This window comes from Echinococcus granulosus (genome assembly GCF_000524195.1).
Source record: "Echinococcus granulosus chromosome Unknown EG_S00002, whole genome shotgun sequence".
NCBI lineage: Eukaryota > Metazoa > Platyhelminthes > Cestoda > Cyclophyllidea > Taeniidae > Echinococcus > Echinococcus granulosus.
The window spans coordinates 504,471-565,098 of NW_020170382.1; the positions used below are offsets into that span (position 1 = coordinate 504,471).

Sequence of the window (60,628 nt, forward strand, 5' to 3'; positions counted from 1 at the left end):
TCAACATCTCTGCTGTTTTTTTGCAACCGAAACTGGTCCGTGCTTAATTATGTGCACGGCAGCTCCACGGCAGTCTCGGTTTGATGTACACTAGTCGAATGCTTTACATTTTACCACATAGGGATTTTAAAACGCCCCTCCGACACTCTAATTTGGCAATACTTATTATACGGAAACTAAAGTTTATTACTAGTGCCAAACTAGAATTCTTAAAATTCCTTGGTTGAGCAAGCGATGAAAAAGAAAGACATGAATTAAATTTCAGAGGAAAAGGGGGTGTATTTTATCGAAACAGCAAAATTTCCGACCCCTTCTGCGCCATCTGCAGTTTTGTCAGATCTTTTTTAATGCGTAGAGCACTTAGCCGCGTCTCGGGGTCGCGATTCCAGCATTCTGGCAGGAGGTTCCTGAAGAAGTCGGAAACACGCATCCATTCTGTTGCCTCGGTGAGCTGATGAGGATTCAGGGAATTGATTTCTTCTGTAGTATTAAAAACAATGAAGCAAATGATAAGGAGAATAAACAGATGAATGGGATATTTGAATGTCGATAAGTGAGAGAGCAAGTGACTACCAAGCTAACCTTTCTCCTGTTACCATCGTTACTAATGCTGTCCCTCTGCGGGCAATTAATGAAAAGATAAAGTAAAAAACACTTTTTCAAATAATGAAAACAAATCTCACTTCTGACACACAAATTACAGACGTCAAACAACTTTTTATCGCAATCCATTGAAGATGTATTATCCACGCCTTGGTTGTACACTATGCATTTGCATTTGAAACCGTCTGCTTCCCTGTCCGACATCACAGAGTCTTCAAAATGAGCCTTTTATATCCTTATGCAACTTATATTTAATTCAACTTGTGACTTTTACAGTTCTAGAAAGAGATGGTAGCATGGTGGCACTACACGAAGCAGTTAGTGGCCACTGGGCGCTGTTGCATTAGTCGACGCACATGTCGACATCGTGGGTCAGTCCAAACCATGCGCTGTTCATCGGGATGATCGGCATCAGTGGTAAAATCCGTGGATATCAACAGAAGACTCCAAGCACGAACTCCTACTGCTTACAGCTCTACATGGGTGTGATATTAGTTATGCCAAGGAATATGGCCTATCCTGACCCCAAGTGAATAAGAACTCTTTCGCTTCAGAGGTCCGGAATTCAGCGCCGATGTCGAAGTGTGAAGCAATCTGCTTCAGAGTGAATTTGGCCGTGCTGACAAGTCAAGTCGTGAGGGAACTTTCCGAGTATTTTGTAAATAATATAATAATTGTTGAATATGAGATGCAGCTTACACTTCTTCCGATTTTCACGTCTATCTCACAAACCACTTTCTGGGTTCGATTTGAATCCCTTCTGAAGTAGTAAAATAACTCGTTAATGGAGATGTTAGTAGAGTACTTCTTCTACATTCCAAATGGAACGGAATAGTGAATAGGGCACACGAAGACCGTGTCGTATGTCACCAAAGGAGTACGAAATCTTAAGGGATTTCTTGCCGTAGACTGAATTGGACTGGCATTCGGCCTGACAAAGGTAAGAAGAACTGGGAAGATTACGATAAAGAACAATACTAATACCTGATCCGATTACTCGAGCCTAAATGATCAGTAGGATTTGCATTGCTAGGGTCACACAACCCTTACCCCGGACGGCACACATATCTGGGGTATAATTAGGCGATGCTTTGGGCTGGATAGGAGAAAACAGAACAAAACATTTGAGGTCATATTGTGCTCAAACGGCAAACCATTTGGACCGTGGTAGTTGATTCCACCATGCCAATCACTTCGAGCCCAATTGCCTTCATGTGAGAACGGAGCAACGCTATACATCGCCTTTGTGTGGCAAGCATATCCACCGACCCTGGGCCATCTCCCACCTCTCTTCAGCCCCATCATCATCATTGTTGTCACCACTAGATTAGGCATATAAACCAATAAATGGAAAAGGGACATAGTTTTGACCCTCCCAGGGAGCTCGCGATTCAAGCAGCCAACTTGAGAACTCGAGCATTAGACGGCGGAAGTTCCAAATCTTGGCTACACGCTCTTTGCGCAGAGCCCAATGTTTGATTCGCAATAACATCAAACCCACTCTTGCAAAAGACCGCCTATAGCATACAAGCAAGCAAACACGTCCTCACTTTTGCCTTTCCGTCCATAAATGACAATCTTCTGTAGCAAAGCATATATTTTACAGTAGGTATGGGGCAAGGTTGCCGTGGTTTTGCCAGTGCCTTTGAGGGAGATAAAATTATCCGAGTCCCGATTTAAACCGTGTCCTCTGTGTTCTAGGGGATCGGTACGCGGTGCCTTTTTACTGATCAAAAGGCAAGGCACACAGCACACCGCCGCGGTCGAATGACATATCTGCGCACACGGGTGACGATAACGCCGATGCTGTTGGCGTGATGCCGTTGCATCGTTGGTCCCGTTTGCGGATAATGGCAAGGTGTGGTGGAGGGAGGGGGGGTGTGCAAGTCCGCACATACACACGACCAAAAACAGATGCGAGCGGAGACCGTCGCACCGCGTACACACGCATACGCGTAGTTCATTGGTTGGCTAGCCGATTGGCAGGGAGGGGGGGCGGAGCGCTGAAAAATTGCTTTGCTGTTTGCCTGTGTGTGTGTGCGTACAATTTCCTGCAAAACGGGCTTTGAAAATGAAGCGATGGACTTTCTGAACCTACTGGTTAACACTTTCAACAACAGCATCGCTTGCATTTAACCTTTAAAATGCCTGATCTGGGCCTTGACTCGACAGCAACTGGATGTGACGTGTTCTCCACCGGTTGCGTCAGGCTAGTATGGTATAATTACGGCTCCAACTTCCAATAATTAACATTATTTTCACGTCCAATTCAATCTGTTCAATACCACTTCAACTTACCTAACATCTGAGCCTAGCAAAGTCGGCCTTGAACGGTCTGATGCCCCTAAGTGTGCTCATTTTGCATCCTTAAGACGAATGGATTCCCTCTATCGTGAATGCACATTTCTCGATGCGTCATTATCGAGATAAATGGGCGTTGGATTGAGTAGTCGCCTTTGCACATTTTTTCGTGCTACATTATATTGCCTACTCTCGACAGGAGGAAAAAGAAAATTGGGACATCGTTTCTACGACTTGGAATCCGTTTTGTTCTTAAACGCTAGTCGCTTCTAATGTGAGGCTGATTATTCCGCTCAGAGAAACATGTAACATTCAAAGACGCTTCGGCCAGAATAGACGCGTACACTCTATAAGACATGCCTACTTTTAAACGACTGGAGAAAAAAGCTAGAACAATTGAGGGACAGGTAGGGACAGGTGTGTCTCTTCCGTCTTCCATCTAATCCCTAATCTAGACGCATTTTTTGATACTGTGTCAAACTATCATATGTAAACAACTTTTTTGCTGGAAGAAGTGTCCTATTTTTACAACCCCCACCGACGTGAACCACAGTTTCCCGCTTAATAATTAATCCGTGCAAATTTAAGGTGAGGGTTGAAACTGGAGCTTTTGTTGCAACAACGGAGAATGTAAGCCCCTTTTCATTATTCAGGAATCCGGCGTAGATAAGTGGAATAAGGGAATAATTAACTAAGAAATTATTCACCATATTTTAACCTACCTGATAAAATGGGCAGGCGAGGTCGCTGACCTTTGAGGCAAACCATCTCCCTCGCCGTGGGTATGTCAGCATCTCGGGGGACCTGGAAAGGGAAGCTGGGGATAGAATGCGAAGAAGTGAGATAGTTTGTTGGTCTGGCCACTTACCCAAAAATGGCCGACACTTTGCCCCAAAGCCCACGTAGCAATCTCCCAAATCATGATGCCGAGGGCATAGACATCTGCGCGCTTGTGCGACTCAAAGCAGAAGGGAAAAAGGGTCTCTTCCATAATCTAAAGAAAGCACACCGGAAAAGGCAGAAGTTAATGGATGGGTGAGTGCTGGATTTCCTAGATTAGCAAGTAGACATTTGGTAATTTCGTCGTCCAATTTCCTAATTCAATTATTGTTTTGGAATGTTATAATTGTTGAAAGGAATATAGTGAGGTGTTTTCCAAGTAGCAATGCAGTGATGCGTTCTCATTTTTTTGGTCGTGTCAGTAAGATGGCTTGTATTTTGTTATTTTCTTACCTAATTCCCACAAAAGAACTAGTTCAGTTGTCCAGTCTCTCCACTCAGGTGGTTTATCCCAAATGTTTTAAGTGTTGAGCCAAGGTAATTGGATATTATGAAGGCAAACACGGAGAGGGTACCATTATCTTTTTGTAATTTCCGGTGTTTTGACAATCCGTTTTTTTGTTCCAAAAGTTTATAAATAGTTGGCAAAATCCATTGCAATCTGGCCCAAGTAACAACATAACGATAAGTTCGCATTGCATTATAGCAATTGTAAAGACAATTGAGCCTGAAAAAATTATCCTTGTAGGTTGCAAATCATTTGCCTCACAATTGTATACTCTGGTCACGCTCCAGATCTCAAACATGGGGTACTTACTTTCAAGATAAAGTAGTCTGCTAGAACAGGAAGTCTCATGCCCTGGATAAAGCATGGCATAAATTCAATAAATGGTCAAATGTATTTTAAAAATTCCGTCCCGACTCTTCCGCTGTCTGCGTTCAGACCGAATTCACATTCAAACGAGAACGCAATTTCTTATTTATTACTGATTGTACAAGGGAGTCGCTGAAAAAAGAGCGCACTGGGGATAATTACAGCTCAAATCACTTCAATGGTATGAACAAGTGACAAAAAAATGAGGAAGTGGTAAATTGGACGTTTTATGCCCAAAGATTTGGTAAAAATAAAAGCGCTCATTGGCATATTATAAGGTTAATTACCAAAAAATACCAAGTAAAGCATGAAAATATCTTCACACCTAAAAATTTGCAGAAATTAGGCCCAATAGATGGTCTCAAGACGTGTGAATTTAAAAAGATCGACAATGTAGCAGAGTGCTACTTATGTCGATTTAAGCGTTCACTGCCAGCGTCAGATATAGGCAATACACCAATTCCCTCAGCTGAACCCAACATCACAAATGTGTCACATGCATTCTTTATACGCCCTCAAACAGATTAAGTTCTAAACAATAAAGCAGATATAGGAGACTCGAGGTCTGAGAATAAATAAACACTTTAGCAAAAAAATTTGAGCAGCATTTGGATAGGGAAAACAGCAATGGCAATATTGACGTTAGACTAGAACCAGTAAAACGTCTAAGCTGTGGTGGTCTACTCTCCTGTGGGATCTAGGCAGTGGACTATGAATGTATGCAAGTGGGCAGACCTGATAAGTCTCTCACAATTTGGGCTGCATGATGAAGGCATTGGGTCCTACGCATGCCACATAAGCTGGTATTCACCTGGATCTGATAGTGCAGCTACTTCCGGACCTACACTCTTTTGAGCTGCTGCCTAAGGGGCACAGTCAGTGAGAGGAAATCCTACCCAATTTCTTTAGCTTACTTTGCTACTCACCCGCACGTAGTTCATCATAGATGCACTCGCGTGAAGACAATTTTTTGGCTTATTGTGATAAAATTACCAAAAGATTTTCAGTGGAAATTACTTAAGATGATTTTCTGACCTGTTTTCACTTACTCGGGAGCCTAGGGCAACAAATCGGAGGAAAAAAATCACAAGTGAGCATGCACATAAGGTAGGGAAGATCCATCTTCAAAGTACTGGCAAAAACCAAGAATAACTAACACAATATCAGATTTCAACTTTGACATTTCACATCAAATAACTCAGGGCTACTCCATCTATCCAAAGGGGCAGCATATCTGTCTTGATCACATACTTCCGGTGCCATATAAGTCGGGAGACCAACTTGAAGTCCGCAGACAGGCCACCAATCAGGATAAAGTGGCACAGAAGCAATGGGGGCGCGATGATCACCATCAGAGAGGACATTCGAGCAATGAAAATCAGAGTAAATTGGGAGTTGAGCCGCCGACCAGTCGCGGAGGTGAGCATTAAAGATCTGCATCAGTTGTTCTGCGGGGAGGGGTAGGGGAGAGGGTGGAGCACAAATGGCGTATTCCAGACCACCTATGCAAATGCCCCCGTCGACCTTAAGGTGGAGGTTCTCCAGACAGATATTACGGTGAGCCAGGGCCGGTCGTCCCCTTGTACCTGCCATGTCTGTAAAGGCGTTAGGTTGCGTTAGCTCATTTTATTGAGGAATTTTGTATCTACTTGAGTTGCGTATTACATGTGTTGCTCAAGAAGCATTTAGATCAAATTGAAGCTCTCCATTTTAACGTGGCGGTTCTACACGGGGCAGTGGGCGGAAACTGCGACTCATTACATTGAGACAGAGCTCAAATGCTGCACCAGTCCATTCCATACATCAAAAATAAAGATGAGTAGCAAAAAACAGCGGCAGTGCGTGTTCGTATGGAACAACGCGTGGCGATGTTGAAGTTTCTTGTTGCTGTACACAAAAATGTGAAGACCGAGCCTGAGGATACCTGCTCATGCAAAAGACTCCCACCACAGTATGGAGCTGTAGTGCGACACAGCAGTGGCCATTGGAATGCTTCAAACGCGAATACTTTATGGGCAGATGCACGTCTGGACGCCAGCGACCATTCTGACCGTGGCGGTTTCAGTTGCAGTTCCCAATCTCGACACTCATTCAGTGTCGCGAACACTCAGGCAGTCCGTTGGTGTTGACTAACACACAGTTAACTTGTGCTGTGACAAAACGGTGCAAGATATGGATCTGCCTGTGGCAGCAGTGAACACAATCACTGAGGAATATGTGAAATTGAGGAAGTTGGCACACACCGGATGCCGAGATGGGTGAAGTGAAGTAGGGTGTCCTAGGATTGATCAGTCGTACTGGCAAATCAACTGAACGGTTTTGATGCCGAGGCATTGATTGAATAAGTGAAACGTTAGTATGAATGTAGACAGAAGAATTGGGCAGAAAAAGCGGTTCCGTTTATTTAAAGGTTTGATTTTAACACCTCGAGCAGCAGAACACTACTGGATTTTATATATAACCTCACGAAGACTCTCAGTCATTAGCGACTCGATCTTCATACCAATGACATTGAATCCCACCTATGTCGCATACATTAATGTTTCCTACTAACCCCTCTGCACCTTTATAATAAATCGTCCTTCAAACTAGTGTGCTCATAACGCCTTCAGTGGTAACTAGGTTGGTAAGATATGTAACTCTTCATATGTCGTGTGCTCTTAGTTTTCTACTAAAGAGTGACAAGACTCATGTCATCTTCTTAGGTTACCTGGATTACTAACGACAGCATAGCGCATGCAGAAAGTCCCGTTTATATAGAATAAAGGTGAGCTTGGTCTCTACTTGGAATACACATAATCTAGCTGAATGAAAATACCTTTAAGAAAAATTCATTGGAAATGAAGGAGGGACCGACAAAAAAAACAAGAAAGCAGGCTTACTCCATTGCAACCGTTTGAGAAAACTTAAGTCATTTAGCCGCCCATCCTAGATGGCCATTTGACTGAGAGAAGCTAGTATTAACGGCTATCCACCATTAAACATTCTCTCTTGTAGCCACTGGCTATTTTGGCATTAGACATAGGTGACCAGGCACAGGTTAGATAACGGGACGAGGTTGGAGAAAAATGCCGCAGATGCATCGCACTGCATGAGTCTGTACGTTTACACACACAAGCATTTGTTGTCTTCCGTCATGGCCATGAAATTTATCGCAAGCGTCTGCCTCGTCGTCATGACGACGGTGCATGCTAATTGATCACCACTAAATCATACATGCAAACATAAAGCACCCTAGAAACAGATAGGGGGCTGCTTTTATTTTCCATACAAGTGATCATCTTTTCTATCTACTCCCTGTCTATCTTTTATAACGGAGATGAAATCAAGACGCAAACCGCGGCGCGGCATCGTCCACCGCCTCCTCTCCAGCCTGTGAACAAATTGTTTTTGAAGTCGTGAGCGGACCGCAATCTGCCAGAGGCTGGGACTCCACCCAATTCCCTCCCTTCTCTTAGCCATGTCATCACCACTGCCACTACGAATGTGCCCCCATGGGGAGGCTCAGTATTTTGTCGAGATAACTCACTGTCAGTTGGATGGTGATAAATTATCACGACAAATGTGTGCTCGTAAGATTTTAGACGCATTCAAGGAATAGATAATTGTACACTCCAAATCGGGGAGCGGAAGCAACTCAAGAGAGAATAATGCTTAAAGTTATGACCGCAGTCCATTAATCATTCCCATGAAAGAAAATGTAAAGTTTACGAGAGTTCAACCTTTGGATATACCAATCAGGCCAATGAAGAAAACACCACAAAATTGTGAAAAATACATTACAAATAACCTAGAGTTGGAGGAACCACTTACCGCTGTGAAGAAAGGTTATTCCGTTTACGACATCGATGAGAGCGCATAGAGCGAAGGTGAGAGCTGAAGAGGTGTATTGGGAGTCTGTTGGCGAGTTCTGCTGCATAAAATTGAAGAGTGAGCCCCAAGGGTAAAATTCACTGATAGTGAAGGCGCAAAGGGCACTGGTAGCAGTGGGCTCAGACGTTGAATGCGGCATCGCACGGCATCGGAGGTCCGCTAGCAGACATACGTCAGCCGCATTAATGCCACTCAGAGAGGAGTGCCGAAGAACACACTTTTCGTGCAGGCAAGTAAGACGTTTCCACAACATCAGCGACCTCGATGGGCTAGCGGGATGCAGGAGGCGTACACTCACTACCTCATCCTCGTACTTGGCTGCGAGAGGAAGGCGTTCAAATATAATATTAACCACCAAACTAGTAAAAATAAAACGAGGGAATATATTTAGTGAGAAATCGGAGCAGAACGAAAATAGGCAGACGCTGTCAACAAAAACCAACGTACTTAATAATATACCAAAGTTAGCAAAGTCAAGGGTAATATTGAGACCCATGAATAAAAAAAAATGGAAAAAAAAAGAATTAATAAAGGTAGATATAATGCGTTAATTGCGTGTTTAATTCTCCGTTTTAGTAGCGAGTACTTGGGGCCTCCGTCGAGTGACCTGGCTTCCGGGCAATGGCAGTAGCCCCAAGTCCCACTGCACGTCGACAATGCATATTGTGCCCAAGTATTCAGTCTTTACTCTTCAAAGAAGCCTCAGGACGCTACAGTAATAGCTCATTCTTGGAATTGTCTTCAAATAATAAACTATTGATAACCGAACTATTCTTCACGCTCCATAAAGAAACAACAATCATGATGTTGAGATTGTGCATATTTAAGACAAAAAGAAAGCAGATGTCTTCGAGGTACTTCTCCGCCATTTGGCGGCCGATGAATAAAATGATCACAAATTTTACTTATAAATTTAAATTTTTAGAATGGACGATTAAAGAAGATAAAGCCATAAGTAGTGTGAGTATACTAACCTCTCCAGGAAAACGAGAAAAAAAATAAAATTATCCCCCATTTCATGAAATTTCTTTTGCACAAAAGCTTGTTTGACGTGGTAAATCGGGAAAAAATGTTCTTTCCAAATACATTCAGACTCTCCAATAGCTTACATCAAAAAGACTAATTCTTTAACAAGCTGCCAGAACATCAGAATGATATCAAGGGTAAAAGTCAAAATCGAAAATCGTAAGAAAATAACTGCCTCACTGACATTTACTTATGACAGAAAGCATTAACTGCCTACCCGATTCATTAAAACCCATGTCTTTTATGAGATTTGTAAACACAAAAAGGTCCGCAGTTGGAAAAAACATCTATTTTAGACGCATAATAGCTATATTAAAAGAGCAACTTAATTACGATGATCCTTTGCCTCCCCCCTCTCCAAAAAAATACCCATTTTGTCAGCTCTCTCGGCACAATGAATGGATCAACACGGGGTGGATAACAAAGCTACTACTATTCAGGTGCCATTACTACAAAAAATCCAGTTCAGCATTGAAGCTACGCATATTACTGACATGGAGTATTCGCAAAAATAGATGCCTTTCATAAAAAGCCTAGATAACTAGTAAACTGTCACTAAAATGGCCACAATTAACATGTTATTATGAAACTAATAATTGGAAGAGGTATTTATTGCGTGCAATAGTTTAGATTGATAAAAACACAAAGGGGAAGAGTTAGGCCATTTTTGACCTCTAATTCACTCACATATAACTACCAAAAGTACTTCTTAATTTGGCACTGAAGGAAATCATACTTATCACTAATGGAATACTTGCATGCTGAAATTCACATACAACAAATACCTAGATGAAGAGATGAAATCCAAGCAATGGAATTGTCTAATAACTACGATACCTTTATTAAAGTTGATCGTAATCAACTAAGCAGATACAAGAGGCAAAAAATGGAATAATTAACTCTACTGGTCTTATTTAAATACTAACTACTAAACCCCAACCAAATTTTTGCGTCTCTAGTACTTAAATAGAACCATTTCTATACAAACAGCAAACAAACCTGATAGGATTTCGGAATTCCGATCACGTGAGAACGAAGTCAAAAATTCTAACTTGTGAACCACCATTTTCCCATAAAAGGTTTTGTTTTGAATGAATTGAGAAGAGAACAACGACTGACTTTCTTGCAAATTTGTTGAATTTGTTGATGCGACGGAAGAGCTGTTTAAAACCAACTTTGGCTTGGGCGAGGTAATGCAGTACACCCAGGAGCATCGTTCACTTTCCTTTCGTTTTTGGTGGAAATAATTTGAAAACAGTAAAAAGGACACAAACCGGATAATTACCAACAGGAAAATCACTCCAGCCAAAATAATCATGGGGATATAAGGGGGCAGTCTTTTGACTGAAATCAGACCTGGTGAAGTAATGCCTTGTTCACGGGGCCCTGTAAGGTGTTTGTCTGATTCCAGTAACGAATGTGATTTCATTAAAAGTTCAGGTCCCAATGGAGTGTCAGACATGAAAGGCATTGCTTCTAAAGACATGTGCTCAAAACTGGATTTTCCCAAATCACGGTTTTGTTTATGCACCTTTTCATTACCAGTGATACTATCAAATGTCTTGGTGTACGGACTTCGGAATCTCAAATAATAATTGCAGGTGTCATTTTTATTGCAACATGAGAGCAAGGTATTTGTGCCACGATCAAGAGGGTGCCCACTGCACATAAAAAACAAAAATGGAGAAAAGTGTAGACAACCGTATTTAAAGGAAACATCTTGACTAAAACCCTCAAGACTTGCTGAATATGTATCCACTTTTGGAGCAGACCAGTAAGAATCCTGTAAATACAGCGGCAATTCATGCGTTTTATCGGGAGAGGCATAGCAAAATCCACGGAACGGCGCAATGCAAAATCTTATTTCCATTGGCAGATTGAACATAGAATTCAGGGTTTTGTTCTGAAAACAATGCGTATTATCGTTACATACGCACACTAAGCTTCCTCTCCAAGTCATTAGAAAAGAAGGTTTGCTTTTATAGATATGTCTGTTAGGGAGGAGTAAAAGGAGAGAAGCCCACCACTTCACTTCGCGTATACTATCGCGCAGGATAGCCTTGGGAAACAGCTGATTAGACTGAACAACAAATGCTAAAAAAGCATGCACTAATCCAACATTATATAATTAGCAGAAAAAACGTGCTAATGTTCTATAGTGCGAAAAATACGTAATATGCTGATAGATAAATCCAATTGTTCGGTGCAAAAGCAGGTGCAATAATTTAAGGTTAAAACGACTTCAACAATTTCGTTCCAAAAAATTACTAATTAAAAATAAAAAAATGGTCACATTACAGTTTATGCGAAAATCAACTAAACCAGGTGCTCATGAAAGCACTGAAAATGTGATTTAGCACTTCCAATAGCATATAGACAGTTTAGAGAAGCGTAAAATTTGATTTCTGTCACCAAAAGCAATGCGAAAAGCTTCGTCAAAAAATGTTTAAAGATTCATTATCAGTGGTCTGTTCATTTTCATTATCTAGGTTCCAGGCCCTTTTGGGACTTTAATTTGACTGGTGGCTGCAGTGTTAGGTTTTGATTGGTCGAAGTATGCTATAGTCGTTTGTATAGCGTTTTTGATGTGGTGGCTCGATGTTCTCCACACGGGCTCAAGTTGATAAATACGTTCATACTATCCTGTCTGACGTTTCAGTTGCACGAGAAGTAGTTATATAAGTTACCTTAACTCCGTCTAGGAAAAATCCTATGGATACCATTTCGCCAAGCTTTACCTTGGCGTTCGTGACTACAAAAGCGCTCGGAAGTAGGCTTACTCATCTTTTTTACTTTTAGGTATCTTGGTGACTTTCTTTCCATAAGAAGAGATTATTTGCCAGGATTCCTGCTCCTTGGTCAAATCCTAGAGGCCCAGTGTGATGCTCCTGGAGCCGTTGAAGCCTATCATAAGGCCTATGAGTTGGACCCCTCAAATACACAATTGAATTTAAAAAGTATTGCATGTTCCTAGTTTTCCATGATTTTTTTTAATAGTTCGTGATCTGGCTTCAAAATCCCATCTTCCAATGGAAAGATACAAAGTAAACTTATAACAACTATATTATTTCTTTAGAAATATCAAGATTTAAGAAAAATCTCACCCCCTTGCTTACCGTTTTTCCGAACTTTTTATAAAAGTGCTGAAAATATTGGAGATGTAGGTGTTCTAATGGTTATGATTCCTGTAGCCGTTGATATCTTTGGGACAACGTGTTTCACTTTTGAAAACCTTATTATCACGTGGGGAATATGATGAGGCTTTCGATTTATGTGTCAGAACTATTAATGATTTTGTGTGTATCGATAGAACTGCGTGGTATAATGCCGTGCTGGACTTCGTTTCGGTACTTTATCGTATTTGTTACCCAGCTCCCTTAAGCATGTGCCCGACTCATGTAATACGTACCCTTGGTGCAAGCATATTGATACGCTCCGGGGTTTCGCCCTGGTCGAAGTTCTTCGGCTTGCTGCACACACGGCTTGTTTATCCGACTTCCTATCCACTTTGGCCCGACTTGATGAATACATTGTGAAATTACTGCGTTCACCGCATTCCTGTGACAATGAATTTGCCACTGAAATTCAGTTGCGTCTCTTTTTCTATCTTTCTATATATTTTCAGAGGCTCGCTAAAAAGGTGGTTTTAATATACTTTGCAATGATTGTATGCTTCGATCGCATTTATAGAAAAAGGTCGATGCGAATATACACTTTCTCATTGAGTCATGTCTTCAACGCGCAGCTGCTCTCAAGACAAATGCTCCTTCTAGTGATTCAATCCTCTCAAAATCAGTATGGAAGCACTTATACGGTGACGGACTATCACTAAGGCTGCAGTCAGCACTGCTGGCTAAAAAGTCTAGCCACAGTCAGGCTCGTTGGAATGTGACCTTGCTTGAGGCCCTGAGCCAAGACAGCCTATCCAAGAACGAACAGCATAAATTTGAATTTCTTTTTGGGTTAGAGGAGCGTGTTAAGGGTGGAGCTGCTTGTTTATACAACGCAGAGGAGCTTTACTTAAAACTGCTGGAATACAGACCGGGTGATCTAAGTACTATTCTCTGGTACGTTCTGCGTCCGGTAAAGGCAGACACCACATCAGACACTGATTTGGCTCTTCCGGCAGCTCGTCTCAAAATTATCGTTGATTGTGAGTTTGTTCCAACTTCTATCAGCTTTGGTTATTTTCGTGTTCTGATAACTACTTTTTTCCGCTTTCAAGCGGTTAGGGAAGTTTTTTCAAGTACACCCCCGTCTGCAGAGAACTGTAAAGTCTGCCAGCTCGATGCAGTAGTGTTTTTAGTGGCTTTATCCATTTCTTATTTGATTCGACATACATCCTCGGAGACCTCAAGGGGTCATGCTCAAGCGACATCATTGTCTTGGCCACCCCAACCACTCTGCCTCTTAAACACTCGTTTGCTACCAAGTTCTATGCAGCGTCGATGTTGGAATGGCTTGTGTGCATGTGCGAAAAATAAGTCAGCGTAAGTCTTTGTCTCGTGAGTTGGGTTGGCGTTTCTTTATCATTTAGTGGTGTTTTCCCTTGCAGTGATGACGAATCCCCTCTGAAGCACTTTATTGATCAGCTACGTTTCGTAAGGCCAACACAGACTATGCCAGCTCGTTTAATTCTTCGTGTGGCTCAGGCCATCACCCGCTTACCTTTGGAGGCCTCTGCTACTGATTTTGCCTTGGCAAGAGCGGCTCGGGCATGGGAAGCTGGTCTCAGCGCCTTGATGCAGAATTCTGAATTCGCTCGGTTTGGTTCTCCTGCCCCAAGGTACTTTTTTCTTTGAGTCTTATAATTCGTCCTTTAAGTACGGTGTTTAAAATTTGACTCTCCATTTAAAGCGTACGAGAAAGGTACTCCGATGAGGGTATCCTTTTTCCAGCAGAACTAAACTGCGATTGGTGGCACGGCACTCATGTGGATAATCTCACTACTATGACTTCAAAGGATCAGGCGTGGTTCTTCCTCGGTTGGCGTTGGCTTGCCTCATACTGGCTGGAACACCCACCGCCCAAGTTGGAGACATTGATAAGCCATCTGCAATATCTGAGAGATCATGGTCTTCCTACTGACGTGGAGTGCATACTTCTGGCCGCGAAACTGGTCGAAAATGCGGTGAGATTGAGCAAAACCTCGCCTCTTATAAAACCTTTGGGGAATCTTGCACTGAGTCTTCTGAACACTACGCTTAGAGCCGTACAAAGAACCCCATTTACTGACGAATCCACGGTATGCGTGTGAAAGATTGAAGGGGAGGAAGTTTAAATTTAGCTTCTGCATCCTGTGCATATCTTTGTGTCCGTAGGCCAGGCCGACAAGGAATCTTTCTGATGCTATCACGTCATTACAGAAGGCTTTGGAATTGCCGAACGCTTCTGGTGAGCAGCTCTTCTCGTCCGCTCGCTGTGCTTCCGGCCTCGTTTCCCTTTTTTGTAGATTTTCTACTCGCGCTTTAATTTCGGTTGTGTTTCGGCTTTCTCTTGGGTAGATACTTTCTCCCTACGGATTAGGTTTTTGGGGCAGCTGTGTGATCAGTCTGAGGTGGTTTTAGTCTTTCTATTACGGATATGAATTCAAATGCGGGCTTGGTAGTATCACAGTTTGAATTGAGGCCTGCCGAATATCCGAGTTAAGTGGTATATAGAGCTATATTTTGCATAATTTTTTCATTCGCAGCGCTTTCCCTTTAAACACGCTGTCTCATCGTACGCGAATTCTGTCTTTCATTGAATAAACGGTTTTTTTCTGCCTTCGATCTTTTTCCTCGAGCTCCTGGACTGTTTTTACTCCCATTCTCATCTATCTTGTTCTTTACTCTCGTCCCCTGTGACGCTGCCCATTGCGCCACAACTAGCTCAATCGAGTGAAGTCCAGTCAACTGATCCAGCGCAAACGCAAATCATGTCATCTGGTTATGGAGCCTATGCTAATGGAGGTCGAACTTCGATATTCGGTCCTTATCGGTCGCCCGGGGTTACTAGTTCTCCTGCTGCCATGAGTGCTACTGCAGCTCCCAACTCTTTAGCTTCCGACTTGCAGGTAGGTTTGCATTCTGGGTTTGGTAGAAAGGGGTTTCACTTCAAAATTTTGACATTTGTATTTCTAGATGTTGTAAATTCCTCTTCGTCCTCGAATTTTCCCATGTCGGGAATTAGCGATTCACGCTTGCTTTCTGGTTGGTTGATGTTTCGTGAGGATGAATTTTGAGCCCTCGGGCTCCCTTTATCCTCGAGGTCGCTTGTAGAAACAAATACACGATTGTGAAAATAAGAGATTTTTACCGTCCCTTTTTTCGTAGACGAAATTAATGACGCAAGTGGTGGAACAGTGGATGCCCTCATTTATGGAGTTCTCACGCGTAATGTCGGAGACGTCCGCAGAGTTGGCGAAGAGTCGTTTGCAAAACAAGGAGTTGTCACGTTTGTTAAAGGAAACGCGGAATCAACTAGACACAGTTATCGCAGAACAGCAAAAGCAACAGCAGCGCAATTCAACTCCCGTCCGGCAGCCTTCTCCACCTGCTCAGCCCGTGCCCTCTTTGGAGGATTGGCGGGCGTTGCAGGAGTCTCTACGCGAGGTGGCCTCTGTCCTGCGCGACTTTTGCCATTGGCTGCCCCTTGCTATGCCTTCTTTTGCTCCGCCTCCTCCTCCCTTCCCTCATCCGGCGCATATACCACCACCACCACCACCAGCCCAACCATCCGCCATGCTTCGACCCGGTGACATTTTCACGTTGGAGAACCAACAGAAGGCCCAGTTAGCGCTTTCTCAACTTGCCGCCTTTCAGCAGCAGCAGCAACAACAGCAGATGCCACGAACAACGGGGGGATCGTGCTTTTTACTTCCACCTCCTTCTTATCCTCCGCCCACAGTGCCGCCTCCAGGTTGGTATTTCTTTTCCTGTAGTAAGCAGAGTTTTGAACATTAGTAGCTTGTATTAGTACGGGCTATTAACATGCAGAAAGGGGTGGTAGACCATACTGCGAAAATGGCATTAAAACCTATGAAAACTGAAGGCTTTGTGCATTCAAACGCTCCTTAAAAGTATTCCTTTGCTACATAACTTTTGTTTGTTCGTCATTCGCTCCCCGTGATCATTCGTCTGTTGAGGTTATCATAAGTCTTCATAAATTGTGACTATTTGTGGGACCGGAACGGTGATGGTAGGATAAATTCTCATTGTAGGGGTGATGCTGAAGGCCTGAGCGCGATTCTTTAAATCAGATCCTCCGAAAAGCTAACTATTGGGGATTTTATTTGAGCTTATGATAATTGGACAATGCTCTGTAGCGAGTATGTCCTATTCACCAATCACTTTTCAGTCATATTTGTCCAGAAGCAGACTGATGAGAAGGGTACCGCGTTTTTACGCCATGATTCAGAGATTTGCGTTCCTGGTAACATATTAGACATTCCTTTAAGGTGGATTTTGATTCATTGAAACGCGATTTCGCTTCGTTAGTGGTCATTGTGCAGAGCCCAAGTCTAGAGTTTACTGAAAGCTTGTGCCTACTCAACTCTTCACAATTTCACCGACCCACAACAAATACTTCCATCCAGCAAAGTCAGATTCACTTTCAGGGTACATGATTAATGATCAACTCAAGACGAATGGCAGTTTAGATTGTAATAAAACGCAGCTTTGCTCAATCTCCACTTTGTACATGTTACGTCATTTGTGAGTGGATTGTGAAAGGCAGAGCGCAGACGTTAAGCTCCGTTCGATTACGGTTGTGCCTCAATGGAAGCAGAGTTTACAGTCAGCTTTTTCAAAAGCCCCATTTTTAAAAAACCTAACGTCGTGACAACCATAGTAAATTTTTGGTGTAAAAACTATATTACAATCACTATTTAGTGGTAGTGGTGATGCTATATATATCACAAAGTGAGTTCAATTTTTCACCCCTTTGCCATTTCAGCGGTACCTGTGGACTTCCGCGTTCCGTCCGTAGCAACCTGTCTCTTCCCTGCTGGTATAAGCACGTCTGCTACCTTTACTTCAACGTCAGCCTCTTCTGTTGACTCACCAAAAGTAGATTCGTCAGCAACCATTACAACCGCACCGGTACAACCTGTGAAACCACCACCAACTTTGCCTGCCGCTTCTGCTGGTGCCACAGCTACGGGGCTACCGAAAATTACACCGTCCCCTGATTCAAAGCAGGTAAATACTGATCGCATTTCCTTCTTTGTCGAAATTTATCTGCTATTTTGTCAACATTTTGTCACATCATTTCAAGGACACTCCACCGGCGGAAGCCGCGTCATCACCTGCACCAAAACCGTTCCCATTTGCGTTTAAACCTGCCGCAACCACTGCCACTGATGGCTTCAAAACGGAGACTTCGTCACTGTTCAGTTTCAGCAAGTTTGGAAGTCCAGACACTGCTGGCACGTCGGCTCTCTTTGGCACTCTCCCCTTTGGTCACAAACCTTCTGTCACTTCGCCATCCCCCGGTAGTCCCGATGTCTCGAAGAAGGCAGAGGAGGCGGAGACAGAGGTAGAAGATGACGAGGATAAGCCGGAGGCATTTGAGCCCAAGGTGGAATTTACACCCTGTGTAGAGAGGTTACCGGAATTGGTGCAACCGATCACTGGAGAGGAGGGTGAGCGTGTGCTCTTTTGCCACCGTGCTCGTCTCTTCCGTTGGGATAAGTCGGATTCGTCCTCTAATGGGGAATGGAAAGCTCGGGGCATTGGTGAGCTCAAGGTTCTGGCTGATGATGCAGCCGTCAAGTTTCGCATTGTGATGCGACGGGAGCAGGTAAGATTTTCTCACGTTAGAGGATGAAGAACTCTACAACTTTTGCAAATTTCACTATCATCCATTTTTTCTTGTTTTGAATAGATAATGAAGTTATGCGCCAACCACTACATCCTTCCTGGAATCAACATAAAGCGTCATTCACAAAGAGCTGAGGCATGCATGTGGAAAGCGCGAGACTTTGCAGTCATGGATATTGACAAGCCCATCCCCAATGGTGCAGATGAGCTCTTCATGGCTCATTTCAAGACTGAGGAGATCACCGATGAATTTGAGAAGATTGTGAAATCCTGTCTCGAAAAGGCCTCTACAGTGGCACCTAAAAATGTAACTGAAAAGGATCCCAATGAGAAGGAGAAACCTAAGCCGGCCCTCATTACCAGCTGTTTGGAGAAACTCAGGCCAAAGGCGGGCTCTTGGGCTTGTGCCACGTGTGCTCTTAGTGTTGCTCAAGAGCCCGAAAAGTGTCCTGCCTGTCAGGCACCCAAACCCGGCGCAAAACCCACTCAACACACTTCTACATCGGCACTACCCACCTTCAAATTCTTTTCAACACCCGCTTCGACGTCGCCGCCAGCTGTATCGACGAGTTTCGTTTTCGGTGGTGGTGGCGGTGCTTCTAGCAATCAGCTTATTCCTACCCCTCTCCCAAAATTCATTTTCGGTAACGCGCCTGCTCCAACAGCCGAGACGGACAAGTTGTTCTCTTTTTCCACCCTCAACACCTCAGAGAACAAAACTGTGGGGTCCGCTAGCGGCGCGTTTGCAAATCTCGATTTGGCTAAGAATTTAGAAAAGCCTAGCACTGTTTTCACCTTCAAAATGAAGCCTCCAACACCGGTGAAGAGTAAGAATATTGATGAAGCCAAAAAGGCAGAAGAAGGGAAGGATATAACTACATATTTTGATAACAACGAAGAGGATGACGTCACTCCTAGTGACCTCTCCCAGATCAGCTTTAAACCTGTGGTGGAACATTTACCGGATAAGGTTGAGGTGCACACTGGGGAGGAGGACGAAGAGGTGATCTTCGAGGCCCGTGCAAAGCTTTTCCGTTTCGACACTACCGTCTGGAAGGAACGGGGTCTGGGACAACTTAAGTTGCTTCGGTCCCCAGCCTCCGGGCGAGTACGCATTGTGATGCGAAGGGATCAGGTACACAAGGTGTGCTGTAACCACTCCATTACCTCTGGCATGACCCTGAAACCAATGGAAGGCAGCAAGGCGCTCGTGGTCCCTTGGGTTTGGTGGGCTGTCGACTTCTCCGATGACGAGGTTGGGCCTGAGGGCAGGAAGGAGATGTTCTCGGTGCGATTTAAGACGTTAGAAGAATCACAGGCCTTTCATGATGCCTTTGTGAAAGCTGCTGCTGCAGCCTCGGGTGCTGAAGCTCCCGCCGATCTAGAGGTTGAAGGAGATGAATTAGTGATTGTGGAGAATCCGGTAAGACGCTGTCTCCATTTTCTTGTAAATTGTTGGCTCTTCGTACTTGACCAGATAATTTTTGTGTGAATATTTGCTTGGCTCACTTATACAACAATTTCTCTTGGACTTAAGTAGCTAAAGACATTTCACTATTGTAGCTTTTTAATGGTTCACGGAGGGGTCTCAGTGGTAATATCATTTTTTACATCACATTCCATGAAGACTTTTTCTAAGGGCGTTTTTTGATAACTTCAATTCGGATCGTTTCTCGTGAGTTGTTCGCGTAAATGATTGACTTACAACCATTTCCAGTCAAAGTTCCATCGTTCTCCCGTTTGGCTTTTTTGCCCTTTGCTCTAATACTATTGCGAGATGAGTTAGGCATGCTGGAACTTTGTGATCATGGAAGCAAAGATCACATTTTAAGGAGTGGAATGTACCTTTTTCGGCAGTTTTGTCAATGATATTTGAATATTCTTGAGCAGGCTACACCTTCATTGATGAGGAGCGCTTTTCTGATATGGAGCATAAGTTTTCCAGTTTGAGATATCTCTTTAAATAATTGCACTCGTCGTTCTCACAGAAGGGTTTGTCAAACAAAAGGTTAATTATGCTTTTATAAGAGGTTTCATACGCTTGCTCTATGTTAATGGGATTTACTACTGTGCTGCGGGGTGAAAACGACACCGCAACGGCCGAGATTGTCACCGTCTTTAAAGGGTTTGCACTATTCATCTTACCCTGTCATCCACATGCTATCACTGTTTACCATCCTGATGGTGTCCATAGTGAATAACGACATTAGCCTTTAACTTACTGTGCCGTGTAGTACCTGAAGCCTTGTGTAGAAACGATTGTGTTGTCTTTAAAGTAAGTACTCTTTACCTCCTTTTCTTCAAAAATAGCTATCAATTGAGCAAGTGGCGCGCGCGCGGGCCCTACAACTACCAGACGATTTCTACGCCTACGAGCTGAAGAAGCCGGGAAGCAGTAGCCGCCATTCGCAGCGGGAAGATTTGACACCTGCTGAGGAGGCTGAAGAGGATGCACTGTTGGAAGCCGCTATCAATCGGGGCACCTCATCCACCTCATCCTCCCTTGTGGTCGTCAAAAGTACCGAGTCACTCGTCATTACTACTCCGCCCACCTCTCCTCCTCCTACCTTCAGTGCTACTACCAGCGCTTTGCAGTCGCTTCGCGGGAAACCAGGCTCGTGGACGTGTGAATCTTGCTCCTTGTTGGTGGATCCCGAGAAGACTGTCTGTCCTGCCTGTCAAGCTGCCAAACCCGGAACTAGTGGGGTTTCTGAGAAGACTACGCCTGTTGCAACTGGTAAAGTTTCAGAGCGCCTGACGGCTATTATCGAAAAACCTCTACTTATTCCCTCCTATTCTCCGATTTTAGGCAAACCGTTTAAAAGTGATGGATTTAAGGGCTTTTCTGGTACCTTGTTCGGCAGCGGTGGTAGATGTGGAGGTTTTGAAGCTCTCAGCAAGGATGCCTCGGCGAAACCCTCGTGGTTGACTGCCCCTGGGTCTTCTTCATCACCTTCACCCTGGGCTGGTGCAGGATCCACTCTTTTCTCTGCAAAAGGCGATGACAAAGACGATAATGACGACGACAACGAAAGTGACCCCGATCCTCAATTCGAACCCATTATTCCCTTACCGAATCTTGTGGAGGTCTGTTACTCTACTCGTTTTTTAATATACCGCATTTAATCCCTTTTAAGAGATTGATTTTCGAATGAGTAGACAAAGACAGGCGAAGAGGAGGAGGTGTGCTTGTTTCTAAGGCGATGTAAGCTCTACCGACGCCTTGACAACCAGTGGAAAGAGCGTGGAATCGGGGATATGAAGGTTCTCGTCCATCCGAAAAACCTGCCTCCCGCCCATTTTCTCGATCCGCGTACCGAACTGCCCACTGACAAGGACCTCAAAGGTGGCATCAACCACGCCCGTCTTCTGATGCGTCGTGACCATGTTCTAAAGATCTGCACCAATCAGACCATTTCTCTGGACATGCCCCAGTTCAAACCGCTCATTGTTGCCAACTATGGCGTTTGTTGGGTGGCCAAGGACTACTCTGAGAATCCCGACGGCGAAGTCATGACTTTAGGACTGAGGTTCAAGGTAGGTGGCCCTTTGACCGCCCTCAGTTAAAATTGGGTGTTTTTTGGCCATTTTATTCATTTGGCCCACTGAATTGATGCGCCAACAGGTGTATAAGTTATGGTGCTGTTAATAATCCCATTAAAATTTTCGTAAGGATTCTTTCCCTTACTTATTGTCTTTAATCAACTCAAGATTACTGAAGTTCCTCGAGGAAATTCGGCCCTTACATAACTGGTGTTGTTCTGTAATGACAATAGTTTGGGTTATTCTTTGTAGAATGTTATTATAACCTTTTAAAACTGAATTCATGTATCCCCAGACGATAGGGTTTGGTGCAGCCCGTAGGAAAATCGGGGTGTCACATGTCCAACCTTTGATGATTGAAATCATTCCCCTTGTAGACTGAACAGGATCTTACCCATTTTCGCGCAAGTATCGAACGTGCTCGGGAAATGTTTAAGCGTGAGTTCTCAACAATTTTTTTTTCTGAGTCTGTAAATTCTCCTTGTCCAGTGAATAATCCCCCTTTTTCGCAGGAACCAATGCAACGTCGTAGATGACGTCTCAAATAGAGGCACCGTCTCCTCCTTTGCATGTTTTTGCATTGCTATACAAACGTATTGAAATAAAATATACAGACATTTTTACGCTCCCGTTTCTCTTTTTTCCATGCTCCATCATTGCAATTGAACGAGCCCTACTCCATATTTGACACGTTTTCATGGGTTATCGTCAGGACTTCCGCTATTGCCTAAAAGAAGGGTGGACTCGAATTGCAGTTTTTTTGCATAAAAATTTGTTTTCGTTTTTAATGGAAATGGACTACGCCGTTTGACCCAGCACTACCACAGTTTGGGTTTCTCTCCTTGCTCTAATGGGTCTTGTATTTCTCATAACGCGAACGTGGATAAAACCGTAAATAAATCCATCAGGTTGGCTTACCTCTCTCATTATCACCTTCGGGGAGTCCCACCTAGGCAGCAGTCTCCCACTGTTGCGGTGCTCGTTGCTGAAATCGAGGGCGGTCCAACAGTCTGATGCTGTTTGTGAAGTGGGTAAACTTATTTATGTCGTTACTAGTTAGTGAAGTTGTTAAATTGAGGTAAGCATGGGCACCACCTGGTTTGCTGAATGACACCCACAGAAACGGTACAAAGTTTGAGCCCCTGTCGTTTCTTTTTCTGACGGTTCCACTTATTTTTCCATTCAAAACTGCCGCGACTTCGTTTTGAAACCACCACCAAACATGCTAGTGTACAAATTATGGAAAAGGCTGAACAATACTCTACCGAGAAGTCCTAGAAACCTTGAGTAAAAATTTCCTATGATCACGTCCTTTATTTCCTGTTTTCACTTAGTTGACATCCGCACCTTTCCCAGCTTCTTGCAACACCAGAGGCATAGAGTCTTCTAATCGTGGTGACGGATAACTGTGGCCTTATTAGCGATTGTGATTCCTTTAGCCTTAGTCTCGCTTCATTGCTGCGCCTTGTCCAGTTGCCAAAGGCCGTCATGTTTTCAACAGCCCTTTTTTGTGGCTCTCTGCAAGTTTACCTAAATCCCTTCCTGCGGCAACATTTGAGTTCATTGTTACGCTTGTATTCCTAAATTTCAGATTCTGGAACATTACGAAAAGGGCCAATTTAGCATCCAGTCCCGCATAGTTGGCGCTTTAGCTCGATTTGACTTGACGCTCTTTATCTAAAACTACGCATCGCAATGCAATAGCCTCTCCTCCTGTAGCCTTTGCCCTTTCTGTATTGAAGATAGTTAGGTAAATCGGGTATACGAGTTGCTTACGATTTTAAATCCATATCTAGTACTCCCATGAAGTAAACGTCAGCAGACTTTGGAGCTACATCAAGGACTACTCCACTCTTCATTCGAGTTGCAGGAGGAACAAATCGAAAGAGGAATTAAAGGTAACAATTGATTGGTAAGCAAAGTAATCATAAATACACAGATGGAGCGCGAGCGCGTGCATGTATGTACCCAAAACGCAACTAACAAGTAGTTCCTTTTTGAAACGCCAGGAAAGTGGTATGGAGATGAGCGACGCGACGGGTGAGGACTTCTTCGAGCTCCTCAGAAGACGATGGTGTCACAGTAAGGTGCTCGGAGGATAAGTCCAGAACACCATCACCGCCACCTTCATCCAGCTTGTGAATGAGCCAGGCCTCTTGTTTGCGTGTCTGCAGGAGGTTCGCTATCACCGCGTGTGTTTGATATCGCTTTAGGGCTGCTTTAGCTCGGTCCAGAACAAGGGAGGCGTCCGTCTCCAGCTGGAGGGTTAAAAAAACAATTCGCCTAATCATACCACGTACATCAGTTTAATGTTGTCCATGACCTCGAACATTTGGGACTTATGAATCATAATCTTCCTATATTTACAGATTATCACTATCACTTTCGCCTACGCTATAAAAATGCGCCGAATCAGAAAACCTTAATCACCTCCGTTTCTATCCTCTACTTTTCGTCCAAATTTCCAATCAGTTTTGCATTCAATCATGGAATCGTCTAGTGCTGATGTCAGGGAAATATGAAGGATGAGGTAATATTTCACTTCCGTTTGAAAGCGGGGAATGGGGCAAGCCTTGTGATGATATGAATGTTGAGAATTGAGCTTTCATCGGACTGATTCAAGAGGCCTGACTATTTCCTCAAAATTTTTCATTCTACACCTTCCAGCTGTGTAGTGCATCGAGTAGGGAGCTGTCAGTCGTAACCGCTGTTTGATCTTCAGCAAGTAAAAATCTGCAGTCCACCGCAAACGCGGAAAAATATTGAGGGAATTAAGTGGTGTGTGCCTTAGAAGCGTGGGAAGGGTCATGAGTTGGCATGTTGGTCGGCTTAATGCTCTCACACAAAATCCACTTAGCATCACATATCTTTCAGTAAACCATCCTTTCCCAGCGGCACACTTTTATAATAGGTGAATGAAGTGAGGAAAGAAATGCAAATCTACGAACCCAATCGTCATCTGTGGAGGTGTGACGTATAGGACCCGTTTGCTCAGCTGTCACCACAACTTCCCCCCCCCCCGTTGATTTTGGTGTAAACCTATTGCTTCATCTCTCACTTTCAAAACGCATCTAACAGTAACATCTCTCGATGCCAAATGACTGGATAATAAGTCCAGCAATTCAGCAGATTTTAGTGGTCAACACACCTTGAAGGAGATCACCATCGTAGAAGTGGCCCACTTAGTTGAGATGAGACCAAGGACCTTAGGAACCGGTGAGAGATGTATTGTCAGAGAGCCATCAGCGTCGCATTGGATGTTGTCATTGTCACCCCCTTTGAGAGCTAGACTGGCGTGCAATTTGTGTCGCGGCAGATGATCGTGTGAAATGAAGAAGTCAGAGACGGCTGCAGCGAGGAAAAGCAGTGTACCCTGACGACACAAATCACTCCGATTGAGCAAACAACAAAGCCAACGAAGCTTTACGAGGTAATCTTCAACCGTTAGAAAGTCAAGGAGTAGTAGACGGTCCCCTAAAAGAATAATGTACAGGTTTAGGCAGCAAAACTGGTGCTAAAAACACTACTCATTAGCAGAACGAACTCACGGAATTTGTCGTAGCTTTGGATAACATCACAGATGCTCTGAGCGAATACGGGGTTAAGTTTAGGTGTGGAATGAGGAAGTGTGGAAGTGTTGTTAAAGTCAAACCAAGCATCAAGAGTTGAGGCCCAGCCCCCAGGAGGACAACAGCGATTTGTGAAGGGAGTCAGGGAGTAACGTCGATGTAGGAAGATGACCGCATAGCCCAACTTCAAGAAGTACTCTGCACTCACTGCACCTCGGGAGCCCGTACTACGGCAAGAAAAAACTGGAAACAGAAGCAATGAAACTGCCCCCAACAGCCATTAACGAGTTGGCTGCCGGCACCACACGTGGGTAATCCATTTGCTGATTTGGCTTGGGAGATCGACAGATAAAATAAAGGCAATTAGTTTGATACTAGAAGAATGAACCGCCCACACCGCGGTGGTCGAGTCTCCTCCGACATCTCGGTAATAAACGGGGTAAGTACCACGGGATCTGGAGGCACGAGATAGTTGCACTAATTCAACAGCCTCACTATATTATTATAGTATTTACGAGTGAAGCGACACTACAGAGATTTGCTTTACAATTTAAGCTGCTTATTTGGTCGCCTTTATGCATGGAGTTCTTTTTTAACAGAGATCCAAATAACCCAAAATTACTAGTAGATATCAACTTTTGTACAAGAGATTCCCATCATTAACAGGATTGACAAAAAGAAAACCCTAACAATGCTTAATTATGAACCACTCAAATCCAGGAAATGAGTATATCTGAACTACAATGATGCCTCAGTGCTATCATACACCAGATATAAATAGGATCTTATGCGTACCTCAAGCGTTTCCAATTCAGCAATATTTTGAGAATAGGATTCAAAGCAGAATCGCAAATCGTCTTCGTGGTAAGGCCACAAGAAGTGATATGGATTGCAAAACATAAGCTTACCCGAATCAAGGAGTTTTAAGCTGATACTTTGGAGATCTAAGAGCCGAATTTTGAGAGATTTAAAATGTCCCGAATATTTACACTACCGGAAGCTGAGAAGAAAATTGACCAGCACAAAGTAAATGTCTTATTGTTCTAATGTAACAAAACTTCACTTTTTTGCTTTTCCAATCCAATTTACTGCTTTTAAGTGTGTCACATATGTGTGAGGTGCGGGATTACTAAAAAACGGGGTGTCACACATTCGTGACGATGGTAGCTAACATGCTAATCAATTCAGGAAGTGGTTCATGCCGCAACAAGAGCACTCCACGCAAAAATTTCTTGTTTTAGGCTCAGCCAATCTCAGCTACGCGATTTGGTGCCAAGAATTATCGTGTACAGACAGAGAGTACACACCGCGCGCTTGTGACGGTGGTAATGAATGTGAAATGTTACCCCAAATTTTACTTCAAAGTCAACGTGATTCACCCCTTCCAAGATCTCATTCTACTTCGATGATGCCAGTTTTATTGTATTTTAAATAAGAGTTCCAAAAATCTGTTAAAAAATGTTTCCCTTAACGATCACATATTGTGCTCAATGCGGGGTTTTTCGAGAAAGCTCCTGCAACAAATCAACAAGCACCATCGGAAGTGTAATGATATGAGGGTATTACGCACAAATTTGCAGTTATAAAAAAAGCAAAATTTACATCAGATGCTAAAGTCACATGAGGACTTCCAATATGAAGGATTTAAAACGGGCTGCTACTGTAGTGGCGCATATTGTGGGCCAGTCCGTATACCACCAATTGGGATGATGGGTGACAACGGTAGGGATGTCTGGCAATGAATGAAAACGCAAAATCCTCCAGTAATCGTATCGATAGATGACTTCACGCACATCACGGGATGCCTACTCGAATAGTGTAAACGTTTTGGACCGAGCCCTACATTTGTAAGCGATGATTCCACCTTTGTTCCCCTTTCCCACACCCTTTCCCACAGGAAGATTCGTATTCTGTACAGTTTCGCTACAGCTTGCGTGTCGATCACCTACCTAGAAGTAGGGTTCCCATATGTGCTGTGCTTTACGGCACGGTACGGTACTGCAGGGGACGCTAAAGTCATTTCACAAACATTTACAATTTCAAAAAACTACTGCCCACTGAATGCCGAGATTGATGAAGTGAAGCACACCGCCATACTGACTCATCTTTCCATGCTAAAGCTGCTTTTCAGGTAGTAATCAACGCTGAAAAGAGTGCATAAAAGGAGTAGGAAACTGAGCCAGGACTCGTTGGACTTCCTTATTAAACTAAAAAGTCCCGGTTTGATCTGAATCAACCTTTTAAATTTGCTAAAATGCAAAATAATAGAAATAGAAAAATGAAATGTCCCATGTTATAACCCGCTATCAAGCATTCCTTGGTTACTCTTGATTCGAAAACCTTCGAGCAACATCAGAATGCAAACACAGGGAACGGCATGACTTCACTCCAGTCCTACTGAAGTCACCTTCCCAGGATTGCAGGTCGGTAATATTTGGCGATCATGCGACCCACGCTATTGTTTTGAGTGTGGTTGAAAGGGCTGCCAATATAGCTAATTAGTCTCCTATCCCTATTCAGAACGATGTGGCCAATATGGTTACAAATCCCACGAAAAGACTAAACGGTCTCTTTGGATTCCCTATCGAGGCAATACTTGGGGCCGAGAGCAGCATTTTTGGATGAGTTCCCGAAGTATTTACAGGAAGTTACGTTTGCCAAAGCCAATGACGGTGTCGCAATAGAATTGCATACTTTAGCACACAGGCCTTTTCAGGACCCAGCAATTCAGCAGCCACACTGGCATTGTGAAACCACTTATGCCATTAGTCTGTTGGACCTTCTACGGAGATAACTCGAAGTTAAATTGTTTATAGAGTTAGCAAACATCCCAAGGTAAGAGTAAGTACATTTTTCTCTGACTGGGTTCGAGCATAAGCCTTCGCAACTGCATTTGCCACGAGTGGCTGTGCCCAAACCGAAGCAAAGGAGGGCCAACTATTGGGAATCAACTCAATGTGGAAATCCGCACAATTATCAGTCGTAGATTAAGATCAGATCCGAATAAAAAAATACTCATAAGGAGACCGTTTCCAGGACTGATACAAGGCAATAATTTACGCTTAGGATTTAAAAAACTGAGGATTATCCAGTGGTGACGTCAACACTACACTGAATTGCATCTCAATACTTAATGTTATTTTGTTCTCATCATAAGGTTGATGGATATTTAATAAGTTACCTCAGGGTTTTTAAGAATTGGTTATTAAAGGATATGAATGAGAAAACGAACTGGGTCTAGAAATGCAAACTCAGCAAGACCTACCTAAAATTGTCAATAAAGCGGACGGTGTTCAGCTCCAGCGGAGCCGTCGTTCCACCCGACGTGACACAAGCAATGGGGGATTCGAGTCCAAGTTTTTCCACAAAGTCGTGAGCCCGTTTGGTGAAATCCTGCCAACCCTTTGTAGATTTGCGCGCTGTTGTTTCGGCTTCTAACCACCTCTCAGCCGAGTCCAGCGAATCCTCAGAAGAATAAGAAGCATATCACCTTATCCTATTTATTTGTGGTAGCCACCCTACGAACCATTTTAGGTTTGAACCTGGGGTAGAATCGTTTTTAAAAGGCACACAAAAACTAGCTCAACATACTTATTTTCCTGCAAAACTCATCACTCCACGATTATTTCGAGGAATTTTATTAAAACCTCCCGCCTAAGTTGCTTCAAGTTTATTAATCTGCGTTTGAGCGGCGGTCGAATATTGTTTAAAGCCTCCGCAAACTAAACCGTAGTTACAACGGTTCAGACCACATGAGGACGAATTCAGAACGCTGAAGCTTTGTTCAAGCGCTAGTGGTTGGTACAAAACTGTGACATGAACCCATAGGATTACCAATTTCCATGGTACTTAGAAGGGAAATCGGTGAAGCTCTCGAACCAAACAATTTGACACTGCTCTTTTATCGTGTGAAATCCCAAATGGAGCAGGCATATCAAAAAAATTACCAGAAATGGAAAACAATTCATCCACTTGATTCAATTCAATCTCACCATGAGCTATGTAATAATATAATAGTCAGCAGCAGATCATATTACAATGGTCTCAACATCATCGTCAATCTAAATGGATCAAAGACTATCGGCTACAACCACACCAATGAATGTCGACAGATCGCGTTTCAGAAGCCATAAAAAACAATATGGAATGAAAATGGATACAAAGGGTCTGCATCCGTACAGATGCCAGACGTTTACTTTGATAACACACACACAAATTCGGGGGAAGAACTCAAAGAACTGGGACTCACGCAGACTACCTCAGAAAGCATAAGACAGTGAGCCTTAACTGGTGCGGGGTAGCAGCAAGCACCCAAAACCTTTATTGCATTATTACGGCTATCGTACAAGAGAGATGGAGGAGGGTGGAAGGGAAGGCGAAAACCGCATAATACAAAAAATTACAAGTATGCACAGCATCTGAAGATACAGTGAGAAACAAAAGGAGTGAATATTGCATTGTGTAAGTGCATATCTATGTATGTATACCAGTCGTATTTACACGAACGAGAAATGAAATCTCTACAGATCGATTATGCTCCGAATTGCAGCATCAATTGTGGGATCTTCTGAGTGCTGCAACCGTTGGTAGGTCACCCCGTCGTCTGTTTCGACTCGAGATTTCGACATCTCCGGCACCGAGGCGGAGGGTGGAAACTGGCACTAAAGCATGATAGGTGGGACTTAAGGGTGAAAGCTTTTCAATCAGGAATGAAATTAGCAAAGAAGGCGCCTTACCACGGAAAGGCCGTTCAGAGGAGACCTCGGTTCATGGCCACCGTAACTGTTTACCACCACCTCATCCTCCTCCTCTACAACGACACTTGCAATGTCCATGCCGGGAGAATTGGGCGGTTGAAAATCCTCCGCCTCTTCTGCTATCACCACTTCTTCCTCCTCCTCTTCCCATTCGGGCCAAGCGCCCTCTTCCACAGAGGCAGTGCACTTCACCGAAGCCCTGGGAGACTGTTCAAATAAGGGCCCCACTTCCTCCACTTTCGGTTTCGACTGTTGCTCCTCCAGCTGAAGAATGGCTGGTCGGGAGTTGCCCTTTCCATCAAACTCTAAAGGGACAAAATCGGAAGCTGCCTCTTCGAGGAATTGACGTATCCGTTTGGACGGCAGCGGATGACATTCCTCGGCGTCCAAACGGGCCTTCAACTTCTCAAATGCGGTCCGTTCAGCCGCAAAACGCTCACGATCACTTTCTAACGCTAGTCGGAGGAGCGGTAAACGGTCAGCTTGAGGGCAGTCCATTAGTTGCTAAAAAGTTCGGACAGCCCAAGTCAAAACAAAACAAGTTCGGGATACGCTTAAATAAACGTAACTAAAAATTAAACTATCCTAGACCACGATTTTAACACCAAAAAACAAATTTAAAAGATTTATACAACCACAAATTCAATTCATGACAAATAGAAGTCGATAAGAAGTGAACATACCCATTTTTCTGCACACAGTATGGAATGGACAGCGTCTTCAGTTTGCCGCTTCCTCGTGAACAGTTGATGAAATGCCTTATCAAGTATATCATCCACTGAAACAGCCGAACAATGAAAAACATTTGCGCATTAAAAAGGAATTCGGAATTACCAAGACCAACTCTTCCCCAGCAAGGATGAAAAAGCAAACCTTTACTTATGGCCTCAGGAGTGTTATCCATATCTTGTTGGACATGATAGGGTGCTAAGAGATTTAGAAGTTCTTCCGGTGAGGGCAGTGGTCGCTCCTCATATGCCACCAGAACCGGTGGTCGAGATATTGCCGCGATCTGATCGGCGTGGAGAAGGGTTCGGACAGCATTGAGGCGACGCGACTGGAGCACGGACAGCTGGTTGACTGGCGGTACGTTGGCAGGGGCAGTGCTAGTGACAGCTGTGACAGAGGAAGTTGGGGCGGCAGAGACCATCCCAGGGGCTCGGGCGAGAGCTGATGACGCGCCAAATAGAGGCACCTTCAGGGGTAAACTCGATTTGGATGGATCTAAGAGAAGGAAAAAAGTACTGCAGTTAGCAGGCACTGCGTCCGGCAGAGTGGAGAACACGTGGATAACTTACCGGAAGGAGTGCTAGCAGCGCTAGCAGAGACGGGAGCGAGAACACACATTGTGCCAGTAGAAAGTGGTTGCCTGGGTGATTGAACCGTCTGCTGGGAGGCCGAGGGTTGTTGTGGTGTGGGTTGAGGTTGGGATGGTGGAGGCGGCGGACGGAGCAATCGGAGTTGTGTTGCCACAGGAGGCGCGGGTCGGGGATGGGCAGCGAAGAAGCGAGCCTGTTCCTGCTGGTACACTACGAGCACCTCCGCCTTGCGTTGATTGGTAGGGAGGGTGTAGAGTAGTTGTTCCAGATCCACTTTCTGCGCTCGTGTTAACCATAACTGGTAGCGTTGAGAGGTGAGACGGAATTCCACCAATACACTTTCCCCGGCAGCCATCGCAATGTTCACGGGAAGGAGACGATGCTTCACCAAAAGTCCAATCACTTCCGAACGCTAAAAGGGGAGAGTAATATACATTCACACAAATCGCTCTGATTATATGTTCAAATCTATGCAATATGGTGTTTGTGTGTTTGATGGCGTAAGGCAGCAACTGCAAGCCATCGGAGTAATGAGCTACTCAAACCGGATGAGTAGGGACGCTGCTAAATAAATCGTAAAGAAAAAGCGCCTCCCCGTTTTGATCCAGAGGGAACACGGACCAATCTGTGATGTCCATATGGGCATTCATATCAGCAGTCTCCGTAGAACTGCAATTTTTATTACTTACTCGCACGGTATATTAGCTAATTTCAACAAAGACAAAACAACACAACCATAAAACTCGAACGCAAAAAAAAAAACAACAAAAGCTACAGGCGCACCCACTAAAAGTTCAGGAAATAAAAAAAAAAGAAGTGGCGGCCAAAAGGCACAAACTGGACGTTAAAGCGGCCTTACCGAAGGGAGTCTTTGGCCATCGGGATTCACCTGTCTGGGCTGTACAATGGTCTAGGAGAAACGCGTGAACCAATCGGAGGGGGTGGGAGAGGTGTGAATTAAAAATGATCTCCGAGACACGTCTCAAAACTATCAAACTGGAATGGAGGAAGCAGGCTTACCATAGAACTGGTAGGACGCGAGGCAATCGGACCCAACAGTCTTGGCTGTATGGCAGAAGGTGAACTCAATGGGGCCTAGTTGGATGTATGGGAAAGGGAAGAGGGGAATTGCGTTGAAAAAACGCAAAAAAGGAAAGATACCACCGCCGGCCACAGCAAGCAAAGGCAATGTCAGAACAGGGGAGAAAAGAAACGCACGCTACACAGAGGCGAAAGAGCTAACACACGCACACGGGGGAACTTACCAAAGGTGATCGGGACGCATTGACGTATGCCCGAAGTGTGGCCAGACTATGTGACACACTCCGCCGTGCCTGCCTGGCTGGAGAGTACTGAGGCAGGGATACAGGTAAAGGGAGAGAGGAAAGTGTGGATCTTTAGCACGTATTTTACATGCACACACAAGCAGGGAAAGAGATTATGTCAGGGAAACACATAAATTGGGGGAAATGATAGAGAGAATGAAGAACTGGTAAATTTCAATCGAGGCCTCTCTCCCCCTTCCCAGTAGAGTGATTTTGACGTTTCCAAGCTTCGTCACCAACCCCTAGTTTTTCTGAGGAACGAATACAAAAGTCAACGCTCCCTTTGTCAAACGTTTAAGCACAGCAGCAGCCCATGAAGAGGGGAAAAGGGTAAAAAGTTGGCAAATGTGGCACACAAGCAGATATCGAGGAGAACAGCGACGCAGATAAGCGACAGATGGATAGACACTTACCGGAATCGGCCTTATGGGAACTTTTGAAGTTCCCACTGTTTGCGAGAGGGTAATGGGACTTTGATTCCTCTGTAGCATATAAAGAGTACTGGGAATTTACGACCCACCTACATTGCACATTAAGGTTTTGCACATACAGTTCCACCCCGCCAGCCTCAATCTCTTAGCTCATAGTAAAAAGAGAAATGAAGCATGATATATTACATCAATAAATCCACCAAATTTGATATCCGGGAGGGTTGTGGGAATTGACGGAACTCATAGATCGAAACCATAGTATCATTTCAATAACCCCAATCAAGCAAAATCGTGCCTCAGAGGCCAATTGTAGAATCTAAGCGACCGCAAAACTACAAAGCCTATTACTAAAGTTATAACCGTATACTTTTCGTAAAGGATGAAGCACCATAGCGAATTGCCTTAAACACACACACACAAACACTTCTTCATCGAGCCGTTCAATGGGAAAATGGCATAAACCCCGTTTAATAAGCTGTTATTCAATTTCACGAGTTAAATCACTCTTGAGCGCCACCATACAGCGATTAAGTAATGAAATTCCAGCATGCGCCACATCTAAAAAGTTTATCAAACTTACGAACAGCCATCAAAATCTAGTGAATCATTAAAATCAAAGCGGACAAACGGTAACCCTCGCAAAAAATGCAAGCTGATACGTGATAGAAAGACCCACCACAGCTGGGAGAATGGAGGCAGGCGTAGCACCAGGAGGGCGCGGTCTGAGAGTGACATTGGCAGCAGGGGAGGTGGAGGGTCTAATACTGCCTCCGGAAGAGCGAGATTTTGCATTCTCTATGGTCCTCAGAACCTGATCACGAGCTTGGAGAAGGCGTTGCAAGCGGTTCGATTGCTGTAGAGTCAATGGAGTGGTTGAAGTCGTAGCTAACTGCTCGAGGTTGCTTATTTCCTTGTTCAGCTCAAGCAGCACCGACTCGGGAGTTGCTATGACCGATCTCGTGGGCGCAGAACTGGTGACAGCAGTGGAAGCAGCAACGACCGGAACACTATTTATCGCAGGGGAGGTGATGCTAGCGGCAGTTGTCAGCGCCACCGTTGCTGTCGTCGGGACGCTGGCAGTGACGACAGAGGTAGGAGTGGTATTTGGCGCAATGGGACATCCATTGGGAAAACGGGTCACTGTAACTCCCGAATGAATCTGCAAGGATATTGACACCGCAGTTATCAACCACCTTCCATGGCCTTCTAATCAGGCTATGAAGGGATCCTATGTACTTTGGATTTGAAAAAGCTGTGCTACTTATCAAATCCCATTTAAAACAGGCAGGCCATCAAATTTGGCTAATCCAAACAAAAAATATGGGATTTTGGTTGGAAGAAAAGATACCGAGGTGTACACAGTGCTGTTTGACCAGAATCGAACCCACTAACAATTTGAAAAATTGGGGCAAGGGGGCAGGCCCTGACAAGAGCCAGACTCACATAAGAGAATTGAAAATCACACACACTCAAGGCAATGGATTTATGTTTGTGTGCTAACACACGAACACAAAGAACGCTAGTCACATATTTTACGCAAAAAAAAGTTACGCGACAAACCCGGAACACAGTGAGGTCACGCAGGGCAGCCAATGGATGATAACGATAGGGGTAAAGCTTAAACGCCTCTTTTAAAGGAATCCCAATGGACTGGTCTGTAATAAAACGATTGCGTACACATTTCTACTGATTCCGGGCCACAGGTCTCATACTTCAGTGCTGTCAAGAATTTACGTCTATCGTATTTTAAAAGCTTTAGAAATTGACAAAAGGTTGTGAAAGTAAACCAATGAAACTATTGGACTACTATATTCACAATAAAAGTGGCAGCAGTAAAAAAATTTGGTTTCTGACTCATCAATTTAGGATGCACAAAAACTTTCCATTAACACGGGCTCCAGGTTCAACATGAACCACAGTGAATACAAATACTTCAAAAAATGTTAAAAGTTAGAGTTCTAAACGAGAACTCGTGCCCAATCAAAAATTGAGACTTACCGTGAAAAATTGAGTCAATATGAAAAAAATAAACACTAGCCGAACGTAAACCGTGTCATGGCAGGCGAGTGATACCGAAACTGCGACGCAGACAAAGCCGATCGCAAGTTATGCATGTTTGCGAAAAAGTATTTGGTAAATGTCAAAGATAGCCTCGTTAGGCACAAGAAGATTGGCTGAAGCATTTGACGAATCAAGGAGGAATGAGCTTCGACAATATAGATGTAATATAGCGAGTGGTGGTTGGTTGCTGTTTATGAGGTTAGTGTTGATTGGTGGAAGCTCCAGAACACTTCAATTGGCAAAACTTACTAACACATCATTGGATGTTTCGCGAACGGATGGCTAACACATGGTTAGAAAATGATACGCATACATACAGCATAAAAATCATGCGAGAAGACCGTTCATACATACTTGAGGACAAGACTGTTGAAGGTTTGGCTGAACTGCTACAACAGGATTCGCACAAACAATGGGTGAATTAGCCGCAGAAATTACGTTAGCTGTTGTGGGATGATGGGGTAATTGAATCAGACCAGAGGCGGGTTGAGTGCCAAGGACAAGAGCCATTGGAATCGTCTGACCGCCTGCGGGAGCTCGAACTTGGAACTGGGGTTGGGGGTGAGCGATCATGTAGGAAGTTCCCGGAGGCTGGGCGATAACAAATCCGTTTTGGGGAGTGCTAAAAGCCGTAGCAAAAAAACCCGTGAACGAATGAAATCCGTGGACGGTGGTCTCGTAACAATGGTAAGACATGAGATTTTAACCGTATTAAATAAAAAATGAATATATTCGGAAAACAATATACTAAATAACCATACTTAGTAAATAAAACCTAAAAGCCAAACGGTCCGTGTAAAATAAAGCACCAAAATCGGAACTAATGTGATCAATTTCGCAACCTAGACCGCTAAATGGCGAATGAAAGCTGGACAAGTGGCCAACTTACTTGGCAAGGAAAATTTGCTGACCGAGAGGAATGCTCTGGTAGACGTAGGGGGATGAGGGTATGAGACCAGGAGGTTTGCCAGAAGATGTACTATTCACAAGGCTGTCGGAAGCCTGTGGAATGGAGATGGTGCTACTAGTAGCCAAGTAAGTTACCATTGGGGAAGATACGGGAGCAGTCATGATAAGCGGGTTAAGGCAGGCGGTTTGGTCGTGGATGGGTTGACCAGGAACGGGGGAGGGACAAGCCGCTGGAATGGGCTGAACGACTTGGATTGGTTTGGGAAGAGACCCTGGCGGGGTTTCGAGCGATACCAGAGGCTCAATAGAGGGACTGTGGAGTAAAATGTGAAAGTTAAAGCATCGTGGCACCCAATCAATCATAAAAGCAAGACTTATGTTGCCTGAAATCAAAAAATGAGGCGTGTGAAGGCCAGGAAACGCCAAAAATACAAATAAGTCCCAGGGTTATAAGGAATCCAATTTGTAAAATAAACGATGATTTGCTTATACGAAACAGTGTTTTTAAAAAGGGTCATAAGAGACTAGAAATGAAATAAGGAGAAAACACAAAAAGAAGTCGTGGAATATTGAAGTGGTGTTTTACATAAGGCAGTACAAGTGCAAGCACTTCTGCATGTTTGTGGGCACAAAAAGGAGTGTCATTCAACAAAAAACCAAAACGTAGGAGCAAAGCAATTTGGTAAAGACATTTTAAGTGTCAAATCGACTGGACCTTAAAGGGAAACGCCACATATCATCCAAAACTTACTAAGTAGGGTTCATAAGTCCAACTCCAGAAATGTTAGAGTACAGCCGCGTCTACGCTGTGTGACAGAACGGAAAAATGCGCACCTCTTTTTAAAGAATAAGGGGTAATGTAATTAGCCCTAAAAATTGCAAAACGAGCCTAGAAAATATCAGGTATAAGACCGCCAACACTTTTCGACAGTTGACCTCACTTCTGCTATAGATACAGACAAACAAACTGTGAACGAAAGAATACACGGAATACATTAAATTTGTAAAAGTATTAACTGCAACCCCTAAAAATTACTAAAAAAATTTAAAGATGTGTAAGCATCAAATACGGAAGAGTCTAGGCAAGCAAAAGTTGGAACAATTATATGTGGGGTATATAAAGAAGCTGGTTTTTACATATATTGCTAATAGGCATTTTGTTCTAATGCGTTTTGAAGTTACAGGTGTTTTTAGAGTCCATTACTGTAACGTAAAAATTGGTGAATTTCCCCAGGGCAGGCTAGAATTCAGAACTAAGGCTCACGTAAACCCTTACTCATCCTTGTTAACAATGACCAATAAAAAGCCAATATCGTATCTATCTGTTTATTCAAAGTGGTAGAAAACTAGCTAGGAAGAGACAAATGAGGAAATGCCCTACAGTTTGACTCATAAATACAAGTGTTATTTTCTCACCCCATTCCCACTGGTGGTTCATGAGTTATGCCTTCTAATTAAGTTTCATTAACAAGGAATGCTCCCTTCTTAAATCATAAGAGCTACACGCCAACACTACAAGGCTGTTGTACAACGATAATTACACGTGATTTTTACAGCTATTAATGCAGTACAGTTGTTTGTATAACGTCTAGTATTAGTCAAGGGCCACCTTGCTTGACCATAGTATCTGGCCGAGCGGGCTGCCCTTTGGGCCGTACCAGCAGCCCTAATACTTTGTGTAGGCTAAATATGTATATTCTCTCTGAGTATTATTGTAGCGTCCCGAGACTTCCCTGAAGACTAAAGAAGACAATGCTCGGGCAAAATATATATATGCAGCACAGAGAAGGTGTCTGGGCTACTGGCATGACTCGAAGGCCAGGTCACCCAGCGAGGTACAAGAAGGCTAATTCAAAAGTAAAAAAGTGGCGCTCACTAATACCGAGGGGTAAACCACCATCGTATTACTGTATGTCTTCTGTCGTCTTCTGGGAAGTCTCGGCGCGCTACACTTTTGCGGGATGCAAATCCGGTCTTAAAGAACATCTATCCTGATTTTCGCTGCTGATAGATGAACTAAGCGGGGCAGAAGTGCATATGCTATGAGTAGGGGAATCGATGATCACCTCAAAGGGAAGGGCTGAGATTTGTGTTCACCATCTGTATCCACCTCAGTCCAGTGTTATTAAGAAAGCTATTAGCAACTAAAATTGACACTAGCCATGAACCATCTAGGAGTTTCGTTACAGTTTCCCTACTATATCAGCATAAAGCTGTCAATAAGGTAAACCCGCGTTGCATCCTACATTGCCCTATTATCTGGGTAGAGCCCGGAGAGATACAGCTGGGTAGGTTTGAAGTGAGAACAAAGTGACGAGGATGAGTAGACGGGCAACTTTTCCCCCATGGACCTGTGCCAAATCCCGTTTTTTCTTACACAAATCTCTTTTCACTCCGGCATTTTTACATATGTCTATAGACACGCATAAGGGCCAGCACAATTACTTGTTCATGAACTTATTTCCCGTACCTGCAAAACCCCATATCTAGTTGATTTGAATAGAGAGATCAGTGGCGTTGTGGTTAAGTATTACCTTGTTTGCATAGAAATATGATAACTAACCCGGCTGGATCGTGGAAGCTTCCTTACAGCATCGAATACGTTGTGATGGCCGACGAGAGAGGTTGACCAAGGAGTGTTCTAAAGACAACCCTCAAAATGGAAAGGGAATACATACTACGGTTGTTTGTTTAACGATCAGTTTTGGTAAAGGGCCACTTTATCTGGCTATTGTACCTAGCCGGATGAGCTGACCTTCAGGCCATGCCAGAAGACCTGATGTCGAATATGTGTATTCTGTCCACGTATTATGTCTTCTTTAGTCTTCAAGGAAGTCCTGATGCGCTACATTTAGCTTACACAATTTTGTAATAGGTGTACTTCATGGATCTGTTGCTACAGTGCAGGACTACGCTCTGCCTATGCCATTCTTAGAAAATGCAGATTAACGCTGCTTTTGAAAGTATTGCGAGTCCCAAAACCCGTGTTGTAATGGTTGGAAATCTCCTGAAGCGCGTTTGAACTGGGATTATTGGCACAGCCCAGAGTTCGTGTGTCTTAGTGAAAGACAAATTTTTGGAGTCATAGGCGCTTGCGTAAGCAGTTATATTAGTAAGAAAAAGTGTGCAAGACTCTAGAATACTCTCCTACAATCTTCTTTCACATTATTTTCCTTGAGTGCGTTAGATCTCCGATTTTTTAAAAGAAAAATATTATTTTTCTGCCTTAGGTATAAAAACGCCTTTTGGATTTCATGCAAGACTTTTTGTGTTTAAATTTAAAAATAACTTTGTGTCTTTGTGATTTTGGAAACGTGTTGTTATAATTCCCCAATCCGTACACTTCACCGCCGTTTTTGGTGTGACCCAAATCACGTTGTTTGATTCCTGGTGATTTTGGATTGTGGAAATGGATCCTCGTCGTATAGTTCAAGCTTTACAAGCGTCTTTACAACCAGGACAAAGGGAAGACGCCGAGAAATTGCTGGTTGAGGTAGTTTCTGCATTACTAAACATAAGAACTAGATGCATAAAATTATTGGTTTTGCGCCTACGCTCCTTCAAATCGTGCTGGAGCAAACACTTGATCTATCCGTTCGCCAAGCTGGGGCTGTATTCTTAAAAAATATGATTTTAAAGTCTTGGAGGCAAAGGGGGCCGCTCAGTCCTGACGAACCTATTCCTTTTCAAATCCACGAGGACGATAAGGCTAATATTCGGAATGTTATTGTGCCTGCTGTAGCTTCCTCTACCATTCCTATACAGTATGTTGGACTCGAATGATGTTTAACTTGGTTAAGATCCATCCTTCAGGTTGCCGTAGCGAAGATTTTGAAATTCGACTTTCCGTCCCGCTTCCCCAATTTTGTTGATCAAATTATTGGCCACCTCAATTCCATAAATTTCCGTGAATTTCACGGAGCTCTCCTTTGTTTACACGGCTTAGTTCAGGCTTACGAACACAAAACCAATGATAAAGGTCCACTTCCCCAAGCTATGTGTACCCTCCTTCCTCTCCTTCACCATCGGATAAGTGTTTTACTCTCCGACACCTCTGATGAGTCTTTGACTCTCCAAAAGCTCATTCTCAAGATATTCTATCGTTATACTGACTATTATTTGCCAACATCTTCGATCAATGAGGAGGTAGGAGGGTTCTTAATGGCGATTAACATTTTCTAGTGGGTCACCCAGTGGCATCTCCTAATCTGTTCCCTTCTCGAAAGCTTCAACGAGGCTAACGAAGATCCGGGTAGCGTGTACTGGAAACGCCAAAAGTGGGCCGCTCGTATTCTCTACTGTTGGTTTACCTCTTATGGGAGTCCCGGTAATGTTCAAAAGAAATATGCCTCTTTTGCGGACTGGTATCTGAAGCGCTTTTCAAATCAGGTTCTCACCACCTTTCTCAAAATCTGTGATGCCTATCGACGGCAGACTTTTATTTCTCCAGTTGTCCTAGCCGAAACGCTCTCCTACTTGTCTGCTGCGTAAGTTTCTATTTTAACACCCCTTACAATTTGTTGCTAGGCTAACCCACGCATTCTGTTGGAAAATTCTTCGGCCGTACTTTGACACCCTTTTGCGAGATGTTATTGTCCCTCTCCTCTCTTTCACAAAGGAGCTTGCTGAAGTGTGGGAGGATGATCCCCTGGAGTACATCCGTTATAATACTTCTATGTACATGTCAGTAAATAGTCCTTCTGATGCAGCTGCCTCCTTTATCAAGGAGGCTTGTTTAAAACGCAAGGGCATTTTAGACAAGGCGATGCGATACTGTACTGAGGTGCTTAATAATGACGTTAAGCCCGAGATCAAGGACGGTGCGTTGCATCTAATCGGTACGGTTTGCAGCATCCTTCTCAAAGACAGAGTATACAAGGTATGCTCCCTTACGTTCTGGCTACTCATCTGTAGGAACAACTGGAAAACTTCCTGGCCGCCCACGTTCTTTCCCTGTTCGAAGCGCCGGAGGGCTATAGAAGAGCTAGAGCCTGTTGGTTGGTGGGAAAGTTGTCGCGCGTTCAGTTCAGTAATGTGGACATTTTATGCCAAATTGCCATGGTCTGTCGTCATCTCATGTGTTCGGACTCAAATCTACCCGTGAGGGTTGCCGCAGCTACCACCATCTTCTCTCTAATTAAGGATCAGAAAGAAGGTCGACCAAGTTTATTCTTAATTTAGTCTATTTTTGTTGGATGCGTTTCTCTAGGTTCTGTTTGCCTTTTAGTCGAGAAAGCAATGAATAGTTACCTTCCAGAACTCGTTATGCGTGAGTTGTAATGCATTCTATTAAAAGTTAAATGTGATTTTTGTCATCTCTTAACTGCGTTCAATTTCTCTTCATTAGTGTTGCTTAAGCTCCTTCGTGAGACAGAATTTGACGATTTAAATTCTGTTCTTCGTGAGGTATTAGTCTACTCTGATGAGCTCCAGCCTATTTCAGTTCAAATGCTGCAGCATTTGGTAAGTTTATGGGAAGAATGTCTTGCGTCTTAAGTTCATTGTGTTACGTCTCTGTACTTCTTTATCCCAATTTTTCAGTCGGGTACTTTTGTGAAACTAGTTGGAGTACAGGAGAATGGCGTGGGATTAGTATCCACCGGTGACAGTGAAAGGGACGGTGAATTCAAATTTGATGAGGCGAAGGAGTACCAATCTCTGGTCGCCACGGGTGTTATGGAAAATATTGAAACCTTGGTTTCGGTTATGGAGGACAACGCGGAGCTGGTGGCCAGTTCAGAGAGCGTGATAGTGCAGTTGGTACAAGTTATACTCAAAAATGAAATCTCCGATTTCTACGATGAGGCCTTCTCTTTGGTGTGTTCCATCACTTGCACACATGTCTCTCCGCTTCTCTGGACTGTGTACGATTGGCTCTACCAGGCTTTTTCGACCGATGCTAACGACTGCTTCGTGTCCATAGCACCTTCCCTACACAATTACATTACTGTTGATCCGAAGGGCTTTATTGCATCTCCTGATCGTGTGAAAATGTTCTTATCAATGTGCGCACAGGTCAGTATTCTCTAACTTTAATGCATGGACTTTAACATTTGTCGAGTTGTTTATTCGGGTTTGTCATTTTCAGGCACTTCAAAGTGAAGAAGAACAGGCCAATGAGGGTGTCCACGCCGCAAAGCTGTTAGAAGTTTTTGTTCTCAATTTTCGTGGCCAGTTGGATAGTTTCCTTCCCGAGGTCATTGAACTGGCAATTACTCGTCTTACACAAAAATCTACCATCCTCGAGCTCCGCATTAGGTGTCTTCTGGTAAGTTTAGAGCTAAATCATATTTTGAATCTTTATTATTCATGTGTGTCATTTCTTTTCCCCCTCGCTAGGTTGTCATAGCAACAATCATCACTTCATCCGCAACGGTACTGCCTATCCTCTGCGGTCACATGTGGCCGGAGACTCAAACTCGAATAATCGAGAACATTCTCAAAATGTGGATAGACAATATCCAGAAGTTCAATGGGTAAGCCAACGGTTTTTGTGTGCTTAAAGGAGCTGCTAAACAGCACATGCTTGCTTCAGGGGGTAGAGATTTTTATTGCAAAACAACGCTGAATTCGCGTGAATTTTTTTGGATGACGAAAAGCTCATGGACCTCTCCACAATAACGCCTGCAGCCCAAAATAAGGCTGATTTGCTAAGCCGGCGCGTGATTGCCTATCGTATGCAGACCAAAACTATCCCATAGAAAGAAAATTGTTCTATTTAACACGTGACTTGGCAAGGTCCTCTAGGAAAACTAACACCTCGATTTAGATTGTATATTGCTGAAATATGACATAAGCTCCCACTTTTATTCTTTTGTAATCTTATTTCCTTGTAAATAAGTGTGCCCCATGTGACGTTCGAATCCGGGTAAAAAACTCAGGGCGTCATATGTAATGATATTATTAAACTTCTTCCTGTAGTTTGCATGATCGGCGGGTATGCGTGTTTGGTATGTGTACCCTCCTCTCTTTGAGTGCTGACCAGCGACCTCCCTCTGTTGATGCTATTGCGGCGCAGTACCTTCCATCCCTCCTTCACGTCCTCACTAGTCTCAAGGATGCGTACGCCGCCAAAAGGGAAATGGAGAGTAGGTTTGCCCATTCCTTTCTCCATAAAATTGGGTCGCTTTCTGCATTTTCCTATTTACGCTGCTTCTCTCACAGAAGAGGAGGAAAGTGATTCCGATGCCGATGGTCTGGAGGTCGATGAAGATGCTGATGATGGCGTAGCGGTTGACAGCGATGCCGATGTGGTTGATGAGGAGGGGACTCGGTATCTTGAACTTCTTGAGGCGGTTGTAAGTCATTAGTTGCCCCTGAAAGCGTCAATTCAATCCCTTCCCACTCTATATAATCTGCTCACGTTTTTGAGGAGGCGGAAATGGGGGACTCGGACGAAGACGATGATGATGACGACGATGATGATGATTACTTCGAGGCAACTTCAGTAATTGAGTCATTTGAAACCGAACTTGACAAGGAGGAAAATGAAATGGATGAGTATGTGACCTTCTATCAGTTGATGACCCAAATGGAAACGGGTGATGCTGCCTGGTACCAGCGCCTTGTTAGCCCCCTCTCGGAGTCACAGAAAACCGAATTCAAGGAAATTGCCAAGACCGCTGTCAATTGCATGGCTCAGAAAGGTGTGTGGGTCAGTTGAAATCAAAACTGTACATTTTTCATTTGATAATTAGAAAGAGTCCCTTAGGAACCGAGAGGAGCGGATTCGTTTTCTTTCAGCATATTATATGTGCCACTGAGACTTTCTAAGGAGTGATTGTGACAATTGGTTATGTTTTGCTATTGTTCCGGACTAGGTTTTCCGTTTATACGCTTTATTTCGAATTTCTAACGGATTTTATAACTCTGTCATATTCTTCTGTAGAATCAAAGCGAATCGAGAAGGCCGGTGGTTACAATTTTCAGCAGACAGATGTTCCAAGCAGCTTTAACTTTTCAGGCGATCAACCACCTCATTAATACAAAACTTCTTCCTCACTTTTCTCGGTTTCCCATCCTTCTCTGTTCCGTCATGCATCTCCGCTCCAGTGATTGTTTATATGTAAAAAATTGTTTACACGCTGCTGACTTTTCTTGGCTTCATTGTTGACCTTTTTTCACCTTGCCTTTTTATTGCCCTCATCAAAACTCGCAACCTTACACCCTTTCTGCCACTTGCTATATTCTCTCTGCACCCATGGGATCCTCTTTCATGTCCCCAGATCCTTCTTACTCAATCATCCTATGCTCCCACTGTAGATTCCTGCAAAGATTTCTTGAAGTGGAATTTTGCCCTGACAAATTCAGCAATTCGGTTTCAGTGTTTGGGAAGTTAATTCTTCTCTCAGATCGGTGCTGCGTATTAGATGTTGCTATTCATCATTATTAAGCGGATTGATGAGGTGGCGGAGCGAGCGACGCTATTCTGCGCGTCCTATTTTAGTGTTGTACTTTGCGGTGTGAACTTTTTAACCTTACCGGTGGCTGGCCTTTGAGGTGCATCGAATTGTCCGCATACGTGGTATTGGCTGTAGCGGGTGACCTGCAACCAAGTTGTGGGGTTATGTGCTGGCAGTTCGTCACTGAGGCTGCTCTACTGACTCACTGAGGGTCTACCCAACCCGTCCGTTGGGCGGTGGCATGGTTCACGATCTCACCTGGCCAATTTTGCCCCATGAAGAATTGGATTGTTCCTGTCTACAGGTTGATGATTCGATGCAAAGTAGTGGCCACCTTAAACCGTGGGTTGCTCTTCGGCCGGGGCCGGGGCGGGGACGGTTTAGGTGGACGTTAAGCCTACTCTTGTAGCAGCGTTTGCGTGGCTGTAGTGCTGTCAAACCTTTTAGAAACGAAGGAGATTGGTGTCAAATCAGGCGCTACAGTGCGGGTGTCCTCCGCCATGATGGTGGCATGGCTTGTGTGCTCGCGTCCACATGTGGGTGTTTTCAGACTTCCACTTTCTCGACTGAAATAGTGCTTTGTGAACATCTTTTATTCATCGAACATAAGATTGGCCACAGTGTTTGACTGCTCCTTCCCTATGAGCCATCAACATGGTGTTCCCCTACCCATCTAAACCGCACGCTTTAACTCGTAGCTTCCATCTGAGGCGTCCCTTACAGATCAATTGCAGTGAAAATAAAATCCCTCTCACGTATTTTGTCTGACATGAAAGAGCCATCTTTCCGATCAGGAAAGTTATCTTTTTGCAATTTAGAGGGTGGTTTGAGAAATTACATCCCAGTGGACGGCATTAGTTGAGAGCGATTTGCACTGAGATTAGGGCAAATGGCTGTGAACTGAGGGTAGCTTTAGTAGAAGTTGATGAATCGCATATCACTCAGCGACAGGAACTGGTGTTATGCTTTGAACAGTGTGGCACTCTTAGGATGGATTTTGGATTAATGAAGCGACCTCGAGAAGTGAAGCAGTGTCTTCAAAAGTCGTACTGCATTGTTAATGAATCGCAATAGCTTAAAGTCGAAACTCGCTTGCATGCAAATATTAACCGAAAAACCACCAAGGAATCTAAAGTCGAAGAATGAGCGACTACGGCAATGTGGTACTAGAGTGCTAGCTCCTTTAGCAGGGCGTTCTATTTGTTTGCGTATTAGCAGAGAGCCACAGTTTCGGGACATATAAATCGGCTCCTTTAGAGGGAAAAATACTTGTTTCTGCTCTACTTGCTTATTCCTGTCCCTTTCAGATGGTAAATGGCATTGCCTCTACATAAAAAATGCCAGAATTTCTTAATCTCAGAGCTGATTTAATCATTCGTCAACAATACTTATCATTATCTCGTATTCTAAGAACGAGACCTCTTCTTCAAGGTTAGTCTTAGATACATCTGAGATATTCTCTAACGGGAGTCATGGACAAGAGGACCTCAAAGTATTATGTTCCATAGCTGTCATTTCCATTTGCATTTCCAAATCACTCCCTTGAAAGCCTGGAAATACATTTGGTCTTCTACCCGTTCGAGGTGGAAGCCCAGCGGCTCGTGCGACTTTTACGCATCCAATTGTTACAGCAAACCATAATGATAGTGAGAACTTAAACAGAGACACCGGAAATCGACTACCTCGACGTTACTACTTCGCACCTAGCAGGCAGAGACCCAAGTCACAGTTTCAATTTCACACACGAAGAATTAGTAAAATGGTAAAATTTACTAAAACCATTTGCACATTTTGCAAGGGGAAGCCCAGAAACGTTGTTAACACCAAAAACCGACTTTTACATCATCGTGGAACCTAAGTTCCACACGAACTTTATGATTTATGTATGTTCCCCTCAAAAAAATTTCACATTAAAAACGCACACAGTCGATTTGTATAGCAACATTCTTACTCACGCACCTAAATTGTGACACAGCGATGATATTGGGTCACAATATTTAGTTGCCAGCGTGCGGTTCACGCAAGGCGCAACGAACCCACTACTAAATGCTGGTGCAGTTGCCTGGCCTACGGGCGCACGGTGATGGAACACTGTGCTGACTGCACCAACACACTACTTGACTGTTGTTAAGTCATTCGTCAGGTTGGCTGGCTGGCCTTAAAATTGGGTTCAGATGCACCCAAATGACCCACTTTTTCGTCATTTTGCCGATGCAGGGAGGTCACTGGTCTGCGCCACGGCCTTGAACCGACGAAAAAACACTTGAAGAGGTTTAGCGAAACAGGCGCTATCGTGCAGGTGTGCAAATCTGCTTAAGCACGGAACTCGAGTATGGGTTTGCCTCACCGCTTATACAATGAGCGAAGCAATCAGGTTAATTAATTTGTAGATAATAAAAGTGCGCAGGTACAACATGACACACAAGTTCGTAAAAAAACAATAAGTGTTCATAAACTGAATCAAACTTAGGTGACTGAACAGCCGAAGTTGTGTCAAAATCGAAATCCCCATTGGTAGCACACGAAAAGTGATGTGTAAGCCAATGTTTTTACCACTTCCTGTCATGTTTAGAATATGCCTCTGTTTCCTCATAATTTACGAAATCCACACATCTTGAATTCAAACAGTGCACTCGACGGGCTTAACTACACCACAACCCACCCGACCATATCATATGATTGTAGATGGAATTTATGGATGAGGGTTCCGTCTTTTAGTGTTGCTACAGCCCCGTCACTTCTGCATTCGTGCATAATGGTTTGGGGATGAAGTAGCCTAAAAATTTGCTAGCTGTTGGTAATTATAGTCTAAATGTAATCAACATTTTCACAACCACAGAACCCATAGTGCAGCTGGCTGCAGTAGTAGTTGGAAAGCTTTCACTCTTATGTTATGATGGTTATGCGTAAAGTGGCGCTACGGTCTCGCTTGATTAAAATAGCAATAAAAGTTGAAATATCACATTAAAGCACTCGGGTTGTTATGTTGATGTTATTCACATGCTATTTTTCAGTCTTTTTGAGCCACTCCATCAGTGAGTGATTCGAGAATTAAGTTTCGAGGTAAAGTACCTTGCGCACACTGCCAAAATTAATCGTAGAGATTCATGAAGTTTACCTTTGCGCCAATAAAAGTATGCAAAAAGTCGACGCTCTCAGCTAGTTGGTGTAATCGGCCAAATAAAACTGCGGATTCGTCCCGTTTTTACAAGGGGAAGATATATATTTAAAATAAAGATTCGACGAAATTGACATAAATTATGCCAACAGCCTCCTATTTCTAACCCAAACTTTGCGGGTGATTCATCTCATAGGCATTACTTACGAGACAAAACCAGAGGTTATGCGGTAATTGCTAAGCATCGGTGGTACAAAATAATTTATATTTAATGTAACAAAACCATAAAGTACCTGTATTAGTTCTTGGTATCGTCCATAGACAATTGACAGTACTCCATAATACGATGGCTGTTTAAGTTTCGGCTTTAATGAAGAGCCACTTTTGACTTGGCCACCATGCCAGGCCGGGTGGGCTGGCCTTCGGGCGATGCCGGTGGCCCGCAAGTACCCTCTGTACGTCGAATATATGTATTCTGTCCGAGTGCTATGTCTTCCTTCGTCTTTAGGGAAGCCTCGACACGCCACAATTGAACCAATTCCTTCGACTTAGAAGAGTTGCTTTTTAAAGCAAAAGTGGCCAGTAGAAATCTGGCAAGGGGAAAAGTCTTCCTTCACGTTATGCCAAATAAGTGTTGAATCTGTTCCTAATTGGAGGTACTTTCTGTAAAATTTTGCGACAACAATAGCTACAATATTTTAGCTTTTTCTAAAGTTTGGTGGGTAAGGTAGTTGATACTCAACCTCCAATAAAGTTTTGGCCTCTAATACTACTGCTTTGCAAATAATCGGTTTTATAATCTAACCGTACTTTAGTGAATAGTAGTGAAATTAATGTGATTTAAATATTTTGATAAAATTGGTTGCATTTTACTAAGTCATTTAATAGTCACTAGTGGTTACCCGGAAATTCAGTTGAGTTTACCAGATATGGTCAATGCATCCCTTCGATGTACGAAAGGCGAAAAATATTTTTAGTGATTTTAAGAGAGTTTTTATGGTAATTTTCAAGAGCTTTAAAAGCCTGTCCTTTGTGTGTATCTCTTACAGTATAAAGTTTTTACAGGCAATTTCGCAGTTTACAGTATTTTGTTTGCTGCTACACAGCAAACTTTTTTGTAAACCCATTGGCGGAAATCTACCTTTGTAAACATGTAATGAGTTTAGGCACAGCCCACTTTTGGATAAAGTTTTATGCTTTGCATCGTAATATGCATCTTGCGCTAGCAAAAATCTTCATGTGTAGTGCCAGAATGCTTCTCATATGTGTTCGTGCACTTGAGTGTGACTGGCAGTGTTTGAGTACTATTCCACCGACTATTACAGCAAGCCTGTGTTTGCATTTTAGACTCAATAAAAATGCGTTTCAGTGACAGACACCTGTGAACTGTACATAGCACCGTACCCGTGATAATCACCATTTTTGGAATGTTGCTGGTGTTCAAAATGCTTTAATATATATTGGACTTACTAGCTATTTATTAGATAACCTACTACTTGTTTTTCCTTCAAAATTTTCTCTTCACTACGCTTCTAGGAGTATAACGTTTTCAAAAAAGAACTGGATCTTCTTTTCTCTTAGTAGTAAATCCTTGAATTTGTGTATCGGCATTCTCAATGCTATTAAATTCCCGTACAAATGTCCCAATTGCTAAAATTCTTAAAGAGTGAAAATGACAAAACTGGATATGCCACATTTCTGAAATCCTTGCCTCCTGGTCAACCAAAAATTAGGAAAAATTAACTGTGGCATCATTAAGCTACGAGTTAGACATTTAGACCCTTATCTTTTGCACATGAATGAACTCGATTTCAGGTGGAAGTGCCATCCATGTGACAGAAGGCAGTAAATTAATCGACCGCTTTAGAGCGCCGGTACGTAACTACAAATTGATACACTGCACTAACAACAATGGCCACGAAGTAGCTCCTCAACCCGCAAAACTGATACATCTTACTTCAGGTCCAATTCAAGAGAAACCCGCGATATCTTCCCGCCGAGGCCCAAAACCATCCCATACCCGAAGCCAGACCCAAGGAGATACACCCAGAACCTGGGGAAAGAATGAAGGTAGCAACACAACCAACCCGCCCGGAGGCCAGTGGTTTTACATTTCGTACTTAGGAAAGATTGAACCTGACAAACACCTCTCCAGCGACGTGTTCCCTGCAATTAGACACCTCGCAAATGAAGTACTTCAGGATTGGGAACGGTAAGGAACCACCCTCACTCGCCAAACCGACTCGCACCAGCCCACCTGAGCCATTCATGAGAATGCACCCTGTAGAATAAAGCGTATATACAAAAGTAGGTAAACACATATATACATCGACAAAGAAAGAAATGACTATTTCTTGGCGCCAATGGCAGACTTCTTGGGCATCTTTTTAGCAGCAGGCTTCTTCGTCTTGACCACTCTCCCCTTCTTGGTCGCGGCTGCAGCCCTTTTCGTCACCTTTTTGACTTGCGCCTTTTTGAGATTCGCGGCTGTAACCTTCTTCGGCTTGGGATTCGCTTTAGGGGCTTGTGCCGAAATTACAGCGACAGGCTTCTTTACCGCAGCACTCACGTTTTTGGGCTTCGCAGGAACAGCCCTCTTGGACTTCTCGACCGATGATACAGCAGGCGCTTTTTCAGCTTTATAGGCAACCTTGAAGGAGCCACTGGCCCCGGCTCCTTTCACCCGAATCAGCTTGCCAGAAGCAGTAGCTGAGACGAGGACCCTCCGAACGTTAACCTCAGCGATCCGCTCATCCACCTTGTAGTGCGACTTGATATACTTTAGGATGGCCTGACGGCTAGAGCCCCCTTTCTCCTTCAACGCGGCTATAGCTTCAACTATCATCTTAGCGAAAGGTGGGTGAGAAGCCGGAGCCTTTGCAGCTTTGGAGGCTTTCGAGACAGATGCAGCAGTCGCAGCAACCATGGGGATGGGCAACTATCGCACTGGTCACAAGGTTTCTTACTGCCGCACCACCCTTCACCTGTTTATATAATGCACTTACTAGCTCGCATCCAAGCACACTACGCGCGCGTGCGGTAAAATTCGTTGCACGGGGGTTTGCATCGTGGAATACCATGATAGTCCTCATTTAACTCAATTTACTGAGGTTACTTAAGAGTATCGCAGCAAATTACCCAAATCCTCCGATAAATAACAAATTTTGTTTTCGCACAAACCTATAATTGGTGAATTTTGTACTATTGCAAGCAAGTTACAGCGCCTTGAATCTGCAAATCGTTGAGAAAAAAATTTGTTCATCTTTGGAAAACTTGTTGATACACAGAACTGGATGAAAGAAAATCTAAAACAATTACATTACCGGTATTTACAGAATGTCTTCTTATGGAGAATGTGGTTTTCTATGTTGTACATCATTTTAATTGAGCGTCAATTGCTTTTGAAAATGGACTACTCGGCTATGTCGGTTACCATTGTCGGAGACCTATCAATATTTGAACTGGTATTTCTCCCTTATTTTAGGTCAGATGTAAGTAAAAATGCATATTTCAGTGGAGCACAATGTATATTTTGTTAATTTATCAGAGATTTTGCAACAACTCCCCAATTATTAAAAATATTTCATCGATTCCAAAACTCTCAGAAGTGTCGTGCGATTGGCTGGTTGGGTGAATTTCTACTTCTTTAAATTTTGATTTGATTTTCAGGGCTGATTTAACTTCTTAATGCTAGTTTTTAATGGATCTATGTTTTATGAACGTTTTTTAATACTTATCGTTTGGTACGGTTGATTTTAGAGTTTATTCATCGCAATTTTCAAGTTTTTATTGTCTTTGTAATTAACTACTTCATCTCTCCTTGAGTTCCTCGAATTTTTTGCGTATGAGCACTAAAATTTATTACTTTCATCCCCTTTCCATCAATTTATGTGGAACTAGGGCATATTTTTCATTATTAAACTCGTTTCTTTAAATATTTACCCCAATCCTAGCCAGTGCGTACTGAATTTCACCTTCAGTAGACCTATTTTTGCCTTAATGATTCGTTGTTGGTAATCAGGAAATGCGAATACCGACTGGATTCTTGCGAAAGAAACTAAAACATTCATCGTTTATGTTTATTGAAAGTTAAGGGTCTCTTTTCGCTCACAGAAATACATCGAGTTCTCTCACTAGCTAGATGGTTGCCCCTGTCATAAACCCAGTTATCATTACAGTGCGCCAAATATGGGTCTGAAAAGCACTATAAGGAGATTGTAATCCACTTTTGAGTACTTATACTGAAACACAGGAACTGCAGTATGGAGTGATGTAATTTCCGGAGTGGAAAACATACGGTATGGTATGTTGATGCCCCGCAGAAGTTCACCCAATTCCGATGACATTCCAAGGACTTGGTCATTTTGGATGAGGCAAACGGGCGTTAAATTGTTCAGAAGCCGAGTTTTTTCTCATCTATGGTTTGCTGATGGAGAAGCTTGAGCGTTAGAATGATAAGGTGCAGCCTGACCTGAATCGGTGTGCCATTAAACTGCGGCATTCACAGCAGTCCTGGGTTACGTCTGTGAGAGGACTTGCTTAGGTGCCTCATTTCTCCTTCCTGTATTACAAAATGTATTCCATGGCCTTACATGTTTGCAGTACATGTAAGTCAGTTTGGAATTTCAAATGCCTTCAGCTGCATTGGAAACGTGGGAAGCCGCACATCTCTCCCTCTTCATATGAAAATACCACTTAATGGGACTTTTAATCAGTGGAAAGCTAATGTATCAATCAACCCTACGCCATAATTCTGCATGATAAATTTATGCTATCAAAATCACTTACTAAAAATGACGTAGAAGTGAGAACTTTCGAAAGCGATGAGTCTTAAATGGCAGCGTAGATTCAGTAGAATTGATTGGTGTTGGAGAGTTGTGATGGGAAATTTGACATTGTGAGTTTTTAACAACTCTAAAAGCAAGAAATCTAACATTGTTTGTTTAACTCTTCGTTTTGGTTTTGCGGGTACTAAGGTTCTGCCATCGCACTTCCGCCGGCCGGCTTGGCCTTTGGGCTGTACTGGTAGCCCTTCGAGCCCTTCTGTACATCGATAATACATATTTGGCCGCAGTATAATACCTTCATTCGCAAGTCCTAGGAGGACTACAATAGGTTTTTGCTTCCTGGTACACCTAATTTCACGTTAGCAAATATCTGAATAACTCGAAAAACTCTACGTTAACTCCATACCTCTTTTTACTAATTACAACAAAAACCGCGATGAGTTCTAAATTTCAGAGCCTAATCTACTTCTTTTGGTGAAATGGACAAATAAGTGTTGTCTACTTTTATTAAACAAGTAGTTCTTCTTTGTGGCAATATAGAATTGGAATTTAAATAATCCGCTATTCTTTTTCAAAAAAACCATTAAGGACGATGTCCTGTGACCTCCCTGAAGGCAAAAGAAAGCATAATGCTTAGGCACAGTGTGCACTGCCAAGGAATAGAGGGGCTGAGGACTACCGGTACGGCCCAAAGGCCAGGTTACTTGGCGGAATCTTGAATGCCTGCATAACCAAAGCGAAGAGTTGAGCAAACGACTAAAGAGTTGCAAAAATCCTAGTTCACTTTGAGTCGTTCACCTGTAAATGCATATTTAAAAATGAGGTGTTTCAAACCAAAAAAAACCAAGCTACATCTTAAGTAGATAATCTTTTCATTATCTTTTAGGGCGCTATCCACAAAAGAGCAGCAATTTGATCGCACCGGGTCTCTCCTGTTCCTTTTTGGTAAAACTAATCGCGTCTAATCTCCAAGACGAAGTGTGCGAGACCCTTCAAATTTTTTACCGTCCAGGAATAGAACCACTGAGAGTACGGCTTTTTGCCAAGAGGAAAGAAGCGCATATTACCTGTGAGCCGTTAAAACTGCCTTAATACATCAAAAAATATAGTTCCTCGAGTAGTCGACATGGGTCCTTGTCTTGTGAACTCAACAATAAGCAAGCTGTTTCCTTTGAATCTTTCCTCAAAAAAGAGTACTCATATTAGTCTCCGTTCCGTGAGTTGCGTTTCCTACTTTTAACAAACAAGTAGCATCCGGCGCCAGGGATAATTCTTTATGCCTAGGATTTGAATGGTGTATTCAATATTTTGCCGAAGGAATTCGAAATCCTCCAGGAAATGCCCACAGAAATGCAGGTCAAATTTAGACCTCCAGTTAGTGGAGAGTTCAAGACAATATTTCAAGTTGAGTCGAGCAATCAATGTGTTGGCGAGATTGTGTGTTACGGTAAGGTCTACTGGCGGTAGTTTCGTATTCAAGCAGAATTTAATTTACATTTCTAAATTTTTGGGTATTTTAGGTTACGGGGAAGACCTTCAAGTGGATTTAGTGGAAGAAACGAATGACGAAAATGCATGGCTTCTTGGGAAAGAGTTACATAATGATGGCTACATAACTGGTTATTGCCAGTTACCAGATGTGTATCCAGGCTTTCAACTTGAACGTCAACTTAAGTTGAGAAATGAAGGGTAAGAGAGCGCATTCTAATGGCTGCTTTTAAGAAATGTGACGCTTTGCATGCATCTCGATAAAGAAGACGGTGCCCCGGAGGACTTGCCATCAGATTTCAGCACATCTTTCGAGGAATTAATACTTTTGCCAAAGTCTTTTATCCGCCTAAACGTAACGTTCTGCTCTGAGAAGGTAGGAATTTAGGACTCTTTATTTTATGTGTCAAAGTGTAAATATAGTTTCTAAGTCGAAGTAATGTCTTCACACATAAGGAGGTGAAAAATTTTCTGCCCACATTTTTTAGCTTTAGTTCAGATCTCAAGCCTTTTACCATAATGAGCAAAAGATGAACAAATTTTTTACTGCATTGCTTATCTAAGGTACGAGGCAATAAATATAAACTGAAACATCTGTTAAGGACTGGCAATACTTGCTACTAATTAGGTAATTAGTAAAAATACTGAACACTGCTCTAAGGGTAATTAAAACCACAAATGAGGTTCTGGAGTTGTTTTAGTGTAATCGTGATTGCTTCTAAAGTTTGAGATAGGGCTCACTACTAAAGCCCTTTAGTGAACACTTAAAGTCATCGATACTACTCCTTTGTCGAGAAAGTTCATTCCCTAATCCAATTGGCAGTTCTAACTGGATGACTGAGCCTAATGTGGCCTGAACTCCACGTCAAAACAATGGCAAATTCTTGAACATTGTATTTTTTATCACTGGAGCTCCTGAGATGCCCGTGACGTACAGGGGTGCGTTTGTAGCTGCGCTCCTACCACCCCCATAACTGGCCCCTGCCAGCCCTGCATAGAGTATCTGCCTACTACTTATCCATCTTGTACACTTTTTTTAGCTCGGAAAACATGACACGACTCTAACCATCCGCGCAGCACAAATCCAATGTGAAGAGATATTTGAGGTGTTAAAGCTTTGCGCTTCCACGACTGTTACCTCATCGGTAATCACTTTATCACCGGAGGCTATTACTCTGCCAGATCCTGTCATTTTGACGGAAACAGCAAGGATTGAAGTTAAGGTACTTCCTGACATTGGCTGTAAGCACATATTGACGCATTCAATGACAATGCCACGTCACTAACACAAGTGTAGATACGTGGGGTGAGCGCATGAAGAATGTACGTGGCATAGCGACGGAGAAACGAGGTCAAGTGTGCCTGACACATTGATTCACTAAATTTTGCGGTTTTATTTTTAAGGGTATTATCACATATTCCAGTAGTTCTATACCTAAAGCCTTTCTACAGTCTTACAAATCACAGTCAATAATGTGTTAAATTGAATGTGGACAAGTTAGTAACCTAGACGCTTCCCGGTACAATTTAATAATTTTGTAATTAAATGATTTGTTGTTATTGTTGGAAAGGTTTTCAGAACAAAAACGTGGCATTAAAGACCACTTAGTAGGTGGGCAATCCCTGAAGTGTCTAGGGCGGTAAATGTCACGCTAACACATTTTTACATTGAGGACAATATTCATGTAAAATTATTCAAATATTTTATCTATCAATGCACGAATACAATCTAGCAGTATGATGTTGAACTGCAGAAAATTGTTGGGATCATGCCAGTTAAATATTTGTTGACTGCTTTTGTGCTGCTGAAATTAACCGGCGCTATCAACAGATCATTGAACGCATTAAAATGATTTACCTTTAAAACCTCGTTCACAGTTCCATCAGCAAGTAACTAACAAACAAAGCTTTCATTAATGATTGCACAGATAAAGTGCTTTTCGTCTGCTACCAAATCGCGTAAGGACATACAATTCCTACAGTGAAATAATTGAACTTCACAAGGGGAAGGAGACGCCGTATAAGTTTACCTTTCTCGTTTTCCAATGGTAGATGTCGAATCCCTCTGCCACCTGTCCAGTAGGCTTCTGTTGGACGTTACCACGATCCGATGAGGAGGATTCTAGCATTTCATTCTGTCCAGAAAGTGGGCTACTCCTGGCGCTAGAGACAAGGACAGTCAACATTTCAATAACACCCAAGGGACTGGGTCAAATGCAGTACTTGCTGCCCTGTAAACTAAGTGAGAGTGCAGAGACCACAGTCCTCTTGCGAATTTCATGTGAAGTTATTGTAAGTTTGAAAATACTTATTAGCCAGTAGCATAGATGTCATATTTGTACTCACAAAACTGCAAACATCCAAAATGTGGCCTTCGCGAGAAGGCGTTTCAGTGAGCGGTAGATCGAGACGACCCGCAAAAATAGGAACATTAGCTAGTGGCTCAAGTTAATGCACAAATTCAGAAACTAGGCGTTCTCAACCTCCTTACAAATCTATTTTGATACCTTGGTGAGTAAACTCAAGTACGTGATTTTGTTCAAAGGAATTCTACTTATTTAGTCGCCATCAGTTGAGCTTAAAACGGATCTTCTTGACTTTGGAGTGGTGTGTCCGGACCAAAGCCTTACAAAGGAGACGTGCCTGCGTAATTCCTCCTCCACTTCGCTAACGTGGTCTACTAACTGCCCACAAGAGGTCTGCTAAGGTCCCCCAGTTTTATAATTAGGCTAAAACCTTTGTAAGTAGTTAATTTTATTTTGAAAAACTGCAGAGAGATTCACCATTTTCCATCAGACCTTCAAGGGGCACTATTAAACCAAAACAAGAACAGCCGATCTGGGTAAAATTCCATCCACAAAGTGTTGATTACTTCCAGGAGGAAGTCGAATTCAGGGTGGAAGGAGCCCCGCTACCTCCAAGGTAAGCCAGAATACTAAAAAGAAATTTATTTTAAGAGCTACAATTGCAATCTTAACTTACCATTTTCTTTTACATACGAAGAACTCTCAGCTTGATGGGAGATGCCCAAATTGCGAATGTCACAATGGAACCCCAAGAAATTCAAATTGACAAACTCTATGTAACTATTCCTCGGAGTTTTGACATAAAATTGAAGAATCCTAGTCCGGTGCCAGCCAAATTTTGCTGGCTAACAGTAAGTTCACCAACTCTAAATTGCTTAAAGGCAAAATATGAGACTGATGAATTTCAAAAGGCGAAGTTTGAAATATAAATCATCTGGTTAGCAAGTTCATAAACAAAGAGAATGTTTTTATTCTAGATGAGATTAAGTGGATTAAGTGTTCATTTTCATTACGAGTTTCATTTCCACCCTACCGTGAAATATTATTTTTTAACAAGCCAACAAATTAATTCGTGCAGTTATAAAATAAAAATCAACTAACTACAGAGAACTTCTTATAATATTTTATTCATTGGAATAATCACCATTAAAATCTTTCCCCTTAACTAAAAACACCCCTATCACGTCCAAATTTATGTGGTCGTGTGGTTGTCTAGTGGTGGTCCCGAAAAAGCCTATTAATCACAATTTGAAGAAATGCTATGAGAGTAATACGGAGGATGAAGATAAAAAAGATGAGACAATATTACCCGATCAACTCAATCAAAGGTAAAATCTTCTCACAGTTATGTTCTTTGGGTTTATGACGTTTGGGATTTTGAATGACTTGTAAGAATCGGGCTTTATTCCCAGTAGTAGATTAGTTTTGGCTACCCTGACTTTTTTAGAGGTGAGGCTCTTTATTGTACATCTTTCGACCGCGTCGTTTTGCAGACAGTGGGGGATGTATCATCCATAATGGCTTGATTTTCAGTAAGCCACAAGATGGGATATCTGGCATAATCCTGTAAGGATGAGATAATGCGTGCCTCAGAAGTATGGGATAGTTAGAGTGGGTGCATTGTTTGCGAATGATCTATGATGAGATGTTTCGGGTCATCTAGCATTGAATTATTTACACTGCTTCTCATCAGTCTGTCAGTGGGTCAACGACCAACTAGGCCACAGCAATGGCGCCACTTCACTGCGTGACGCAGGTGAAGGAAATATGCAACAGATTGATTCGGCACAAAGGCATTTTTCACTTGTCATTTGTTATCTGGCATGCGAGAACTGTTTGACGAGCTGTCACCACAACCTCGCCATCCCGTTTGGTGTCCACGTTAACCAAGTATTCTATCACTCGGGTGAAGCTTTACTAAAAGTTTGACTTGACACCCCCTTCGACCATTATTTGACTGTACAGTAACACTGCAAAGAGCGGACTTTCCTGCCAATATTGATGCAACAGTCTCACTCTTGAGTATTCTATCACCACCTTTCAAATAAACACTTGGATCACTCGGTTTCGAATGCTACGATTTGCCACCTCATCTGTCACCACCTTCTCTTCGAATGGTCTTCAGCAAAGGTGGCTATGCTGAGAAGCTGGTTTCTGCAACTTTGCAGGCAAATTCAACTTGACTAGTGAAGTAGACAAAGCGGAAGATCTCGCGGCTCATTCAACCCACATTATATAAAATGACATTTGGTAATAGGAGGAAAGTGGTTGAATTCACAGTAGCAAGTACTGTCTATGCTACACTAACCCATTTCCTTGCATCTATATACCTCTCTCGCTATTTATCTATATCCTTATCTATCTCTCTGTCTCTGCACTTTTTCGTCAATCCGTCTATCCATCATTTATCTACTCGAGAGTGTTTCAAACAACTTGAAGATATGCAAGAAAACTTCCTCCGTTTTCCTCCCACCCCCTCTCCTCTTTCTCCCTCTTTTTCCCTTCCTTCTTCTTCCTGGTCTTGGAATTCTTAGCGCTTTTCCTGTTTTTTTGTGCCAAATAGACATGACTATTCAATCAGTCAATGGTGGAGGAGATGGCCCTACTCTGATTTGCACATGACAAAGCGACACCTCGTAATGATGGCGTGCTTTCTCATGAGATGTGGTACCCTTTAAAGTAACCTTAGGGTATAAGAGAGGGAGAAGGGGGTTAAGGCGCTGTTTTGCCTCATCTTTCGTAGTCGTCAGATGTTTCTTCAGGTGACAATTATCGCTATTTACGTAAATAATATAGATAAGTAAATGTCGAGGTGGATGTGCAAATGCGCCCACTTCACAATTTCCCTATTGAAGTGTCTGCTACTCCTGATTAACACCTTTTTTGACATCAGCTCTCGATCATTAAATAATTACTTGCGAAATAGAGCAGAAAGCTTGAAAATAAAAATAAGACAGAAGAGAGGGTGGTTATGACTGGGTTTTGTTTCTTAGGGCAAATCTTTTTAAGAAAGTACGATTGGTGGAAATGCGTTTTGTTGGAAGAGAACTGGTAAATTGCAATGGCAGTTATTGTACCAAACAGACTACCGTACGAATCTTTCTGCAATCATTTGGTTTTTCTAAAATATCCCAGTCTTGTTCTTATCCATTAATTGATGCATTACAGACCTAAATTCCCTTTTACTGCCTAGACTATCAAATGCCCATCCTCCTAATGCATACTGGTAGTTCCTATTGACATCAAAACCAAACCTCGAAATCTAAAATCAGCAAAACGAAATGCGTCTCTTATTTACTCGAAAAAAAACCTCTAAAACCATCATCGCATTTAGGCTGAATGCACAGAACTGAGGTCGGTCTGTGTAAGTTTATTCCCAACGCAAGGTTGCATTCGGCCAAGCCAATGCGTAAACGTTGTGGTCACCCTTACGGCCATTGCACTGGTAAGTGAAAACAGGGTTATGCCACAAATGTCATGTAGTAAATGCAAAAGCATGTCAAATGTTGTATTTACCAGTGTACAACATCACATTGCTCTGACGTCTTGTTAAAAATGCTGTTGCTAGTAAAACTGACCGCAAAATTTTTATGCTGATATGCCAGCATTTGTTAAGCCGATGCCTATGCGGAAACAGCGTAATTGATGGGCAAAATGCTATAGTGAGGAAGATACTTTAGGAAGCAGAAATTTCGGCAGTCAACAGCATTGAAAGTAGTTTTAGCAGGTACCGGTCTAACTTGTTTCTGTCATCGGATACATCACCATTCCAGGCTACTTGAGTAGATTAGTTTTAGGATTTATGTTGATAATACTAGAGACAAATTCCTTAGCATAATCTGCGTAGCACATCGAGACTTTTCTGAAGCCAAAAGAAAACATAGTAATCGGGCGGATTATATATTGCAGATGGAGAGAAGGGCTGGGGGAGGCTACTGGCAAGGCCCGGAGGCCACGCCGCTTAGCGAAAGTACAAAGGTGGAGGCTTGAGTTTCCACGTACAAAAAACCTGTTTTGATAATTAACAAAAAATTGCCTCACAGACCATTTGAGTAGGAGCATGTGTTTTATGGAATAAAACGTATCCGCATTGACTACATGATGTACATGCCGAAATCGGTGATCCAGGCACAATTAAAACGCTACTAACGTATTTAACTTATTTTAGGAGAATATCAGGGACTACGTATTACCATGCACCATAGATGGGATGTCTGACCCGCTTGAATTTAAAATATCTGCGGCTGTTTTGGGACTCTCTTGCAGGATATCCATGCCGCCAAACGGTACTACAATGAAGTGAGTTGGCTTGAATGCCTGATGTTGATAAGAGTTTTTGAGTTTCAAACCTTTTC

The 60,628-nt window shown here is 43.0% G+C and overlaps 6 protein-coding genes across 6 annotated transcripts in view; 3 read left to right on the plus strand and 3 right to left on the minus strand. All coding sequences in view use genetic code 11, as the record gives it.

The window, feature by feature from the left end:
• Window positions 1-283: 283 nt before the first annotated feature.
• On the minus strand, window positions 284-10,523 carry EGR_00451 (Activin receptor type-1; the record flags this gene model as incomplete). The annotated part of the gene is made up of 6 exons (XM_024489700.1): window positions 284-480; window positions 3,627-3,708; window positions 3,773-3,898; window positions 5,810-6,153; window positions 8,372-8,749; window positions 10,457-10,523. 6 exons carry the CDS (start codon window positions 10,521-10,523, stop codon window positions 284-286), a joined length of 1,194 nt encoding a protein of 397 aa, XP_024355697.1.
• A 2,106-nt stretch (window positions 10,524-12,629) lies between these two features.
• EGR_00452 (E3 SUMO-protein ligase RanBP2) lies at window positions 12,630-22,333 on the plus strand (the record flags this gene model as incomplete). The annotated part of the gene is made up of 17 exons (XM_024489701.1): window positions 12,630-12,700; window positions 12,830-13,097; window positions 13,148-13,610; window positions 13,683-13,947; window positions 14,013-14,243; window positions 14,315-14,702; window positions 14,779-14,905; window positions 15,328-15,512; window positions 15,772-16,357; window positions 17,393-17,637; window positions 17,714-18,238; window positions 18,323-19,681; window positions 20,569-20,995; window positions 21,068-21,345; window positions 21,418-21,795; window positions 22,179-22,239; window positions 22,314-22,333. 17 exons carry the CDS (start codon window positions 12,630-12,632, stop codon window positions 22,331-22,333), a joined length of 5,877 nt encoding a protein of 1,958 aa, XP_024355698.1.
• Window positions 22,334-23,780: 1,447 nt separating this feature from the next.
• EGR_00453 (hypothetical protein) lies at window positions 23,781-37,452 on the minus strand (the record flags this gene model as incomplete). The annotated part of the gene is made up of 13 exons (XM_024489702.1): window positions 23,781-24,059; window positions 24,950-25,275; window positions 25,350-25,597; window positions 28,636-28,835; window positions 29,620-29,707; window positions 29,895-30,031; window positions 30,107-30,582; window positions 31,001-31,351; window positions 31,426-31,858; window positions 33,879-34,361; window positions 35,618-35,885; window positions 36,153-36,555; window positions 37,437-37,452. 13 exons carry the CDS (start codon window positions 37,450-37,452, stop codon window positions 23,781-23,783), a joined length of 3,708 nt encoding a protein of 1,235 aa, XP_024355699.1.
• Window positions 37,453-39,581: 2,129 nt separating this feature from the next.
• EGR_00454 (Importin-7) lies at window positions 39,582-44,155 on the plus strand (the record flags this gene model as incomplete). Its single annotated transcript, XM_024489703.1, has 14 exons — window positions 39,582-39,665; window positions 39,986-40,318; window positions 40,355-40,659; window positions 40,700-41,051; window positions 41,087-41,327; window positions 41,400-41,441; window positions 41,520-41,635; window positions 41,714-42,187; window positions 42,261-42,440; window positions 42,512-42,648; window positions 43,094-43,260; window positions 43,337-43,470; window positions 43,545-43,818; window positions 44,061-44,155. The coding sequence occupies 14 exons, from the start codon at window positions 39,582-39,584 to the stop codon at window positions 44,153-44,155; spliced, it is 2,934 nt and encodes a 977-aa protein (XP_024355700.1).
• A 5,884-nt stretch (window positions 44,156-50,039) lies between these two features.
• Window positions 50,040-50,618, minus strand: EGR_00455 (Histone H1.2; the record flags this gene model as incomplete). The annotated part of the gene is made up of 1 exon (XM_024489704.1): window positions 50,040-50,618. One exon carries the CDS (start codon window positions 50,616-50,618, stop codon window positions 50,040-50,042), a length of 579 nt encoding a protein of 192 aa, XP_024355701.1.
• Window positions 50,619-53,605: 2,987 nt separating this feature from the next.
• The window catches only part of EGR_00456 (Deleted in lung and esophageal cancer protein), a gene marked incomplete at both ends in the record, with an annotated part of 11,114 nt that continues 4,091 nt past the window's right edge, over window positions 53,606-60,628 (plus strand). The window contains 10 exons of the mRNA XM_024489705.1: window positions 53,606-53,695; window positions 53,764-53,926; window positions 54,000-54,168; window positions 54,202-54,343; window positions 55,008-55,190; window positions 56,020-56,259; window positions 56,530-56,664; window positions 56,741-56,889; window positions 56,971-57,124; window positions 60,442-60,572. Coding sequence (XP_024355702.1) covers window positions 53,606-53,695; window positions 53,764-53,926; window positions 54,000-54,168; window positions 54,202-54,343; window positions 55,008-55,190; window positions 56,020-56,259; window positions 56,530-56,664; window positions 56,741-56,889; window positions 56,971-57,124; window positions 60,442-60,572 — 1,556 coding nt within the window. The remainder of the gene's footprint in view (window positions 53,696-53,763; window positions 53,927-53,999; window positions 54,169-54,201; window positions 54,344-55,007; window positions 55,191-56,019; window positions 56,260-56,529; window positions 56,665-56,740; window positions 56,890-56,970; window positions 57,125-60,441; window positions 60,573-60,628) is intronic.